Source organism: Coregonus lavaretus (assembly GCF_964263955.1).
Source record: "Coregonus lavaretus genome assembly, chromosome: 26".
NCBI classification, from domain to species: domain Eukaryota; kingdom Metazoa; phylum Chordata; class Actinopteri; order Salmoniformes; family Salmonidae; genus Coregonus; species Coregonus lavaretus.
In genome coordinates this window covers 33,053,112-33,115,941 of record NC_140013.1, presented here as the reverse complement: position 1 = coordinate 33,115,941, position 62,830 = coordinate 33,053,112, and the positions used below count along the sequence as shown (strand labels likewise).

The 62,830-nt window shown below is 44.2% G+C and overlaps 6 protein-coding genes and 5 long non-coding RNA genes across 19 annotated transcripts; all 11 read right to left on the bottom strand.

The window, feature by feature from the left end:
- Positions 1-5,598: 5,598 nt before the first annotated feature.
- LOC311101871 (calcium-binding protein 39) lies at positions 5,599-20,172 on the bottom strand. 4 transcript variants are annotated; one of them, XM_084143099.1, is made up of 10 exons: positions 20,010-20,150; positions 16,198-16,229; positions 15,147-15,307; positions 14,322-14,486; positions 13,541-13,659; positions 9,357-9,525; positions 9,167-9,226; positions 8,657-8,722; positions 8,107-8,250; positions 5,599-7,999 (listed from the first exon to the last, which is right to left on the bottom strand). In XM_084143099.1, exons 3-10 carry the CDS (start codon positions 15,258-15,260, stop codon positions 7,811-7,813), a joined length of 1,026 nt encoding a protein of 341 aa, XP_083999225.1. In that variant the 5' UTR covers positions 15,261-15,307; positions 16,198-16,229; positions 20,010-20,150; the 3' UTR covers positions 5,599-7,810. The 4 variants fall into 4 exon arrangements, with proteins under 4 accessions (XP_083999225.1, XP_083999224.1, XP_083999223.1 ...); XM_084143098.1 differs by having other exon boundaries at positions 20,015-20,150; XM_084143097.1 differs by lacking the exon at positions 16,198-16,229 and having other exon boundaries at positions 20,015-20,172.
- A 745-nt stretch (positions 20,173-20,917) lies between these two features.
- On the bottom strand, positions 20,918-25,439 carry LOC311101367 (uncharacterized protein). The gene is made up of 6 exons (XM_084142501.1): positions 24,901-25,439; positions 24,351-24,428; positions 22,150-22,176; positions 21,528-21,851; positions 21,189-21,382; positions 20,918-21,019 (listed from the first exon to the last, which is right to left on the bottom strand). Exons 1-6 carry the CDS (start codon positions 25,300-25,302, stop codon positions 20,962-20,964), a joined length of 1,083 nt encoding a protein of 360 aa, XP_083998627.1. The 5' UTR covers positions 25,303-25,439; the 3' UTR covers positions 20,918-20,961.
- A 26-nt stretch (positions 25,440-25,465) lies between these two features.
- LOC311101366 lies at positions 25,466-26,603 on the bottom strand. Of its 2 annotated transcripts, XR_014609915.1 has the most exons (4): positions 26,501-26,603; positions 26,200-26,400; positions 25,945-26,022; positions 25,466-25,515 (listed from the first exon to the last, which is right to left on the bottom strand). It is a non-coding gene; the product is annotated as an uncharacterized lncRNA (long non-coding RNA). The 2 variants fall into 2 exon arrangements; XR_014609914.1 differs by having other exon boundaries at positions 26,200-26,603.
- A 4,305-nt stretch (positions 26,604-30,908) lies between these two features.
- On the bottom strand, positions 30,909-32,266 carry LOC311101622 (uncharacterized protein). Its single transcript, XM_084142748.1, has 4 exons — positions 32,141-32,266; positions 31,519-31,842; positions 31,180-31,373; positions 30,909-31,010 (listed from the first exon to the last, which is right to left on the bottom strand). Exons 1-4 carry the CDS (start codon positions 32,171-32,173, stop codon positions 30,953-30,955), a joined length of 609 nt encoding a protein of 202 aa, XP_083998874.1. The 5' UTR covers positions 32,174-32,266; the 3' UTR covers positions 30,909-30,952.
- Positions 32,267-33,852: 1,586 nt separating this feature from the next.
- Positions 33,853-35,430, bottom strand: LOC311101445. The gene is made up of 3 exons (XR_014609929.1): positions 34,892-35,430; positions 34,342-34,419; positions 33,853-33,913 (listed from the first exon to the last, which is right to left on the bottom strand). It is a non-coding gene; the product is annotated as an uncharacterized lncRNA (long non-coding RNA).
- A 26-nt stretch (positions 35,431-35,456) lies between these two features.
- LOC311101444 lies at positions 35,457-36,596 on the bottom strand. 2 transcript variants are annotated; one of them, XR_014609928.1, is made up of 4 exons: positions 36,494-36,596; positions 36,193-36,393; positions 35,938-36,015; positions 35,457-35,506 (listed from the first exon to the last, which is right to left on the bottom strand). It is a non-coding gene; the product is annotated as an uncharacterized lncRNA (long non-coding RNA). The 2 variants fall into 2 exon arrangements; XR_014609927.1 differs by having other exon boundaries at positions 36,193-36,596.
- Positions 36,597-40,889: 4,293 nt separating this feature from the next.
- On the bottom strand, positions 40,890-42,247 carry LOC311101389 (uncharacterized protein). Its single transcript, XM_084142520.1, has 4 exons — positions 42,122-42,247; positions 41,500-41,823; positions 41,161-41,354; positions 40,890-40,991 (listed from the first exon to the last, which is right to left on the bottom strand). The coding sequence occupies exons 1-4, from the start codon at positions 42,152-42,154 to the stop codon at positions 40,934-40,936; spliced, it is 609 nt and encodes a 202-aa protein (XP_083998646.1). The 5' UTR covers positions 42,155-42,247; the 3' UTR covers positions 40,890-40,933.
- A 1,586-nt stretch (positions 42,248-43,833) lies between these two features.
- LOC311101306 lies at positions 43,834-45,411 on the bottom strand. Its single transcript, XR_014609912.1, has 3 exons — positions 44,873-45,411; positions 44,323-44,400; positions 43,834-43,894 (listed from the first exon to the last, which is right to left on the bottom strand). It is a non-coding gene; the product is annotated as an uncharacterized lncRNA (long non-coding RNA).
- A 26-nt stretch (positions 45,412-45,437) lies between these two features.
- On the bottom strand, positions 45,438-46,575 carry LOC311101305. 2 transcript variants are annotated; one of them, XR_014609911.1, is made up of 4 exons: positions 46,473-46,575; positions 46,172-46,372; positions 45,917-45,994; positions 45,438-45,487 (listed from the first exon to the last, which is right to left on the bottom strand). It is a non-coding gene; the product is annotated as an uncharacterized lncRNA (long non-coding RNA). The 2 variants fall into 2 exon arrangements; XR_014609910.1 differs by having other exon boundaries at positions 46,172-46,575.
- A 9,516-nt stretch (positions 46,576-56,091) lies between these two features.
- Positions 56,092-57,408, bottom strand: LOC311101994 (uncharacterized protein; the record flags this gene model as incomplete). Its single annotated transcript, XM_084143218.1, has 4 exons — positions 57,280-57,408; positions 56,658-56,981; positions 56,319-56,512; positions 56,092-56,149 (listed from the first exon to the last, which is right to left on the bottom strand). Exons 1-4 carry the CDS (start codon positions 57,310-57,312, stop codon positions 56,092-56,094), a joined length of 609 nt encoding a protein of 202 aa, XP_083999344.1. The 5' UTR covers positions 57,313-57,408.
- Positions 57,409-57,422: 14 nt separating this feature from the next.
- LOC311101679 (uncharacterized protein) lies at positions 57,423-60,485 on the bottom strand. Of its 3 annotated transcripts, none has more exons than XM_084142829.1 (4): positions 60,047-60,485; positions 59,483-59,560; positions 58,438-59,052; positions 57,423-57,942 (listed from the first exon to the last, which is right to left on the bottom strand). In XM_084142829.1, exons 1-4 carry the CDS (start codon positions 60,446-60,448, stop codon positions 57,838-57,840), a joined length of 1,200 nt encoding a protein of 399 aa, XP_083998955.1. In that variant the 5' UTR covers positions 60,449-60,485; the 3' UTR covers positions 57,423-57,837. The 3 variants fall into 3 exon arrangements, with proteins under 3 accessions (XP_083998955.1, XP_083998956.1, XP_083998957.1); XM_084142830.1 differs by having other exon boundaries at positions 58,558-59,052; XM_084142831.1 differs by having other exon boundaries at positions 60,167-60,485.
- Positions 60,486-62,830: the final 2,345 nt, after the last annotated feature.

Below are 62,830 nucleotides of genomic sequence, written 5' to 3'. Positions count from 1 at the left end.
AATTGTCATCCTGATCAGAGCTCTATACAGTGAGGGAAAAAAGTATTTGATCCCCTGCTGATTTTGTACGTTTGCCCACTGACAAATAAATGATCAGTCTATAATTTTAATGGTAGGTTTATTTGAACAGTAAGAGACAGAATAACAACAAAAAAATCCAGAAAATCGCATGTCAAAAATGTTATCAATTGATTTGCATTTTAATGAGGGAAATAAGTATTTGACCCCTCTGCAAAACATGACTTAGTACTTGGTGGCAAAACCCTTGTTGGCAATCACAGAGGTCAGACGATTCTTGTAGTTGGCCACCAGGTTTGCACACATCTCAGGAGGGATTTTGTCCCACTCCTCTTTGCAGATCTTCTCCAAGTCATTAAGGTTTCGAGGCTGACTTTGGCAACTCGAACCTTCAGCTCCCTCCACAGATTTTCTATGGGATTAAGGTCTGGAGACTGGCTAGGCCACTCCAGGACCTTAATGTGCTTCTTCTTGAGCCACTCCTTTGTTGCCTTGGCCGTGTGTTTTGGGTCATTTTCATGCTGGAATACCCATCCACGACCCATTTTCAATGCCCTGGCTGAGGGAAGGAGGTTCTCACCCAAGATTTGACGGTACATGGCCCCGTCCATCGTCCCTTTGATGCGGTGAAGTTGTCCTGTCCCCTTAGCAGAAAAACACCCCCAAAGCATAATGTTTCCACCTCCATGTTTGACGGTGGGGATGGTGTTCTTGGGGTCATAGGCAGCATTCCTCCTCCTCCAAACACGGCGAGTTGAGTTGATGCCAAAGAGCTCAATTTTGGTCTCATCTGACCACAACACTTTCACCCAGTTCTACTCTGAATCATTCAGATGTTCATTGGCAAACTTCAGAAGGGCATGTATATGTGCTTTCTTGAGCAGGGGGACCTTGCGGGCGCTGCAGGATTTCAGTCCTTCACGGCGTAGTGTGTTACCAATTGTTTTCTTGGTGATTATGGTCCCAGCTGCCTTGAGATCATTGACAATATCATCCCGTGTAGTTCTGGGCTGATTCCTCACTGTTCTCATGATCATTGCAACTCCACGAGGTGAGATCTTGCATGGAGCCCCAGGCCGAGGGAGATTGACAGTTATTTTGTGTTTCTTCCATTTGCGAATAATCGCAGCAACTGTTGTCACCTTCTCACCAAGCTGCTTGGCGATGGTCTTGTAGCCATTCCAGCCTTGTGTAGGTCTACAATCTTGTCCCTGACATCCTTGGAGAGCTCTTTGGTCTTGGCCATGGTGGAGAGTTTGGAATCTGATTGATTGATTGCTTCTGTGGACAGGTGTCTTTTATACAGGTAACAAGCTGCGATTAGGAGCACTCCCTTTAAGAGTGTGCTCCTAATCTCAGCTCGTTACCTGTATAAAAGACACCTGGGAGCCAGAAATCTTTCTGATTGAGAGGGGGTCAAATACTTATTTCCCTCATTAAAATGCAAATCAATTTATAACATTTTTGACATGTGTTCTTCTGGATATTTTTGTTGTTATTCTGTCTCTCACTGTTCAAATAAACCTACCATTAAAATTATAGACTGAATTTCTTTGTCAGTGGGCAAACATACAAAATCAGCAGGGGATCAAATACTATTTTCCCTCACTGTACATCCCCCAGCTCAGTACCCCTGCCTATTGTAGAGCAGAACAGTCTCCATGCATTTCTCTTGACAGACTTAATGACCCTCCGTACTAAAGCTCTCTTCTTTTGGAAATCAACTAGATTCTCAGGAGTCATATTCCTACGCAACACTCTGTAAGCCCTATTTCATTTACATTTACATTTAAGTCATTTAGCAGACGCTCTTATCCAGAGCGACTTACCAATTGGTGCATTCAACTTAGGATAGCCAGTGGGACAACCACATCTTGATCACAGTAAGTACACTTCTTTAAACAAGTCAGTGCTAGCAGGTGAAATAAGTCAGGTGTTAGTTTAGACACAAGACAGTGGTAGTAAAGGGGGGGTAGAAGGATTACTATTATACTATTCCAGGTATTCCTTAAAGAGGTAGGGTTTCAAGTGTCTCCGGAAGGTGGTCAGTGACTCCTCTGTCCTGGCGTCGTGGGGGAGCTTGTTCCACCATTGGGGTGCCAGAGCAGCGAATAGCTTTGACTGGGCTGAGCGGGAACTGTGCTTCCGTAGAGGTAGGGGGGCTAGCAGGCCAGAGGTGGATGAACGTAGTGCCCTCATTTGGGTGTAGGGTCTGATCAGAGCCTGAAGGTAAGGAGGTGCCGTTCCCCTCACAGCTTCGTATGCAAGCACCATGGTTTTGTAGTAGATGCGAGCTTCAACTGGAAGCCAGTGGAGTGTGCGGAGGAGCGGGGTGACGTGAGAGAACTTGGGAAGGTTGAACACCAGACAGGCTGCAGCGTTCTGGATAAGTTGCAGGGGTTTAATGGCACAGGCAGGGAGCCCAGCCAACAGCGAGTTGCAGTAATTCAGACGGGAGATGACAAGTGCCTGGATTAGGACCTGTGCCGCTTTCTGTGTAAGGTAGGGTCGTACTCTGCGAATGTTGTAGATCATGAACCTGCAGGATCGGGTTACCGCTTTGATGTTAGCAGAGAACAACAGGGTGTTGTCCAGGGTCACGCCAAGGTTCTTTGCACTCTGGGAGGAGGACACAATGGAGTTGTCAACCGTGATGGCGAGATCATGGAGCGGGCAGTCCTTCCCCGGGAGGAAGAGCAGCTCCGTCTTGCCGAGGTTCAGCTTGAGGTGTTGATCCGACATCCACACTGATACTAACTGTAAGTCGCTCTGGATAAGAGCGTCTGCTAAATGACTTAAATGTAAATGCAATGTAAATTATATGTCTGCCAGACATGCAGAGATGCGATTCGCCACCTGGTTATCAGAAGGGGGAAAGGAGAAAATTAATTGTGTGTCGTCTGCGTAGCAATGATAGGAGAGACCATGTGAGGATATGACAGAGCCAAGTGACTTGGTGTATAGAGAGAATAGGAGAGGGCCTAGAACTGAGCCCTGGGGGACACCAGTGGTGAGAGCACGTGGTGCGGAGACAGATTCTCGCCATGCCACCTGGTAGGAGCGACCTGTCAGGTAGGACGCAATCCAAGAGTGAGCAGCGCCGGAGATGCCCAACTCGGAGAGGGTTGAGAGGAGGATCTGATGGTTCACAGTATCAAAGGCAGCAGATAGGTCTAGAAGGATAAGAGCAGAGGAGAGAGAGTTAGCTTTGGCAGTGTGGAGAGCCTACGTGACACAGAGAAGAGCAGTCTCAGTTGAATGACCAGTCTTGAAACCTGACTGGTTAGGATCAAGAAGGTCATTCTGATAGAGATAGCAGGAGAGTTCGCTAGAGACGGCACGCTCAAGAGTTTTGCAGAGAAAAGAAAGAAGGGATACTGGTCTGTAGTTGTTGACATCGGAGGGATCGAGTGTAGGTTTTTTGAGGAGGGGTGCAACTCTCGCCCTCTTGAAGACGGAAGGGACATAGCCAGCGGTCAATGATTTGATGAGCGAGGTGAGGTAAGGGAGAAGGTCTCCGGAAATGGTCTGGAGAAGAGAGGAGGGGATAGGGTCAAGCGGGCAGGTTGTTGGGCAGCCGGCCGTCACAAGTCGCAAGATTTCATCTGGAGAGAGAGAGGGGAGAAAGAAGTCAAAGCATAGGGTATTTCTTTCTCGAATAGCCGCAGTGCACTCTTCAGTCCACCAAGGAACCACCTTCCTTTTCTCACCCACTTCACTCTCTGGTACATATACATTCGCAGCACCCAAAATCAGAGGCAGCACATACATCAACCAGCCTCTCTAAAGACAACTCTCCAACAGACTTTAAGCAATGATCACCAAACTTTCCCCAGTCTGCTTTATGAAAGCACCATCTTCTGAATGGTACCCTATCTGGAATAGTAACATCAAAGTTCATGGTACACGAATTTGGGAAATGATCATTTCCAACAGTAGAATCATTCATTCCATTCACACATAGATACAATCGTGAGGTCCGGGCAGGATGTAACCCCTATAACAACATCAACTCTTGTGCCACATCCATTGTTAAGACATACTAATGCTTGTTTCCATCATATTTTCCACAATAGTACCATTAGCATCTGTATGTGTGCTTCCCCATAAACTATTATGTGCATTAAAGTCGCTGCACCATATCTCTCTAGAGCCCAATGCTCCTGATTTTTCATCAAACATCGCTACAGATAGTTGACAAGTGTTGTAAAAATGGTGTAACTTAATATTACTACCTGCACTGTAGATTTCCACCCTCACACATTAATATTCAGATGGGATAGTTGAATTACGATATACAAGACCTTCCCTTATGAACGTAGCTCACCCACCACCCTGTCCAGTTCATCTATCAGATCTGATTTAAAAATAACCATGAATAAAAAAATCAAGATGTGGTCTAAGCCATGTTTCTTGAACACATATCACATCAGGTTTGATCTCTAAATCTATTACACATTTCTTAAAACTCCTGACCGTTAGCAATAAGGCTTCTGGCATTCCACGTGGTCCTCTGTAGCTCAATTGGTAGAGCATGGCGCTTGTAACGCCAGGGTAGTGGGTTCGATCCCCGGGACCACCCATACGTAAAAATGTATGCACACATGACTGTAAGTCGCTTTGGATAAAAGCGTCTGCTAAATGGCATATTATTATATTATTATAACAAAAACCATAACTCTAATTATCATCATACTGAGACATTCCATCATTAGTATTATTAGGAGTCAACATATCAACAATCATGGCGACAGTAACATCTGTTACTCCTATAAACTCAGTTGCTGCTTCCACAATGATCTTCAATTTGGCAGTTCTTCTTTCCACAAATGCAGTCAGGTTGATAACCTTTCCCATGAATGCTATAAAATCAGTCTGATTAACTATTAAGGTGTCCAAATGACACATTTGTGAGAGCAAGATTTCTGAACAGGTCTCGTATCAGTGTCTGGACCAACATAAGCAACATTTCCTACAGCAGGTCCACTTATTCCAGGAGTTACCCTATTAGCTCCATCATTCTGCCTAATAGTTCCACCAATCTGCATAAGAGACATTATGAGTGATTTTATATCTTTGTGCCTCTCTAGCCTCTATCTGCACATAGTATCCACCAAATGCTGCACTGTGTCTCCCCCAACACACAATTACAACATTTAACCTTGACATTGTTCCCACATTCACCATAATCATGTTCCCCTCCAGGGACATGACTTGTGATTTTCTTCCCCACAAGCACCTTTGTCTCAATCTACCGGAAGTTTGATGTAATTGTTTAAAAAGCCCACTTAAAGGCACAGGCACTTAAAGAGGTACGTCTACACCTACATCATGATGAGTAGTGTGTGAAGAGTACCGTTCTCAAAAGAGAGGAGAGGAAGGAGGGACTGATTAGCACATTGTGTTTATAAAAGGGAAAGGCTACAATAGTCAATTATCCATAGCCAAATAATACCCACATCTCCAACCTCCAGGATATATGCCATAAAAGGAGTGTGCTTGAATCCTAGATTTTTTATTTATTTTACTCTTCCAGACATTCAGCAGAGACAGATACAGGAAAGGACAATCGGAGACAAATAACATTTTGATCACAGGTTCAGTTTATTCCAAATGTTTTTCTTTTATTTCTGTTGTTTAGATCATAGGGGCAAAGCCTTTTTGACACTTCTGAAAGCACCCACACACACAATGTGCTGGGACTGGAGTCAAAGGTTAGAGGTCAGACATAGCATGAGATTTGGCTATCTCAAATGTTCATTCATTATTTTTTGGGAAGAAAATTCCAGTACAACATTGTTTGTAGAGAGTACCATGCAGGCAGTAGAGGAACATGCGATTTAAATATGCATTGAGGAATACTGGTCTTTAGCGTACTGTTCTCTGTTGGTTTGCACAATGAAATGGCTGATCAGTCGTCTATTGGGATAAATGGATGAGCTTTCAGTCAAAAGCACTTGGCTCAACATCACTCTCTGACCATATCCTTCACTGCAAGTAAACATGTCAGTTGAGTGGTATATATGCAAGATATTCATATCATCCAATCAACTCCATCCCTCAAATAAATACTGCGTTTCAAATGGCAGATTTGCTCAGTCAGTGTAAAGTAAACAATCTCCAAAGAACATACATAATGCTCTGGAATTGTACTGGAATTTTAACCACAATGAAAAAGGCTCAAACATGGGGGGGGGGGGGGGGGGGGTAAATGGGGGAAAAATGACAATGTGCCAAGTAACTGTCAACTCCTGAAGCGCACTAGATATGTTGAAACACCCCTACACCACCAGAAAGCGGTGAAATTAGAATATAATAATAAACCAGAGTGGATGAGTGGGGGGGAGAATGTTGCGATTCCCTGAAATCCCCACCAACCCCCGGATCAGATTCCAGTTGGGAGATGAAGGGCATGTTCCTCTGCCCAGGCTTTGCTGAAGCCTGCCAGATCTTACAAACGCCTGGATTTATATTTTACATATCAGCTAAACACATCATATGTTATAGCAATCTGTCAGTCAATGACAGTCGATGACGTGGCACGCAACCATTGGTTGATGCATGCAACATCTGAGCAGGGGAACGCGACCACTGGCTGGCTGCTCATCACAAACTTAATGTTTCCATTAGCACTCTGCCACATCCCATCCCGGCCTCCCCTCCACCCCACTGTCCTGGCACCCCAGCATATTTTAGTTGTCTGAGTTACTTAAATACAGACGAAAAAACAGAGGATTAAGAAGAGATCCGGGCTAATACCATGACATTCCTCAGCTGTACTAATTATTATTAATGTCCTCTAGGTTAACAACGTAAGAGCTGGCCCTGGCTGGAAGTTATGTACAAAGAAAAACCAGACATCATTTCAATTCAGCAGTAAAATGAAACGCAAAATGTCTGATATTTTTCCTCTTCCACTGTTTTAAAAATTATTTTGATTAGCATTAACGAAAAACTTGATGTTTAAGGTCAAATATATATAATATATATCCATGTGTCAATGTTTCAACAAAATCTACAAAGCAAAAAAAACAAAAAGGCATATGTACACGTTCACCCTGTCCCAAAACAAAAAACAAACCCAATTCAGGCTTGTACCTAAATAATATCTAGCATTTTATCCATACCATCCGCTCTGTGCTGTTTCACAACACACCAATAGCTGCATGGGTCGGCGTGAGGCCATCGGAGAGCCCATTTTAAAAATGCATCACTGTTGCTGCTGTACACGATGAAGGCATAGGTAAGAGTTGGAGCTGGTACTGCGATGCATGTGCTTTTTGCCGTCTGTGGCACTGTAAGTAGACTGGACATGTCATCTCTCAGCCAGCGTTTAGCCTCAAGTATAGCCATGGATGTCACATTTCAACAAGGCATGCAACCAACACTCCAATGTTCACTTTGCCAGTACCTTTCATCTCAAGGTTTATGCTGATATTATATCATTATATGTGTGTGTGTGCGCGTGTGTCAGAAGTCTGCATAGCGCTCAAATGTAGTAGATTTCGTTGTTACTATTTGTTTGAATGACCTTTGTTGTGTTGTTGATGTTACCCTTCCACATGTCTTAATGTGCAAGAAAGCAGCAGCATATTTTATGTTAATCTCTTATCTTTTTAAAGGAGAAACTGGAGGGGGAAAAAAGGAAGAAAAAATATCAAAATGTCCGTTGCGTCGAACAGCAGAATGAACTGGAGAGTTCCTGATGACTTGATGTGGGCGCGTCCAGAACAGCAGCAGCTACTGATGAGTCTGTTATCCAAATGTTGTCTGGACCCCTTAAGCCCCTCCCTCAGGCCTCCTGGGGGGCCGGCCTCTTCAGATCTCTGATCTGTTTGACCAGGTACGTCTTTTCATCGTTGAACTGTTCGTCCTCCGTCCTGTCGTTCTGGAACTTGGAGAGGAACTCAATGAGTTTGGTCTGGTTCTTCAGAAGAATGTCCAAGATGGGCTGTGTCTTGTTGGGGTTGGCCACAAACACCTACATGGGAAGGAATAGGATAAATTATTTTTACAATCCAACTAAACTCAAAGACAAATTGCACCGCCTGCTATAGCCTTGTGCTAGTCTCTCGTTTTTCCTTTTACCTTGAAGACATGGAAGGCCTCAAACTGGATGTTGCGGCTTTTGTCTCGAAGAAGGTTCATCATTAGCTTGAGGTTCTCTGGCTTGCTGATGTATTTCGTCATGATGGTGAAATTGTGTCGATCGAGAAGAAGCTCTCCCAGCAACTAGATTGTTTCAGAGTGACAAAAACAAAGTATTAATTGCAATTACAGTCTGGGGTAGGTGAAAAAGTAATCATTTATTTAATGCCATGTTTGAACCATAAGATTCCACTAAAACGATGTAAATAGATATAAATCATTATAGTTGGGTTTATACAAGGCAAAGTGAACATACTGCTACGCATTGGCAAAAATAGGGGAGGACGTTACCAGGCAGATGAAACGTATCTAAAACCTACTCCAGGCACAGGTTGGCGCTACATCAGTCAGCTTGCTGCTTGGTGATATTTTCAGTAACCAAACACCATGTAAGAGACCACCTCATCTATATTTAGCCATTAAAAACACATACATACAAATACTACATGAGAGCGGTTTACTACAACAGGAACAGGACCCACATTCTTACCTTGAGGGATTGCCTTTTAGTCACGTAGTTCTCTGAGTGGAGTAACTTCTCATATTCACTGAAGAACTGGAGGGAGGGGAGGAGAAAGATAACCATCTGAGTGAATGTCAAGCCACTATTTCAGAGTGCATCTGCTTGTTTGCAAACTCGGTGACAAGCCAACTAGTGATTTTCCCACACTGACAGACAGGCAGCTGCCTTGTATTCAGAACAGTCACATCATGTCAAATGCCTGGCTTTTATGTTAGGAGAAAAACAGTTGCTGAGTACTGAGCTCCCACTTCTCAAGTTAATTTCCATATTCCCTGGTATACTTTTCATGGTTCTCAGTCAGGCGGGGGGCGGGGGTTTAGCACAAATAAACTCAGCTTGTCCTGGAGTGACTTCAGACCGTCTTAAAAAGCTCCATTAACAGTGACAGGTTGCTATTCAGAGAAAGGAACATTGGAAGAAACGCATCATGGAGATGTGTTCTTACCGGGTTACATTTCAACAATGTGGAGGACTTACCCTGTCGTAATGCTGCTCAAGGAACTCTGCACTCAGAATCTTGTGTCTCGTTAGCAAGTCCTGGAAGAGGAACACACAGGTATTTTAACCAATGAGCTGAAAAGTACAGGCCCTCTATCTAGGCCCCAAGAAACCCATGGTCCTAGAGATACAGGTCTGAGAAAAAACACACTTCTTTTCAAAAACTCACTTTAAAAGTTGCGAATGCGTCTGAGGCGATGTCGAACGTGGACATCTCCACGTATCTGAAGAAGTCGTAGAACTGCTCGGCCCCCAGGGTGATCTTGGCCAGTGGCTCGTGCCTGATACACTCCCTCAGCATGATGCCACAGTTCAGAGCGATCTCTGGAGACTCGTACCTGCCAGGAGGACATTGGAATAGGAAGGAGGTATCCAGTTATTACGACGCAAATAGGGTTGGGCGACGTCCACCTTTGTCCTATCATATACATACAAACACATACATATAAATACATATATATATACACATATCCTTTAAAAAAATATATTTCCCTTTATTACTTTCCAACCCCACCACCCCTTCCCTAATTGGAGTAAACTAGTGAACAACAATGCTTTGGCCTCTACTTCCAGCTTATACATACTATATACATTTGATGGACACAGTCAATTTTACAATAATTATATTTTGTTTGTTTTTACTCCTGGACTTCCTCAACCTCTCTGATCATTTTCATGATGTTTTACAAAAGTTCTGAACCCTTCTATTCTCATTGTTTCAACAGATTGTAAAAATAAACATTTTTGCTAAAAGTATTATTATATTATTGATCGATTGACTATGACTTTTCAGATCACCCAGTAGTGCTATCTGCAGTGTCAGCTCCAGGTAAATATTGCAATCCTTTAGCCATTCCTGAACCTGTGTCCAAAAACAAGCTAGAAATGGACAGTACCAAAACAAATGATCCTGTCTCTTCGCAGCAAAATCTGCAGAGCTGGGAAGATTGTATCCGCCATATAAATAACATTCTATTGGTAGCAAGAATTTTGTATAATAATTTAAATAGAACAATTAGAAGTTTTGAATCCAGCGTTGTTTTGCCTATCAGTTCATAAACACTTTGCCATGGAATCGGTACGTCAAAAATCTCTTCCCAACTATTTTGCAATCTATATGGGACAGCTATCAATCCTTTGGTCCTTAAATGAAACTGTTATACTTTTTTATTTATCACAATTTTCTTTAACCAATTATGTTCTTTAATGCAGGGCCGACAGACAAGTTCCTTACTTTTTCCCCCCTTCCACTTTTGTGGTAATGCTGCAATTATTTGGTTGTAATTTTGGGTAGAGCAGACATTTTTATATGTTTTTGTTAGCTGCATGTGCGACATAACTCCACCAGTCCTACCTATGATATATTTTACAAAGATTATACCTTTAAAAAAAACAAAAAATGTCAAAAAATAACTGTTTTTTTTTTATCAATTAGTATATTTGAGTTTAACCACAATATTTGTTGCATTATTTGTTCTATCATAAAGCTGTGATTGACAATTGTTATTTTTGAAAGCCAAAACTTTAGGACAACACCTTCATTAGGCTAGAATATTGGGGAAATAAGTGAATGTTCATAACTTTAACTTGTCGTAAAGCTTTTATGAAAGGCCAGTAGGAGGAATAAGAATAGGTTATTGGCCATTTGGTTTTCAACATCGCTTGGAGGGATTTTCACGGTCCGCATTGATCATTTCTTTCTTAATAAGCTTAAACTTGATTAAACTGGTCATTCGATTTTCTATAGGCTATTGATATGGTTTGTTCTCCCTCATTATTAGTCTGCTGGCTAACTTATGTTTTTAGGCTATTAAAATTACTTTTTGAGATGGAACTCCTTTTCATTCATTGTTTGATCAGGAGAAAGCCATGCATAAAACATTGAAGTCATATTCATATAGCCTATCGAATGGAGAGAGAAGGGAAAACAAGCTACGTTTTTTATTAAACAACTAAACACAAGATGGTTAAGGAGTGTCCAGTATTTTAAAAACTATTATCCTGTCTGGCCTACATTCCCCTCCTGCGTTCTGTATCACATATTTATTGAAATACACTGCTCAAAAAAATAAAGGGAACACTTAAACAACACAATGTAACTCCAAGTCAATCACACTTCTGTGAAATCAAACTGTCCACTTAGGAAGCAACACTGATTGACAATACATTTCACATGCTGTTGTGCAAATGGAATAGACAACAGGTGGAAAATATAGGCAATTAGCAAGACACCCCCAATAAAGGACTGGTTTTGCAGGTGGTGACCACAGACCACTTCTCAGTTCCTATGCTTCCTGGCTGATGTTTTGGTCACTTTTGAATGCTGGTGGTGCTTTCACTCTAGTGTTAGCATGAGACGGAGTCTACAACCCACACAAGTGGCTCAGGTAGTGCAGCTCATCCAGGATGCCACATCAATGCGAGCTGTGGCAAGAAGGTTTGCTGTGTCTGTCAGCGTAGTGTCCAGAGCATGGAGGCGCTACCAGGAGACAGGCCAGTACATCAGGAGACGTGGAGGAGGCCGTAGGAGGGCAACAACCCAGCAGCAGGACTGCTACCTCCGCCTTTGTGCAAGGAGGAGCAGGAGGAGCACTGCCAGAGCCCTGCAAAATGACCTCCAGCAGGCCACAAATGTGCATGTGTCTTCTCAAACGGTCAGAAACAGACTCCATGAGGGTGGTATGAGGGCCCGACGTCCACAGGTGGGGGTTGTGCTTACAGCCCAACACCGTGCAGGACGTTTGGCATTTGCCAGAGAACACCAAGATTGGCAAATTCGCCACTGGCGCCCTGTGCTCTTCACAGATGAAAGCAGGTTCACACTGAGCACGTGACAGAGTCTGGAGACGCCGTGGAGAACTGCAACATCCTCCAGCATGACCGGTTTGGCGGTGGGTCAGTCATGGTGTGGGGTGGCATTTCTATGGGGGGCCGCACAGCCCTCCATGTGCTCGCCAGAGGTAGCCTGACTGCCATTAGGTACCGAGATGAGATCCTCAGACCCCTTGTGAGACCATATACTGGTGCGGTTGGCCCTGGGTTCCTCCTAATGCAAGACAATGCTAGACCTCATGTGGCTGGAGTGTGTCAGCAGTTCCTGCAAGAGGAAGGCATTGATGCTATGGACTGGCCCGCCCGTTCCCCAGACCTGAATCCAATTGAGCACATCTGGGACATCATGTCTCACTCCATCCACCAACGCCACATTGCACCACAGACTGTCCAGGAGTTGGCAGATGCTTTAGTCCAGGTCTGGGAGGAGATCCCTCAGGAGACCATCCGCCACCTCATCAGGAGCATGCCCGGGCGTTGTAGGGAGGTCATACAGGCACGTGGAGGCCACACACACACTACTGAGCCTCATTTTGACTTGTTTTAAGGACATTACATCAACGTTGGATCAGCCTGTAGTGTGGTTTTCCACTTTAATTTTGAGGGTGACTCCAAATCCAGACCTCCATGGGTTGATAAATTTGATTTCCATTGATAATTTTTGTGTGATTTGTTGTCAGCACATTCAAATATGTAAAGAAAAAAGTATTTAATAAGATTATTTCATTCATTCAGATCTAGGATGTGTTGTTTAAGTGTTCCCTTAATTTTTTTGAGCAGTGTAGGTTATAGCAAATAGGAATAGGAAAATTACTCGGAATGTCACTTGTGTGCTGGCCTGCGAGACTCTGTTCTTTACTGCGGGGTACCAGTCAAGTTCAAATAGGCTAAACCATCGTCTGTCACATCACGATGCTATCGTAATATCGCCCAACCCTAGACAAAAGACCACGCACTACAACCCCCGACATTGTAAATGACAGGATATTTAAATAGGATATAGGGCAGGGTTCCCCAACTGGAAGCCCGCAGGCAGAAATTTGGCCCACAGGTGATTTTATTTTGGGGGGGGACATAAAACACTGGAAATCAGCTCCAAGTGATTTTAATTTAAGAAATCTGTTCCCATGTATTCCCACGCATAATAGATCGTATACAAATATAAGCAAAGTTTGAAGTCTACAAATTATTTGAAATTATGTTCCGGCCCCGGACCATCCCCTCAAGAAAAAAATTCATCCCGCGGCTGAATCTAGTCGATGATCCCTGATATAGGGCATTGTCAATGTCTCTAATTAATACGATATCTGCTGTTTGTCAAATTCTGCAGTATTTATCTTTCTATTTCCATTTATTTAATCATTCTGTAAAGTGTATTCACACAACGTGGTAATTTACTTCAAATAAAGCTTAACTTGACTGACAAAAAAAGGCATCCACTTATTACCCAACACAAAAACACTACACCCCAACATTGTAAATGACAGGGTGTAGTGTAGGTTTGGGCGCCCCAGGCCTCACCCTTTGAGCAGCATGAAGAGGATGTTCTGCTGAGTGCAGAGGTACTCCACCGTGGGCGTCCGCGTCCCGATCTGACGCCGCAGGATGTTGTTGAAAATCTGAGCCACATCCTTCTTACCCTGATGGTGAACAGAAATCATAATGTTAGAAAGGTGTGGAAATCACAAGGGGTCAGATTTCAAACAGACATGGTTTCCGGCAGTTTCTAAACAATGTTCTCTTATTTTGAACTTCTAATACTGAAGTTTTTCTGAATCCAATGTTCTTATACATGTTATGGTGATAAAACAGATTCACCTATTAACACTATTGGTGAATCGTCACATTTCAAATTAGTATCATTGAGTTGTTTTGAACCTATTATCAAATTCAGCCTTCCCATAGCAGGAATAGCCAAGACATATGTCTCTTCTGATGGGTGAGAATGACACAGACCCACTGAAGGATGTGGAGGTTGAGCGTGTCAAAGAGGAGAATCACACTGACTCAGGCTGATAAGGTGACTCAGTGAAGCCTACACACACCTACTACCACCACACACACACAAAATGGGCAAGTATTGCAGTAAGCAAAAAAGCATGTGAAAGCATGTCCATGTGCCAGTAAGAGAAAGAACACAGTCAGTCTTTTGTCTCTTTCTGTACATGCACATAAATCTGTCTCTCTCACTCCGTCCCAAAGATACCCTCCTTTCTAGTCAGCATCTCAAAATAAATCTCTCATATCTCTGCATCTGTCTCAAAGACAGACAAACAAACATGCACAGTGTAAAGTGTCTCACCTCAAAGTCGATGAGCTGCAGGTCAGCTACGAGGGTGCTGAGCAGGCCGCTGTTGTAGAGCTCCTGAGCCAGCTGGGCCACCGCCTCAGTCTGGGGCTCCTTCTCATTGGTCCCATAGAGAATCTCCTTCATCGCCACCAGGCTCTTAGACACCTCTTCTGTGGCCTGGACACACACACGCGCAAAGACAGACACAGATGAAATTAGCTCTTTACATAAATATTAGCTAGCTCTCCATCAGTCACCATACTGTTTCCTATGACCTAGCTAACCCCCACACACCCACCATCCCATGTCGTCCTGAAATGATCCTATCATACACTATTTTCAGTCTAGAAATGGCTTGATATGAAAGGAAACTAAACCCTCAACAGGTTTTTGACACTGATGTCTCTAGTTATCAAACATGAAAGGCACAATTTTTTCATCATGTAAATCTCGAAACACAAGTACCCCCCCCCCTTCCACCAGGGCTCTCCAACCCTGTTCCTGGAGAGCTACCATCCTGTAGGTTTTCACTCCAACCCTAATCTAGCGCACCTGATTCTAATAACTAGCTGGTTGATAAACTGAATCAGGTTAGTTACAGCTGGGGTTGGCGCGAAAACCTACAGAAGGGTAGCTCTCCAGGAACAGGGTTGGAGTACCCTGCCTTACACTGTAGTCAATTTAAACTCTTAGAGGGAGGGGTTTGAAATTCCCCACTCCATAGCTTCCATAGAATCTCTGAGGTCACTAGTCATGTTAGCATAGTGGGAGAGAGGTGTACCTAGGAGATACTCGTCTGTACCTGTCTTTGTGTGTGTGTGTGTGTTGGTTGTTTACCTTCTCAGCCTTCTTGTCAGAGATGTCGTGTTTCTCCAACACCGTCATGCTGTCCTTCAGGTTCTTGACGATGTCCGCCGGCGACTTGTGGGACTTGCCAAAGGGGAACGGCATGGTGGCGAGTTACCGTGGTCGACCAAGCAGCGAGTGCACAGTCCTACCTATCCACAGGGAAGAGAGAAAAGGGGCCAGTATAAAAAAATATGTATTCACTAACTGTAAGTCGCTCTGGATAAGAGCGTCTGCTAAATGATGTAAATATATATAATAATATAATATAAATATATAATATATATATATATATATATATATATATATAATATAAAAGATAAACAACTGAAGGGGATGAAGAATGAAAGAGAGAAAGAAAGGGATCGCAGAGAAAGACTAAACCAAACTGTGTGACAGAAGAGTTGTTCAAACTGCATTGGCACTGACTCAGAGAGCTCAGTGAGAAGGAGCCAATCAGTACTAAGGCACTAATCAGACCTCTCCCATGAACCAACCCAGGGCCAGGAGTTTACCTGGGGACTATCATACCGGGCAGAGTACAACACACAAGGAAGGCAGCACTTATTACAATGTGACTCACTATTCATCATAAATCATACCGATACCAAGATACAACATAGCCTACTGACTCACAATTCATAAGTCATACTGAAACTAAGATTCATATTGCTAAGAAACAACAGGTTGTAGAGGGGCAGGCTAAACAGATTGATCTGAAGACGGAAACAGCTGAATGAGGTGGAAGCAAAATGATTCTCACCCTCATACTGAGATTTGATATCAAGCATTAGAATCATTATTCTAATTGTGCATGAGGTTGTTGAAAGGGCAAGCTAACTTCAGGAGTTGTTTACTTTGTAACTATGGATCTTATTGATTGATTGGTTTACTGACCAGTTGCATCATAAGGGGAGGTGATGTTGAGACATGACTGATCGGTCAGTGTTAGTCAATGATTACAGAGGTAGAATGTCCTCTGCCCTACCCTACTCCAAAGGGGCCTCTACATGTTGTTCAGGTCACAGAAAATACCACTTACCAGTACTTATCCCCTTCTCCAGCCTCTCCCCACTAGTGTAAACAACACACAAACACACCACTGTTCAGCCACATATCCTTCTTTCTGTCAATGAACTCACACACACACAACCCTCCCCAGACAAACGGTAAGGTGCTTATAACCTTATCTAGTGGTGGCATAGAGCAGTGAGAGCCTGGGGAATGCATGAGCCCCTCAGTGGGACGTGTCAGACCTTCTCTCGCTGAGCTTTTATCTAGGGAGGGGATGGCCAACTGGCAGCCCTCGGATGAATTTCCAAATAAATATAATAATTGGGAACTCAGTCAGGGTCTCAACTTACTGTTACGAGTTAGAATAGTACAATACACATTTACATTTTAGTCATTTAGCAGACGCTCTTATCCAGAGCGACTTACAGTTAGTGAGTGCATACATTTTTATTTTTTTTCATACTGGCCCCCCATGGGAATCGAACCCACAACCCTGGCGTTGCAAACACCATGCTCTATCAACTGAGCTACATCCCTGCTGGCCATTCCCTCCCCTACCCTGGATGACGCTGGGCCAATTGTGCGCCGCCCCATGGGTCTCCTGGTCGCGGCCTGCTACGACAGAGGGTGCAATTTCTAAATGTGGTTGTGCATCAGCAGTTTCTCTTGCTGTGTCAGTCAATTAGTCCATGTCAGCTAAACATTTTTAGATTGGCAAGTTAGTTTAGTGGCCAACTATGTAAACTTGTTATCGTGGTGGAATTACCGGCTCGGGGGCCCCCTTTCATTTAGTTAGTTAGTCTCAATCATATCATTAACTGCAAACATTTCTATCCACCCTATGTCACAATGTTTAGAATTACAGGGAATTAGCTGTAAAACAGCCCATTTTCCTCTCTGCCCCATGGCAAAATGAGTAGAATTGCATTAAATTAGTTATAAAAATCGCTAAATCTTCTCTCCACCCATGGCAAAATGTGTAGAATTGCACAGGGCGGTGCAGAAAGGTGACCAACTTAAAATGTCCCCCATTTTCAAACAGCCATGACAATGCAGGTTGTCCAAAGATAGCTGAGGAACGCTCAACTCTGTTCTCATATCGAGGCGGAGTTGAGTATTGATAACTGGTTGTGTGATTTGCTGGCAACAACATTGAGTCACCATCAGTTGATACTAGTAAAAATTGTAATTCTTAAAACACCTACCTCTACTTAAGTTTGTACCTAACTGCGGTCCTTCCGCTGGGTACTGAAATTCATACTTTTAATAAAAACTTTTGAATACAACCACCAACCTTTTCCTCATTTGTTTTACTTAACTGGAGATGTAGCGCCCTTTAAATACTACATAAACTGAGATCCAATTGGCACAAACGCATTTGCGCCGAGCAACACAAATTAGGAACGTAGGTGGTTGTATTCGATAAAAGTATCGATTGATGGGGACTCAATGTTGTTGCTAGCAAATCACGCGACCTGTTATCAATACTCAACTCTGCCTTGATATATGAGAAAGGAGTTGAGCGTTCCTTAGCTATCGAAAGACAGCGTGGATTCCAATAGCAATGTTATGTGTACAGTCAAGACCAGTGAAGTTACTCCCAGAATGCAGTAGTGGAAAAAGTACCCAATTGTCATACTTGAGTAAAAGTAAAGATACCTTAATGGAAAATGACTCAAGTAAAAGTGAAAGTCACCCAGTAAAAGTAAAAAAGTATTTGGTTTTAAATACACTTAAGTATGAAAAGTAAATGTAATTGCTAAAATATAATAATTCAGTATCAAAAGTAAAAATCATTTCAAATTCCTTATATTAAGCAAACCAGATGGCACAATTTTCTTGTTTTTTGTTTTAATTTTTATTTACGGATAGCCAGGGGCTCAGACATCATTTACAAACGATGCATGTGTGTTTAGTGAGTCCGCCAGATCAGAGGCAGTAGGGATGATCAGGGATGTTCTCTTAATAAGTGTGTGAATTTGACAATTTTCATGTCCTGCTAAGCATTCAAAATGTAACAAGTACTTTTGGGTGTCAGGGAAATGGAGTAAAAAGTACATATTTTATTTAGAAATGTAGTGAAGTAAAAGTTGTCAAAAATATAAATAGCAAAGTTAAGTACAGATACCCCAAAAAACTACTTAAGTAATACTAGTATTTTTACACAAATACTTTACACCACTGCCAGAATGTAGTGGATAATGTGTGAGACAGAAGGTGATGTACCAGCCCGGTCTGTATGTCTGTCAGACAGTCAGCTTTGGCAACCTGTTTCCAAATGGGATCTTCCCCTGACCTGTGAACCCAAACTCTGGCACAGACTCTGACCTATGTCTTGGCATCTACATTTAGAATTAGAACCCCACACTGGAGCCAAGAATATAACCAACTAGCACTGAAGGCTGACATCTACCTGCCCCCGGTTTGAACGCTGAGTTTCCCTGGCTAATTCGATATTATTAATCTCAGCGCACCTTTCAATTTAACCAGGTGGTCAATCCGCGTTTCACTCGCAGGCTAATATTCGTTCATGTAGGCAGCACTTCTCTACCCGAGGGGCTCCCAAACTCGGTCTTGGGGCCACTACACAGCTGATTCAAATAATCAACGATTGATGAGCTGTGTAGTGTTAGGGCAAAAAACAAAACGTGCACCCAGGGGAGACCACAACAAGGCAGAGTTTGGCCAACTCTGCTCTACTCCAATGTGACCCCCTTTAGCTATTAGAATGACGTGGATCAGCAGACAAAACAGATTTAAAATGTATACGGCTGTTTATTAAGTATTAACTAGATAGGGAATAACTAATTCACAATTGTAGCTCTGCAGATTGCATGGTACTTTTCCATGATGATTTTGGTAATAGTACATGCAACTCGAGCGACTCTGGTAGCCTGCTAGACTGGTCCCTCATAACGAGCACGGGCTAGCATTGGAGAGCTAAATTGGAAAATGACGTAGTGCAGCTAACTAGTTAGAAGACAGTTCACAAATGCATAGGTAGTTAGGTAACTTGCTATGTACTACCACAATAAACCATTCTTGCATCAACCCCTCATTACTAATTTAGTTTAGCTAGCATAAGCAAGCGCAGTGAACCGCCCTCGTCATCCATGCTATGGAGCCTCACAATACAATAGGGTGTGTGGTGAAGATGTCAGCCAGCGTCTGCGCACAATATCATTTCGTGTTGGTTAGCTAAGAAACCACTAGTTCTAACATTTTGATAACTCGGTAGTTACCTTGTTAGCCAGTAAATTAGTTTAGTTTCATTATCAGACTATTTCAATCCGTGTCCATCAATAGTCGTGCAACCCCTCCAGCCTGCTAACTAACGTTAGCTCATATTGTGGTCCATACGGATGGCCTAAATACACACCAAGCTTTTAAATTTGACTAGCTATTTAGCTCGCTTGCTAATTTAGCTATCACAACGGCAACGCTGTCTGGCTATGCTAAATAGCTAGAACCCTAGTTAGCCAACTATTGACCTAACTAGCCAACTAACAACAGTGCCAGCTACCTACCGTGCTAACTACTCTAGTTCAAGATAAGTTTGCGATTCTGCTAGTTTTTTGCGTTCAAGATCTTGCTAACTTCTCGTGTGTAGCAGCTAGCTAGATAATATCTAGCTAGCTAACTTCCTACTGAGTAGTTACCAGCCAGGCTAACGCTAGCTAACAAATAACGTTATACGCGAAAGCTTTGACAGGCCTCCGCTAGCTGGCTAACGTCGTTAGCTACTCTAGTCAGCTAACTTAACTGCCTGGCGTTAGCTACCATTGGCCAATGTAGGCAGGCCAGCTAATTGTCATCAAAATGACAAATACAATATCAAACCTTACAAACTCGATCTTTTCACTCTCCACCGATGTGTTTGAACAGCTAACGGCAATGTAGCTATGTCCGGTTGGATTAGAAACTCCTTTGTTTTCCTTATTTGTCGCCTCCCCTTGTTTGAAATGTTGTATGGCTAGCTACGTTTCCTAGTCCTTTAATGTGTACGAGTGCGACTGGTTAGCAATGTGGTTGGGCATCGAGGTCTACCGCCCCCCGCTGGTCGTATAACGCTATAGCATCTGCACATGGGGCTCGCGAGTGTCCACAGGGAGGCGCTCGTGCACCAGGAAAAGAGTGCATGAATGAATTCATCAATGATGTATATAAATATATGTGTATATCACAGGAGGCTGCTGAGGGGAGGACGGCTCATAATAATGTCTGGAACGGCGCTAATGGAATGGCATCAAGTACATGGAAACCATGTGTTTGATGCGTTTGATACCATACCGCTCCAGCCATTACCACAAGCCCGTCCTTTACAATTAAGGTGCCACCAACCTCCTGTGGTGTATATATAAATCATTGGAATCCACACACACCTAAAGAGGGCTAAGGTGAATCCACACACCCTAAACAAAAAGTTATTGCCTTCCCCCGTGAGGCACAACCTTATAAAGCCTCTTGGTTCTGGGAGACTAATGTGTACAGGTTTCCCAGAGTAAAGAGGCTAAACCTTAAAAAGTTGTAATGAATGAATAGGACTACTGTATTCTATTAGCTTTGGAGCCTTCCCAAAACCAACCCTGGACAAAATATTCATTTTTTGTCAAGACCTGCCAATCTAAACAAAACAAACATCAGGATGGGATTTTATGTTTATTGAAAAATAGGATGAAAGAAAATGTAAATCCCTGGTGTGTGTGTATGTTTGTGGGCGCACATCTGTGTGTGTGTGTGTGTGTGTGTGTGTTTAAGGGATCTCTGGCTGTGGTGTGATGAAGATTTCAGTTCAGCATTTCTGAAAGCAGCCTCCACAGCAGCACATCTTCCTCAGCCATCTGATAAACCTGCGAGGGAGGTAGTAACCACTGACAAGAATGGAACAATATGGACACTACTGCAACACTTCAAAATTGTGACTCATGGTCCTTTACTATCTCCTTTTATGTGTCCATCTGTCTGCTAGCTTTTCCCTCCCTCCACTATTTAATTATCTTCTGTCTACTTAAAACTCACCTCTTCTTGATGGTCTTGCGACATTTCTTCGCCCCCCCTGTCTCATTCTCCTGTTCCTTCTTCTCCTTCACTTCTTCCTTCTCCACTTGCTTTACTTGGAACCTTTCCTCATCAGGCAGGATGCTAATCTCCTCTACCTCATCATAATCAATCTCATTGGTTTCTCCTGTCTGATCTCCATTAGTGTCCAGAGTCTGAGAAACATAATACAACATTTAAACATCTTTCCAGCACAGCTATAATCTTACAGATCTACACTAGCTTTCCTCTATGTGACACCATGTGTGTGGATCTGACTGAAAGAGAGAGAGGGAGCCTGGTTCTTATCAGTCTTCTTACCAGTACAGGTGTTCCAGTCCTGTCAGTGTTGCCTGTCTGTCCTCCCTCAGTCTGGGTGGAGATGGGTGGTAGATGGGTGGTCTGTGGCCATGCCAGGGTCGGCGGTGGAACCTTCAGTGGGGGCAGGCGGTGGGGGCGAGGGAGGGGTGGAGCGGCGGTGGTCTGGAGGTTAGAGGGAGGGATGCGAACAGGGAGGAAGAGGGGGGGAGTGGCAGTGGTCTGGAGGGTAGCGGTCAGTGGAGAAGCGGTCAGTGGAGCAGTGGTCAAAGAGACAGAGGTCAAGGAGGTCATAGTCACTGGAGTAGATGACCTGTAGTTCTGACTCTTGATGGGAAGATTAGCGGTACAAGATTAGTTAACATGATTAATCACAAGATCACAGTGAAAAGATACAGCCCACTGGGCACAGACGTCAATTCAACAACTATTCCACGTTGGTTCAACGTGATTTCATTGAAATGACATGGAAACAACGTTGATTCAACCAGTGTGTGCCCAGTGGGAATACGTGTATCGAAACCGAACAAGTCTTATATACTGGGAGAATATTGTAGCTGCAGTAATTAATCAGTAATGAATATATGTCTGTAGAAATACTGAATGAATCCAGTAAACAACCTACCACTGACTCAAGAGTAGCGAAGTCATTCTGCATGAGAGACAGAGGTGCAGGGTTAGATCGTGTGGCTAAACCTACGAGCTCTCACACTCATGTCAGAATTAGACGTTCATCCATGTTTCTCAAACGTAAAATAATAATAATAATATGCCATTTAGCAGACGCTTTTATCCAAAGCGACTTACAGTCATGCGTGCATAATTTTTTTTTTGTGTATGGGTGGTCCCGGGGATCGAACCCACTACCTTGGCGTTACAAGCGCCGTGCTCTACCAGCTGAGCTACAGAGGACCATCATCAGGAATTCAGCTAAAAATGAGTTTAATTCAGGGAATTTGTTCCCAAGTATTCCCACGAATAAAATAAGAGACTTGATCGTGTCTCAATGTAATCAAAGTATGAAATTACTGTTATTTTCAAATACAATCGCTTGTTGGGTTTAGTTGTGGTCAGTTTGCAGTGTACAAATTATTATAATTATGTTGAGGACCCCCGAACATCTTCTCCGACCAAAATCAGCCTGCGGCTTAATTTGGTTGTCTACCCCTGTTCTACGTCACTTCTAAGACAAAAAGTTACAGTGAAAACACAGGTCACGGATCCCAGAGAGTGGGTTGGTTTTCTCTCTCATCTCTTCAGAGTGAGATAACGCTCCTTGTTGGTCAAGCTAATCGAGAGAGAGCATTTGAGATTTTTCAGATATAACATAAGACTCAATCATACACATTCCTATGGTATTATACAAATAGTTATTTTACATTTTAGTAGATGCTCTTATCCAGAGCGACTTACAGTTAGTGCATTCATTATTTTTTATTTTATTTATTTGTCTTTTTCATACCCCCCGTGGGAATTAAACCCACAACCCTGGCATTGCAAACGCCATGCTCTACAAACTGAGCTACATCCCCTGCAAGCATTCCCTCCCCTATACGACGCTGTGCCAATTGTGCGCCGCCCCATGGGTCTCCCGGTCAGCTACGACAGAGCCTGGATTCGAACCAGGATCTCTAGTGGCACAGCTAGCACTGCGATGCAGTGCCTTAGACCACTGCGCCACTCAGGAGACTAGTTATAGCCACATTATAGTTGACGAACACAGTGAAACACACACACACACACACATAAACTAGTATGTAATGCTGCAGGACTAGAGTCCTACCTGTGTGTGTGGCTGCAGGTTGATGAAGGCCCTCTCAGGTGATGGTGGTCTCGGGCTCTGTTCCACTGGGTCTCGGTTCTCAGGGATGGGCTGCAGAACACCTGTTGATGTCATACTCACCTGAGGTCTCCTATTCCTGTTCCTGTTTCTGGACACACTCTGTCTGGGTTCAGAGTCTGGGTTCCTGACCACAGGACCTAACTCCTTGTCAATTTTCACTGGCTTCGCTCTTTGACCTCTTTTACTCTCTTCCTCTTCTGCCACCTTCACTAGTTGGCCGGCTCTTCTCCCATTCATTACCATCTTTACATTCGGGTGTCTTGATATTTGTCTGTCTATTCTTCCTGCAACCTCTAGCACTGGCCTCATCAATCTCTCACCCTTCCCAAACCTCCCAACCATCCTTTCAAAATCAATCCTCTCCTCCAGCTTAGCTTCCTCTTCGCTCTGATTCAGCACCAGAGCTCTGTCCAGGGTCTGGCCTAGGGATGCCAGGTCTTTGGTGACCTTCTCATGGTAGTAAGCCAGATCCTCTTTCAAGTATCTCATGGTCATCTCTCTGGCTTTAACAAACAGGGCCTTCTCTTTCTCCTTCTCCTCACACAGGAGGACTGTCTGCATCATTCACACACACACACACACACATTCACACACACAACCTGTGTTCATCTTTGACTCCTTCTACGACAGGGGTCGGCAACAGGTAGTTTAGTTTTTGCTAAAAAATGGTGTAAAATCATCAGGAATTCAGCTAAAAATGAGTTTAATTCAGGGAATTTGTTCCCAAGTATTCCCACGAATAAAATAAGAGACTTGATCGTGTCTCAATGTAATCAAAGTATGAAATTACTGTTATTTTCAAATACAATCGCTTGTTGGGTTTAGTTGTGGTCAGTTTGCAGTGTACAAATTATTATAATTATGTTGAGGACCCCCGACCATCTTCTCCGACCAAAATCAGCCTGCGGCTTAATTTGGTTGTCTACCCCTGTTCTACGTCACTTCTAAGACAAAAAGTTACAGTGAAAACACAGGTCACTTACCAGGTCATGGATCCCAGAGAGTGGGTTGGTTTTCTCTCTCATCTCTTCAGAGTGGGATAACGCTCCTTGTTGGTCAAGCTAATCGAGAGAGAGCATTTGAGATTTTTCAGATATAACATAAGAATAAAGAAAGACTCAATCATACACATTCCTATGGTATTATGCAAATAGTTATTTTACATTTTAGTAGACGCTCTTATCCAGAGCGACTCACAGTTAGTGAATACATAATTTTATTTATTTGTCTTTTTCATACCCACTGTGGGAATCGAACCCACAACCCTGGCATTGCAAACGCCATGCTCTACATCCCCTCCCCTACACAACGCTGTGCCAATTGTGCCACACCCCATGGGTCTCCCGGTCAGCTACGACAGAGCCTGGATTCGAACCAGGATCTCTAGTGGCACAGCTAGCACTGCGATGCAGTGCCTTAGACCACTGCGCCACTCAGGAGACTAGTTATAGCCACATTATAGTTGATGAACACAGTGAAACACACACACACACACATAAACTAGTATGTAATGCTGCAGGACTAGAGTCCTACCTGTGTGTGTGGCTGCAGGTTGATGAAGGCCCTCTCAGGTGATGGTGGTCTCGGGCTCTGTTCCACTGGGTCTCGGTTCTCAGGGATGGGCTGCAGAACACCTGTTGATGTCATACTCACCTGAGGTCTCCTATTCCTGTTCCTGTTTCTGGACACACTCTGTCTGGGTTCAAAGTCTGGGTTCCTGACCACAGGACCTAACTCCTTGTCAATTTTCACTGGCTTCGCTCTTTGACCTCTTTTTCTCTCTTCCTCTTCTGCCACCTTCACTAGTTGGCCGGCTCTTCTCCCATTCATTACCATCTTTACATTCGGGTGTCTTGATATTTGTCTGTCTATTCTTCCTGCAACCTCTAGCACTGGCCTCATCAATCTCTCACCCTTCCCAAACCTCCTAACCATCCTTTCAAAATCAATCCTCTCCTCCAGCTTAGCTTCCTCTTCGCTCTGATTCAGCACCAGAGCTCTGTCCAGGGTCTGGCATAGGGATCCCAGGTCTTTGGTGACCTTCTCATGGTAGTAAGCCAGATCCTCTTTCAAGTATCTTATGGTCCTCTCTCTGTTTTTAACAAACAGGGCCTTCTCTTTCTCCTTCTCCTCACACAGGAGGACTGTCTGCATCATTCACACACACACACACACACATTCACACACACAACCTGTGTTCATCTTTGACTCCTTCTACGACAGGGGTCGGCAACAGGTAGTTTAGTTTTTGCTCAAAAAATTGTGTAAAATCATCAGGAATTCAGCTAAAAATGAGTTTAATTCAGGAAATTTGTTCCCTAGTATTCCCACGAATAAAATAAGAGACTTGATCGTGTCTCAATGTAATCAAAATATGAAATTACTGTTATTTTCAAATACAATCGCTTGTTGGGTTTAGTTGTGGTCAGTTTGCAGTGTACAAATTATTATAATTATGTTGAGGACCCCCGACCATCTTCTCCGACCAAAATCAGCCTGCGGCTTAATTTGGTTGTCTACCCCTGTTCTACGTCACTTCTAAGACAAAAAGTTACAGTGAAAACACAGGTCACTTACCAGGTCATGGATCCCAGAGAGTGGGTTGGTTTTCTCTCTCATCTCTTCAGAGTGGGATAACGCTCCTTGTTGGTCAAGCTAATCGAGAGAGAGCATTTGAGATTTTTCAGATATAACATAAGAATAAAAAAAGACTCAATCATACACATTCCTATGGTATTATGCAAATAGTTATAGCCACATTATAGTTGACGAACACAGTGAAACACACACACACACAAACTAGTATGTCATGCTGCAGGACTAGAGTCCTACCTGTGTGTGTGGCTGCAGGTTGATGAAGGCCCTCTCAGGTGATGGTGGTCTCGGGCTCTGTTCCACTGGGTCTCGGTTCTCAGGGATGGGCTGCAGAACACCTGTTGATGTCATACTCACCTGAGGTCTCCTATTCCTGTTCCTGTTTCTGGACACACTCTGTCTGGGTTCAAAGTCTGGGTTCCTGACCACACGACCTAACTGGGAGCACAATGACAGGAGCACATTACACTCAAATCCATTTATCTAGCAGTTGTATGCTATTTTTTTGTTTTTTAAGCCATAGCATAGGTCCACTTACCTGATAGAGCAATAAGGGAATCCATGTGTAGATCAATTATAATAATAATAGGCTACATTTAATTTCTATAGCGCTTTTCATTACAGAGTTATCTCAAAGCTCTACTGAGGAAAACATTTAATATATATATATATATATATATATACAATAAAAAAAAACATACAGTACATTTCGAATCAAGGCAGGTAAAATACCAATAGTGGGCTAGGTGCTAAATACATTTTAGAATGGGACCAGGACTATGAAAAATACAGTCTGTAGAAGTGGGTTTTGCAGCCAGTTTTAAAAGTTCCGAGTGATGTAGCGGCTCTCAGATGGTCAGGGAGAGCATTCCATAGGCGAGGGGCAAGGGAGCAAGCAGAAGGCTTAGTTCGGAGACGTGTCTTACGGACTTGAAGCAGTAGGGAGTGCCTAGAGCGGAGAGTGCATGGTGGCTCGCTGATTGAGATGAGGTCACTGATGTATGTGCGGCTTAATCCATTCATGTTTTTAAATGCAAGCATGAGGATTTTGAAGTCGATCCTGTAGTTAACCTGTAGTTTTAGGCCTATATGGGACGATATATTGCTCTTAATTACCATATAGGAATGACGGGGCCTGCGCACTGGCTTACGGTGGTGCCCTTCCTCACTAGCGTCTGTCGGCATCACTGGAGGGAAGAAGAAGGCCTATTCAATTTCATTAGGCCCAAAATTACATTCACAACAGACAGAAGACATTTGGTCATGAAAAAAATAAACAACCTACTTAAATATTGTGAGCTATTAAACTCAAATTTGGCAACAAATAATACATTCACATGCCTTGCTTTAAAATGTACCCTCTCTCCTGCAATCACAAATCAAGAAAGTAACCTAGAATGTAGTGTTCTGGAACTCTTGTAATGTTCTACTTGTTATTATGACGCTCTTAAATAATGTATTTATTATGCACAGGTGCAGTGTCATCACATGGTTGAGTTTTGACCAATATAGACCCCTCTACACAGAGTGAAAACATTGTAGCAACATGCAACAATGTATCACATTTCAATGTGCATTTTCTAAATAATGGACAGCTGACTCTGATAGGCTAATGGACCAATTAGTTCAAGTTTACTGGGTCAGGGCTGTTCTAGACTGGCCTATACATTACAACAGAAATTAATTTGTATTCTATTTACAATTGCAATGTGTATTTATGGAATCAATAAAAAAGATACCACATACAATAGGTACGGGAAATAAATATATTTGGGGGTTCAATGCAGAAAACAGCACAATGAATAACTGGGACGGTAATGCAGTCAGGCCGTGCCTTGGGCTGCGCGCCAAGGGGTCCGCGATTTCAAGCACCGATTGAAAATGCCTAGTCCCTTAAAACATATGGGACCAACAAGAAAATGTCTGTAAAGTATCTAGCATACATTTGTTACAAATTCAGGCAAATATGCCAAGGTTAGGCTAGCCTATCAATTAAGACCAATTATTAGACTAAATTATAACTGGTTTAGCCCATTATTATTCCGTTAAAACAAGGGCTGTCTGTAAAACCATATTTTGCAAAATAGTCTAAAGTTTCAGCATATAATTTAGGCAACTGAAGCAGGTTTAGGCCTATACACCGACTGCACCAAATCTTCGGATTTTGCTGGGAATATTGCAACAATTAGGCTAATTCACTTGATCAAACTTGCAAGGTTTCAGTGCAAATGTGATACTGCCCACACAACGTTATTTTCACTTGGACATTTCATCATATTTCATTGTTAGGCCTATGGAAAACAAGTGTAGTCGCCAATCGTTGCACATTGGGTAAATAAAATGTGACTGGATCATGTTGGGGAAAACAAGATCCCAATACCCCTGCCATCTTAAAAAGTTGAAGAACTACAGACAGCAACACTGTAAAGAGGTTGCCGTGAATTTGACAGTAACTACATGCAGCAAAGTGGCAAGTAGCCTAAGTTACTGTATTTCATATTCCAGTACACCTACTGCAATCCAAATACAGTATAAAAGCAAGTACTGTGTAATGACACACAGTACAATACCGTAGAATAGAAAAAAGTGCATCCTACCGCAATCTTAATGAATGAATGGATGGCTGGCTGGATGGATGAATGAAATTCATGGAGGGAATTTGGGGTTTGTAAGTCACACTTTTTTACTGTAATTACATGGGATTGGTGCATGCAGGTCGGCAGCCAGGTAATGCGTTTACACATTACAGCATATCAATGAATATTTGGTGTTTCACTTCTAAGAGGCTTTAACAAAGGCTTCCAAACTGGCAGTGACTACAGGTTAAAACAGACCAAAAGAACATGGCAAAATGCTCAATCATTAAAAGTTTAAGGCTTGCTGCCACTCCAATCTGTCCCCTATACATTTTAAAGTGATGGGGCACTACTACCACATAGCATTTAAATTGGTAGGCCTACAGCACTCTCGCCAACCGGTGCAACAAATTATAGCCTCTTACAAGGCACGCCTCGAAATATGTTAATGAGCCAGCCTACCATGCACCCACTAGAGGGCCGAAGGTTTTTGGCACTCCAAAAATACTGTATATCCTGTGTGATGGAATTTCAGTAGCCTTCGAAATACAACAATTATTTCCCAGCCTACAACATTTTCACACACTGCACCATAATTTAAAGTATGATGCAGTAAAAGGTTTCACAGTATTTTACTGTTGATAATACCCCATATTACCTAAAAATAACAGTGTAATAACAGCATAATAGTACACCACTAAAGTTTAAAAATGTCTCACATCATGAAGAGGTATATTTACTTTTAGAAGGATATATTGTTTTTATTCAATTAATAGATATGCAGGTGTTCGAGAAAATAGAGCGATATAAATAAATGTGGAAAATAGATAATTTCATTGGAAGGATGGATGGAGGGATGGAGACCAATTTGGCCAGTATTAAAGTCTAATACTATACTTAAAAAAATAAGCAAAATGTCGCTGGTGTGGCAGTCAGTGTCCCTCTCTATGCATTTCCAATGCGCATTTCACAAAATGTGATGTTGCAAGTGTGAAGTGCCTCATATACAGTATATGCCTCTAGATCCGGAATAAGTCACCTAAAAAAGCGGATGTAGACCTCAGGCACACTGGCCCAACAGGAATGATTGTGTTCCTCATAATTAAGCAGCCAAGATGAGTGGGCCACTGCGCCGCTTAGGGCGTCTGAGAATGGGAACTATTGTGGCATTGTCATTCCCACGCTAATTCTGATCACTGGGACGCGTGACCAGATGGTAAGGGCGAAAGGGCGTGAAAGGGCGCGAGCGCCTCTTCACAAGTTGGCCTTTTAATTCGGGCTCTCTGGTGGTTTCTCCCCCTTGCTGCCTTAACGATTTTGCCGGATTAGTTGATTTTTGGGCCGTTCTGTGCCACCACCCATAACAAGATGGAACTTTCTATAAGTCCCCATTATAGAGCCTCCAGAAAAATGTCACAAATCAAAATCACAAATACAATATCAAACCTTACAAACTCGAACTTTTCACTCTCCACCGATGTGTTTGAACAGCTAACGGCATTGTAGCTATGTCCGGTTGGATTAGAAACTCCTTTGTTTTCCTTATTTGTCGCCTCCCCTTGTTTGAAATGTTGTATGGCTAGCTAAGTTTCCTAGTCCTTTAATGTGTACGAGTGCGACTGGTTAGCAATGTGGTTGGGCATCGAGGTCTACCGCCCCCCGCTGGTTGTATAACGCTATAGCATCTGCACATGGGGCTCGCGAGTGTCCACAGGGAGGCGCTCGTGCACCAGGAAAAGAGTGCATGAATGAATTCATCAATGATGTATATAAATATATGTGTATATCACAGGAGGCTGCTGAGGGGAGGACGGCTCATAATAATGGCCAGAACAGAGCAAATGGAATGGCATCAAGTACATGGAAACCATGTGTTTGATGCGTTTGATACCATACCGCTCCAGCCATTACCACAAGCCCGTCCTTTACAATTAAGGTGCCACCAACCTCCTGTGGTGTATATATAAATCATTGGAATCCACACACACCTAAAGAGGGCTAAGGTGAATCCACACACCCTAAACAAAAAGTTATTGCCTTCCCCCGTGAGGCACAACCTTATAAAGCCTCTTGGTTCCGGGAGACTAATGTGTACAGGTTTCCCAGAGTAAAGAGGCTAAACCTTAAAAAGTTGTAATGAATGAATAGGACTACTGTATTCTATTAGCTTTGGAGCCTTCCCAAAACCAACCCTGGACAAAATATTCATTTTTTGTCAAGACCTGCCAATCTAAACAAAACAAACATCAGGATGGGATTTTATGTTTATTGAAAAATAGGATGAAAGAAAATGTAAATCCCTGGTGTGTGTGTATGTTTGTGGGCGCACATCTGTGTGTGTGTGTGTGTGTGTGTGTGTGTGTGTGTGTGTGTGTTTAAGGGATCTCTGGCTGTGGTGTGATGAAGATTTCAGTTCAGCATTTCTGAAAGCAGCCTCCACAGCAGCACATCTTCCTCAGCCATCTGATAAACCTGCGAGGGAGGTAGTAACCACTGACAAGAATGGAACAATATGGACACTACTGCAACACTTCAAAATTGTGACTCATGGTCCTTTACTATCTCCTTTTATGTGTCCATCTGTCTGCTAGCTTTTCCCTCCCTCCACTATTTAATTATCTTCTGTCTACTTAAAACTCACCTCTTCTTGATGGTCTTGCGACATTTCTTCGCCCCCCCTGTCTCATTCTCCTGTTCCTTCTTCTCCTTCACTTCTTCCTTCTCCACTTGCTTTACTTGGAACCTTTCCTCATCAGGCAGGATGCTAATCTCCTCTACCTCATCATAATCAATCTCATTGGTTTCTCCTGTCTGATCTCCATTAGTGTCCAGAGTCTGAGAAACATAATACAACATTTAAACATCTTTCCAGCACAGCTATAATCTTACAGATCTACACTAGCTTTCCTCTATGTGACACCATGTGTGTGGATCTGACTGAAAGAGAGAGAGGGAGCCTGGTTCTTATCAGTCTTCTTACCAGTACAGGTGTTCCAGTCCTGTCAGTGTTGCCTGTCTGTCCTCCCTCAGTCTGGGTGGAGATGGGTGGTAGATGGGTGGTCTGTGGCCATGCCAGGGTCGGCGGTGGAACCTTCAGTGGGGGCAGGCGGTGGGGGCGAGGGAGGGGTGGAGCGGCGGTGGTCTGGAGGTTAGAGGGAGGGATGCGAACAGGGAGGAAGAGGGGGGGAGTGGCAGTGGTCTGGAGGGTAGCGGTCAGTGGAGAAGCGGTCAGTGGAGCAGTGGTCAAAGAGACAGAGGTCAAGGAGGTCATAGTCACTGGAGTAGATGACCTGTAGTTCTGACTCTTGATGGGAAGATTAGCGGTACAAGATTAGTTAACATGATTAATCACAAGATCACAGTGAAAAGATACAGCCCACTGGGCACAGACGTCAATTCAACAACTATTCCACGTTGGTTCAACGTGATTTCATTGAAATGACATGGAAACAACGTTGATTCAACCAGTGTGTGCCCAGTGGGAATACGTGTATCGAAACCGAACAAGTCTTATATACTGGGAGAATATTGTAGCTGCAGTAATTAATCAGTAATGAATATATGTCTGTAGAAATACTGACTGAATCCAGTAAACAACCTACCACTGACTCAAGAGTAGCGAAGTCATTCTGCATGAGAGACAGAGGTGCAGGGTTAGATCGTGTGGCTAAACCTACGAGCTCTCACACTCATGTCAGAATTAGACGTTCATCCATGTTTCTCAAACGTAAAATAATAATAATAATATGCCATTTAGCAGACGCTTTTATCCAAAGCGACTTACAGTCATGCGTGCATAATTTTTTTTTTGTGTATGGGTGGTCCCGGGGATCGAACCCACTACCTTGGCGTTACAAGCGCCGTGCTCTACCAGCTGAGCTACAGAGGACCATCATCAGGAATTCAGCTAAAAATGAGTTTAATTCAGGGAATTTGTTCCCAAGTATTCCCACGAATAAAATAAGAGACTTGATCGTGTCTCAATGTAATCAAAGTATGAAATTACTGTTATTTTCAAATACAATCGCTTGTTGGGTTTAGTTGTGGTCAGTTTGCAGTGTACAAATTATTATAATTATGTTGAGGACCCCCGACCATCTTCTCCGACCAAAATCAGCCTGCGGCTTAATTTGGTTGTCTACCCCTGTTCTACGTCACTTCTAAGACAAAAAGTTACAGTGAAAACACAGGTCACGGATCCCAGAGAGTGGGTTGGTTTTCTCTCTCATCTCTTCAGAGTGAGATAACGCTCCTTGTTGGTCAAGCTAATCGAGAGAGAGCATTTGAGATTTTTCAGATATAACATAAGACTCAATCATACACATTCCTATGGTATTATACAAATAGTTATTTTACATTTTAGTAGACGCTCTTATCCAGAGCGACTTACAGTTAGTGCATTCATTATTTTTTATTTTATTTATTTGTCTTTTTCATACCCCCCGTGGGAATTAAACCCACAACCCTGGCATTGCAAACGCCATGCTCTACAAACTGAGCTACATCCCCTGCAAGCATTCCCTCCCCTATACGACGCTGTGCCAATTGTGCGCCGCCCCATGGGTCTCCCGGTCAGCTACGACAGAGCCTGGATTCGAACCAGGATCTCTAGTGGCACAGCTAGCACTGCGATGCAGTGCCTTAGACCACTGCGCCACTCAGGAGACTAGTTATAGCCACATTATAGTTGACGAACACAGTGAAACACACACACACACACACATAAACTAGTATGTAATGCTGCAGGACTAGAGTCCTACCTGTGTGTGTGGCTGCAGGTTGATGAAGGCCCTCTCAGGTGATGGTGGTCTCGGGCTCTGTTCCACTGGGTCTCGGTTCTCAGGGATGGGCTGCAGAACACCTGTTGATGTCATACTCACCTGAGGTCTCCTATTCCTGTTCCTGTTTCTGGACACACTCTGTCTGGGTTCAGAGTCTGGGTTCCTGACCACAGGACCTAACTCCTTGTCAATTTTCACTGGCTTCGCTCTTTGACCTCTTTTACTCTCTTCCTCTTCTGCCACCTTCACTAGTTGGCCGGCTCTTCTCCCATTCATTACCATCTTTACATTCGGGTGTCTTGATATTTGTCTGTCTATTCTTCCTGCAACCTCTAGCACTGGCCTCATCAATCTCTCACCCTTCCCAAACCTCCTAACCATCCTTTCAAAATCAATCCTCTCCTCCAGCTTAGCTTCCTCTTCGCTCTGATTCAGCACCAGAGCTCTGTCCAGGGTCTGGCCTAGGGATGCCAGGTCTTTGGTGACCTTCTCATGGTAGTAAGCCAGATCCTCTTTCAAGTATCTCATGGTCATCTCTCTGGCTTTAACAAACAGGGCCTTCTCTTTCTCCTTCTCCTCACACAGGAGGACTGTCTGCATCATTCACACACACACACACACACATTCACACACACAACCTGTGTTCATCTTTGACTCCTTCTACGACAGGGGTCGGCAACAGGTAGTTTAGTTTTTGCTAAAAAATGGTGTAAAATCATCAGGAATTCAGCTAAAAATGAGTTTAATTCAGGGAATTTGTTCCCAAGTATTCCCACGAATAAAATAAGAGACTTGATCGTGTCTCAATGTAATCAAAGTATGAAATTACTGTTATTTTCAAATACAATCGCTTGTTGGGTTTAGTTGTGGTCAGTTTGCAGTGTACAAATTATTATAATTATGTTGAGGACCCCCGACCATCTTCTCCGACCAAAATCAGCCTGCGGCTTAATTTGGTTGTCTACCCCTGTTCTACGTCACTTCTAAGACAAAAAGTTACAGTGAAAACACAGGTCACTTACCAGGTCATGGATCCCAGAGAGTGGGTTGGTTTTCTCTCTCATCTCTTCAGAGTGGGATAACGCTCCTTGTTGGTCAAGCTAATCGAGAGAGAGCATTTGAGATTTTTCAGATATAACATAAGAATAAAGAAAGACTCAATCATACACATTCCTATGGTATTATGCAAATAGTTATTTTACATTTTAGTAGACGCTCTTATCCAGAGCGACTCACAGTTAGTGAATACATAATTTTATTTATTTGTCTTTTTCATACCCACTGTGGGAATCGAACCCACAACCCTGGCATTGCAAACGCCATGCTCTACATCCCCTCCCCTACACAACGCTGTGCCAATTGTGCCACACCCCATGGGTCTCCCGGTCAGCTACGACAGAGCCTGGATTCGAACCAGGATCTCTAGTGGCACAGCTAGCACTGCGATGCAGTGCCTTAGACCACTGCGCCACTCAGGAGACTAGTTATAGCCACATTATAGTTGATGAACACAGTGAAACACACACACACACACATAAACTAGTATGTAATGCTGCAGGACTAGAGTCCTACCTGTGTGTGTGGCTGCAGGTTGATGAAGGCCCTCTCAGGTGATGGTGGTCTCGGGCTCTGTTCCACTGGGTCTCGGTTCTCAGGGATGGGCTGCAGAACACCTGTTGATGTCATACTCACCTGAGGTCTCCTATTCCTGTTCCTGTTTCTGGACACACTCTGTCTGGGTTCAAAGTCTGGGTTCCTGACCACAGGACCTAACTCCTTGTCAATTTTCACTGGCTTCGCTCTTTGACCTCTTTTTCTCTCTTCCTCTTCTGCCACCTTCACTAGTTGGCCGGCTCTTCTCCCATTCATTACCATCTTTACATTCGGGTGTCTTGATATTTGTCTGTCTATTCTTCCTGCAACCTCTAGCACTGGCCTCATCAATCTCTCACCCTTCCCAAACCTCCTAACCATCCTTTCAAAATCAATCCTCTCCTCCAGCTTAGCTTCCTCTTCGCTCTGATTCAGCACCAGAGCTCTGTCCAGGGTCTGGCATAGGGATCCCAGGTCTTTGGTGACCTTCTCATGGTAGTAAGCCAGATCCTCTTTCAAGTATCTTATGGTCCTCTCTCTGTTTTTAACAAACAGGGCCTTCTCTTTCTCCTTCTCCTCACACAGGAGGACTGTCTGCATCATTCACACACACACACACACACACATTCACACACACAACCTGTGTTCATCTTTGACTCCTTCTACGACAGGGGTCGGCAACAGGTAGTTTAGTTTTTGCTCAAAAAATTGTGTAAAATCATCAGGAATTCAGCTAAAAATGAGTTTAATTCAGGAAATTTGTTCCCTAGTATTCCCACGAATAAAATAAGAGACTTGATCGTGTCTCAATGTAATCAAAATATGAAATTACTGTTATTTTCAAATACAATCGCTTGTTGGGTTTAGTTGTGGTCAGTTTGCAGTGTACAAATTATTATAATTATGTTGAGGACCCCCGACCATCTTCTCCGACCAAAATCAGCCTGCGGCTTAATTTGGTTGTCTACCCCTGTTCTACGTCACTTCTAAGACAAAAAGTTACAGTGAAAACACAGGTCACTTACCAGGTCATGGATCCCAGAGAGTGGGTTGGTTTTCTCTCTCATCTCTTCAGAGTGGGATAACGCTCCTTGTTGGTCAAGCTAATCGAGAGAGAGCATTTGAGATTTTTCAGATATAACATAAGAATAAAAAAAGACTCAATCATACACATTCCTATGGTATTATGCAAATAGTTATAGCCACATTATAGTTGACGAACACAGTGAAACACACACACACACAAACTAGTATGTCATGCTGCAGGACTAGAGTCCTACCTGTGTGTGTGGCTGCAGGTTGATGAAGGCCCTCTCAGGTGATGGTGGTCTCGGGCTCTGTTCCACTGGGTCTCGGTTCTCAGGGATGGGCTGCAGAACACCTGTTGATGTCATACTCACCTGAGGTCTCCTATTCCTGTTCCTGTTTCTGGACACACTCTGTCTGGGTTCAAAGTCTGGGTTCCTGACCACACGACCTAACTGGGAGCACAATGACAGGAGCACATTACACTCAAATCCATTTATCTAGCAGTTGTATGCTATTTTTTTGTTTTTTAAGCCATAGCATAGGTCCACTTACCTGATAGAGCAATAAGGGAATCCATGTGTAGATCAATTATAATAATAATAGGCTACATTTAATTTCTATAGCGCTTTTCATTACAGAGTTATCTCAAAGCTCTACTGAGGAAAACATTTAATATATATATATATATATATATATACAATAAAAAAAAACATACAGTACATTTCGAATCAAGGCAGGTAAAATACCAATAGTGGGCTAGGTGCTAAATACATTTTAGAATGGGACCAGGACTATGAAAAATACAGTCTGTAGAAGTGGGTTTTGCAGCCAGTTTTAAAAGTTCCGAGTGATGTAGCGGCTCTCAGATGGTCAGGGAGAGCATTCCATAGGCGAGGGGCAAGGGAGCAAGCAGAAGGCTTAGTTCGGAGACGTGTCTTACGGACTTGAAGCAGTAGGGAGTGCCTAGAGCGGAGAGTGCATGGTGGCTCGCTGATTGAGATGAGGTCACTGATGTATGTGCGGCTTAATCCATTCATGTTTTTAAATGCAACCATGAGGATTTTGAAGTCGATCCTGTAGTTAACCTGTAGTTTTAGGCCTATATGGGACGATATATTGCTCTTAATTACCATATAGGAATGACGGGGCCTGCGCACTGGCTTACGGTGGTGCCCTTCCTCACTAGCGTCTGTCGGCATCACTGGAGGGAAGAAGAAGGCCTATTCAATTTCATTAGGCCCAAAATTACATTCACAACAGACAGAAGACATTTGGTCATGAAAAAAATAAACAACCTACTTAAATATTGTGAGCTATTAAACTCAAATTTGGCAACAAATAATACATTCACATGCCTTGCTTTAAAATGTACCCTCTCTCCTGCAATCACAAATCAAGAAAGTAACCTAGAATGTAGTGTTCTGGAACTCTTGTAATGTTCTACTTGTTATTATGACGCTCTTAAATAATGTATTTATTATGCACAGGTGCAGTGTCATCACATGGTTGAGTTTTGACCAATATAGACCCCTCTACACAGAGTGAAAACATTGTAGCAACATGCAACAATGTATCACATTTCAATGTGCATTTTCTAAATAATGGACAGCTGACTCTGATAGGCTAATGGACCAATTAGTTCAAGTTTACTGGGTCAGGGCTGTTCTAGACTGGCCTATACATTACAACAGAAATTAATTTGTATTCTATTTACAATTGCAATGTGTATTTATGGAATCAATAAAAAAGATACCACATACAATAGGTACGGGAAATAAATATATTTGGGGGTTCAATGCAGAAAACAGCACAATGAATAACTGGGACGGTAATGCAGTCAGGCCGTGCCTTGGGCTGCGCGCCAAGGGGTCCGCGATTTCAAGCACCGATTGAAAATGCCTAGTCCCTTAAAACATATGGGACCAACAAGAAAATGTCTGTAAAGTATCTAGCATACATTTGTTACAAATTCAGGCAAATATGCCAAGGTTAGGCTAGCCTATCAATTAAGACCAATTATTAGACTAAATTATAACTGGTTTAGCCCATTATTATTCCGTTAAAACAAGGGCTGTCTGTAAAACCATATTTTGCAAAATAGTCTAAAGTTTCAGCATATAATTTAGGCAACTGAAGCAGGTTTAGGCCTATACACCGACTGCACCAAATCTTCGGATTTTGCTGGGAATATTGCAACAATTAGGCTAATTCACTTGATCAAACTTGCAAGGTTTCAGTGCAAATGTGATACTGCCCACACAACGTTATTTTCACTTGGACATTTCATCATATTTCATTGTTAGGCCTATGGAAAACAAGTGTAGTCGCCAATCGTTGCACATTGGGTAAATAAAATGTGACTGGATCATGTTGGGGAAAACAAGATCCCAATACCCCTGCCATCTTAAAAAGTTGAAGAACTACAGACAGCAACACTGTAAAGAGGTTGCCGTGAATTTGACAGTAACTACATGCAGCAAAGTGGCAAGTAGCCTAAGTTACTGTATTTCATATTCCAGTACACCTACTGCAATCCAAATACAGTATAAAAGCAAGTACTGTGTAATGACACACAGTACAATACCGTAGAATAGAAAAAAGTGCATCCTACCGCAATCTTAATGAATGAATGGATGGCTGGCTGGATGGATGAATTAAATTCATGGAGGGAATTTGGGGTTTGTAAGTCACACTTTTTTACTGTAATTACATGGGATTGGTGCATGCAGGTCGGCAGCCAGGTAATGCGTTTACACATTACAGCATATCAATGAATATTTGGTGTTTCACTTCTAAGAGGCTTTAACAAAGGCTTCCAAACTGGCAGCGACTACAGGTTAAAACAGACCAAAAGAACATGGCAAAATGCTCAATCATTAAAAGTTTAAGGCTTGCTGCCACTCCAATCTGTCCCCTATACATTTTAAAGTGATGGGGCACTACTACCACATAGCATTTAAATTGGTAGGCCTACAGCACTCTCGCCAACCGGTGCAACAAATTATAGCCTCTTACAAGGCACGCCTCGAAATATGTTAATGAGCCAGCCTACCATGCACCCACTAGAGGGCCGAAGGTTTTTGGCACTCCAAAAATACTGTATATCCTGTGTGATGGAATTTCAGTAGCCTTCGAAATACAACAATTATTTCCCAGCCTACAACATTTTCACACACTGCACCATAATTTAAAGTATGATGCAGTAAAAGGTTTCACAGTATTTTACTGTTGATAATACCCCATATTACCTAAAAATAACAGTGTAATAACAGCATAATAGTACACCACTAAAGTTTAAAAATGTCTCACATCATGAAGAGGTATATTTACTTTTAGAAGGATATATTGTTTTTATTCAATTAATAGATATGCAGGTGTTCGAGAAAATAGAGCGATATAAATAAATATGGAAAATAGATAATTTCATTGGAAGGATGGATGGAGGGATGGAGACCAATTTGGCCAGTATTAAAGTCTAATACTATACTTAAAAAAATAAGCAAAATGTCGCTGGTGTGGCAGTCAGTGTCCCTCTCTATGCATTTCCAATGCGCATTTCACAAAATTTGATGTTGCAAGTGTGAAGTGCCTCATATACAGTATATGCCTCTAGATCCGGAATAAGTCACCTAAAAAAGCGGATGTAGACCTCAGGCACACTGGCCCAACAGGAATGATTGTGTTCCTCATAATTAAGCAGCCAAGATGAGTGGGCCACTGCGCCGCTTAGGGCGTCTGAGAATGGGAACTATTGTGGCATTGTCATTCCCACGCTAATTCTGATCACTGGGACGCGTGACCAGATGGTAAGGGCGAAAGGGCGTGAAAGGGCGCGAGCGCCTCTTCACAAGCTGGCCTTTTAATTCGGGCTCTCTGGTGGTTTCTCCCCCTTGCTGCCTTAACGATTTTGCCGGATTAGTTGATTTTTGGGCCGTTCTGTGCCACCACCCATAACAAGATGGAACTTTCTATAAGTCCCCATTATAGAGCCTCCAGAAAAATGTCACAAATCAAAATCACAAATACAATATCAAACCTTACAAACTCGAACTTTTCACTCTCCACCGATGTGTTTGAACAGCTAACGGCATTGTAGCTATGTCCGGTTGGATTAGAAACTCCTTTGTTTTCCTTATTTGTCGCCTCCCCTTGTTTGAAATGTTGTATGGCTAGCTAAGTTTCCTAGTCCTTTAATGTGTACGAGTGCGACTGGTTAGCAATGTGGTTGGGCATCGAGGTCTACCGCCCCCCGCTGGTTGTATAACGCTATAGCATCTGCACATGGGGCTCGCGAGTGTCCACAGGGAGGCGCTCGTGCACCAGGAAAAGAGTGCATGAATGAATTCATCAATGATGTATATAAATATATGTGTATATCACAGGAGGCTGCTGAGGGGAGGACGGCTCATAATAATGGCCAGAACAGAGCAAATGGAATGGCATCAAGTACATGGAAACCATGTGTTTGATGCGTTTGATACCATACCGCTCCAGCCATTACCACAAGCCCGTCCTTTACAATTAAGGTGCCACCAACCTCCTGTGGTGTATATATAAATCATTGGAATCCACACACACCTAAAGAGGGCTAAGGTGAATCCACACACCCTAAACAAAAAGTTATTGCCTTCCCCCGTGAGGCACAACCTTATAAAGCCTCTTGGTTCCGGGAGACTAATGTGTACAGGTTTCCCAGAGTAAAGAGGCTAAACCTTAAAAAGTTGTAATGAATGAATAGGACTACTGTATTCTATTAGCTTTGGAGCCTTCCCAAAACCAACCCTGGACAAAATATTCATTTTTTGTCAAGACCTGCCAATCTAAACAAAACAAACATCAGGATGGGATTTTATGTTTATTGAAAAATAGGATGAAAGAAAATGTAAATCCCTGGTGTGTGTGTATGTTTGTGGGCGCACATCTGTGTGTGTGTGTGTGTGTGTGTGTGTGTGTTTAAGGGATCTCTGGCTGTGGTGTGATGAAGATTTCAGTTCAGCATTTCTGAAAGCAGCCTCCACAGCAGCACATCTTCCTCAGCCATCTGATAAACCTGCGAGGGAGGTAGTAACCACTGACAAGAATGGAACAATATGGACACTACTGCAACACTTCAAAATTGTGACTCATGGTCCTTTACTATCTCCTTTTATGTGTCCATCTGTCTGCTAGCTTTTCCCTCCCTCCACTATTTAATTATCTTCTGTCTACTTAAAACTCACCTCTTCTTGATGGTCTTGCGACATTTCTTCGCCCCCCCTGTCTCATTCTCCTGTTCCTTCTTCTCCTTCACTTCTTCCTTCTCCACTTGCTTTACTTGGAACCTTTCCTCATCAGGCAGGATGCTAATCTCCTCTACCTCATCATAATCAATCTCATTGGTTTCTCCTGTCTGATCTCCATTAGTGTCCAGAGTCTGAGAAACATAATACAACATTTAAACATCTTTCCAGCACAGCTATAATCTTACAGATCTACACTAGCTTTCCTCTATGTGACACCATGTGTGTGGATCTGACTGAAAGAGAGAGAGGGAGCCTGGTTCTTATCAGTCTTCTTACCAGTACAGGTGTTCCAGTCCTGTCAGTGTTGCCTGTCTGTCCTCCCTCAGTCTGGGTGGAGATGGGTGGTAGATGGGTGGTCTGTGGCCATGCCAGGGTCGGCGGTGGAACCTTCAGTGGGGGCAGGCGGTGGGGGCGAGGGAGGGGTGGAGCGGCGGTGGTCTGGAGGTTAGAGGGAGGGATGCGAACAGGGAGGAAGAGGGGGGGAGTGGCAGTGGTCTGGAGGGTAGCGGTCAGTGGAGAAGCGGTCAGTGGAGCAGTGGTCAAAGAGACAGAGGTCAAGGAGGTCATAGTCACTGGAGTAGATGACCTGTAGTTCTGACTCTTGATGGGAAGATTAGCGGTACAAGATTAGTTAACATGATTAATCACAAGATCACAGTGAAAAGATACAGCCCACTGGGCACAGACGTCAATTCAACAACTATTCCACGTTGGTTCAACGTGATTTCATTGAAATGACATGGAAACAACGTTGATTCAACCAGTGTGTGCCCAGTGGGAATACGTGTATCGAAACCGAACAAGTCTTATATACTGGGAGAATATTGTAGCTGCAGTAATTAATCAGTAATGAATATATGTCTGTAGAAATACTGAATGAATCCAGTAAACAACCTACCACTGACTCAAGAGTAGCGAAGTCATTCTGCATGAGAGACAGAGGTGCAGGGTTAGATCGTGTGGCTAAACCTACGAGCTCTCACACTCATGTCAGAATTAGACGTTCATCCATGTTTCTCAAACGTAAAATAATAATAATAATATGCCATTTAGCAGACGCTTTTATCCAAAGCGACTTACAGTCATGCGTGCATAATTTTTTTTTTGTGTATGGGTGGTCCCGGGGATCGAACCCACTACCTTGGCGTTACAAGCGCCGTGCTCTACCAGCTGAGCTACAGAGGACCATCATCAGGAATTCAGCTAAAAATGAGTTTAATTCAGGGAATTTGTTCCCAAGTATTCCCACGAATAAAATAAGAGACTTGATCGTGTCTCAATGTAATCAAAGTATGAAATTACTGTTATTTTCAAATACAATCGCTTGTTGGGTTTAGTTGTGGTCAGTTTGCAGTGTACAAATTATTATAATTATGTTGAGGACCCCCGACCATCTTCTCCGACCAAAATCAGCCTGCGGCTTAATTTGGTTGTCTACCCCTGTTCTACGTCACTTCTAAGACAAAAAGTTACAGTGAAAACACAGGTCACGGATCCCAGAGAGTGGGTTGGTTTTCTCTCTCATCTCTTCAGAGTGAGATAACGCTCCTTGTTGGTCAAGCTAATCGAGAGAGAGCATTTGAGATTTTTCAGATATAACATAAGACTCAATCATACACATTCCTATGGTATTATACAAATAGTTATTTTACATTTTAGTAGACGCTCTTATCCAGAGCGACTTACAGTTAGTGCATTCATTATTTTTTATTTTATTTATTTGTCTTTTTCATACCCCCCGTGGGAATTAAACCCACAACCCTGGCATTGCAAACGCCATGCTCTACAAACTGAGCTACATCCCCTGCAAGCATTCCCTCCCCTATACGACGCTGTGCCAATTGTGCGCCGCCCCATGGGTCTCCCGGTCAGCTACGACAGAGCCTGGATTCGAACCAGGATCTCTAGTGGCACAGCTAGCACTGCGATGCAGTGCCTTAGACCACTGCGCCACTCAGGAGACTAGTTATAGCCACATTATAGTTGACGAACACAGTGAAACACACACACACACACACATAAACTAGTATGTAATGCTGCAGGACTAGAGTCCTACCTGTGTGTGTGGCTGCAGGTTGATGAAGGCCCTCTCAGGTGATGGTGGTCTCGGGCTCTGTTCCACTGGGTCTCGGTTCTCAGGGATGGGCTGCAGAACACCTGTTGATGTCATACTCACCTGAGGTCTCCTATTCCTGTTCCTGTTTCTGGACACACTCTGTCTGGGTTCAGAGTCTGGGTTCCTGACCACAGGACCTAACTCCTTGTCAATTTTCACTGGCTTCGCTCTTTGACCTCTTTTACTCTCTTCCTCTTCTGCCACCTTCACTAGTTGGCCGGCTCTTCTCCCATTCATTACCATCTTTACATTCGGGTGTCTTGATATTTGTCTGTCTATTCTTCCTGCAACCTCTAGCACTGGCCTCATCAATCTCTCACCCTTCCCAAACCTCCTAACCATCCTTTCAAAATCAATCCTCTCCTCCAGCTTAGCTTCCTCTTCGCTCTGATTCAGCACCAGAGCTCTGTCCAGGGTCTGGCCTAGGGATGCCAGGTCTTTGGTGACCTTCTCATGGTAGTAAGCCAGATCCTCTTTCAAGTATCTCATGGTCATCTCTCTGGCTTTAACAAACAGGGCCTTCTCTTTCTCCTTCTCCTCACACAGGAGGACTGTCTGCATCATTCACACACACACACACACACATTCACACACACAACCTGTGTTCATCTTTGACTCCTTCTACGACAGGGGTCGGCAACAGGTAGTTTAGTTTTTGCTAAAAAATGGTGTAAAATCATCAGGAATTCAGCTAAAAATGAGTTTAATTCAGGGAATTTGTTCCCAAGTATTCCCACGAATAAAATAAGAGACTTGATCGTGTCTCAATGTAATCAAAGTATGAAATTACTGTTATTTTCAAATACAATCGCTTGTTGGGTTTAGTTGTGGTCAGTTTGCAGTGTACAAATTATTATAATTATGTTGAGGACCCCCGACCATCTTCTCCGACCAAAATCAGCCTGCGGCTTAATTTGGTTGTCTACCCCTGTTCTACGTCACTTCTAAGACAAAAAGTTACAGTGAAAACACAGGTCACTTACCAGGTCATGGATCCCAGAGAGTGGGTTGGTTTTCTCTCTCATCTCTTCAGAGTGGGATAACGCTCCTTGTTGGTCAAGCTAATCGAGAGAGAGCATTTGAGATTTTTCAGATATAACATAAGAATAAAGAAAGACTCAATCATACACATTCCTATGGTATTATGCAAATAGTTATTTTACATTTTAGTAGACGCTCTTATCCAGAGCGACTCACAGTTAGTGAATACATAATTTTATTTATTTGTCTTTTTCATACCCACTGTGGGAATCGAACCCACAACCCTGGCATTGCAAACGCCATGCTCTACATCCCCTCCCCTACACAACGCTGTGCCAATTGTGCCACACCCCATGGGTCTCCCGGTCAGCTACGACAGAGCCTGGATTCGAACCAGGATCTCTAGTGGCACAGCTAGCACTGCGATGCAGTGCCTTAGACCACTGCGCCACTCAGGAGACTAGTTATAGCCACATTATAGTTGATGAACACAGTGAAACACACACACACACACATAAACTAGTATGTAATGCTGCAGGACTAGAGTCCTACCTGTGTGTGTGGCTGCAGGTTGATGAAGGCCCTCTCAGGTGATGGTGGTCTCGGGCTCTGTTCCACTGGGTCTCGGTTCTCAGGGATGGGCTGCAGAACACCTGTTGATGTCATACTCACCTGAGGTCTCCTATTCCTGTTCCTGTTTCTGGACACACTCTGTCTGGGTTCAAAGTCTGGGTTCCTGACCACAGGACCTAACTCCTTGTCAATTTTCACTGGCTTCGCTCTTTGACCTCTTTTTCTCTCTTCCTCTTCTGCCACCTTCACTAGTTGGCCGGCTCTTCTCCCATTCATTACCATCTTTACATTCGGGTGTCTTGATATTTGTCTGTCTATTCTTCCTGCAACCTCTAGCACTGGCCTCATCAATCTCTCACCCTTCCCAAACCTCCTAACCATCCTTTCAAAATCAATCCTCTCCTCCAGCTTAGCTTCCTCTTCGCTCTGATTCAGCACCAGAGCTCTGTCCAGGGTCTGGCATAGGGATCCCAGGTCTTTGGTGACCTTCTCATGGTAGTAAGCCAGATCCTCTTTCAAGTATCTTATGGTCCTCTCTCTGTTTTTAACAAACAGGGCCTTCTCTTTCTCCTTCTCCTCACACAGGAGGACTGTCTGCATCATTCACACACACACACACACACATTCACACACACAACCTGTGTTCATCTTTGACTCCTTCTACGACAGGGGTCGGCAACAGGTAGTTTAGTTTTTGCTCAAAAAATTGTGTAAAATCATCAGGAATTCAGCTAAAAATGAGTTTAATTCAGGAAATTTGTTCCCTAGTATTCCCACGAATAAAATAAGAGACTTGATCGTGTCTCAATGTAATCAAAATATGAAATTACTGTTATTTTCAAATACAATCGCTTGTTGGGTTTAGTTGTGGTCAGTTTGCAGTGTACAAATTATTATAATTATGTTGAGGACCCCCGACCATCTTCTCCGACCAAAATCAGCCTGCGGCTTAATTTGGTTGTCTACCCCTGTTCTACGTCACTTCTAAGACAAAAAGTTACAGTGAAAACACAGGTCACTTACCAGGTCATGGATCCCAGAGAGTGGGTTGGTTTTCTCTCTCATCTCTTCAGAGTGGGATAACGCTCCTTGTTGGTCAAGCTAATCGAGAGAGAGCATTTGAGATTTTTCAGATATAACATAAGAATAAAAAAAGACTCAATCATACACATTCCTATGGTATTATGCAAATAGTTATAGCCACATTATAGTTGACGAACACAGTGAAACACACACACACACAAACTAGTATGTCATGCTGCAGGACTAGAGTCCTACCTGTGTGTGTGGCTGCAGGTTGATGAAGGCCCTCTCAGGTGATGGTGGTCTCGGGCTCTGTTCCACTGGGTCTCGGTTCTCAGGGATGGGCTGCAGAACACCTGTTGATGTCATACTCACCTGAGGTCTCCTATTCCTGTTCCTGTTTCTGGACACACTCTGTCTGGGTTCAAAGTCTGGGTTCCTGACCACACGACCTAACTGGGAGCACAATGACAGGAGCACATTACACTCAAATCCATTTATCTAGCAGTTGTATGCTATTTTTTTGTTTTTTAAGCCATAGCATAGGTCCACTTACCTGATAGAGCAATAAGGGAATCCATGTGTAGATCAATTATAATAATAATAGGCTACATTTAATTTCTATAGCGCTTTTCATTACAGAGTTATCTCAAAGCTCTACTGAGGAAAACATTTAATATATATATATATATATATATACAATAAAAAAAAACATACAGTACATTTCGAATCAAGGCAGGTAAAATACCAATAGTGGGCTAGGTGCTAAATACATTTTAGAATGGGACCAGGACTATGAAAAATACAGTCTGTAGAAGTGGGTTTTGCAGCCAGTTTTAAAAGTTCCGAGTGATGTAGCGGCTCTCAGATGGTCAGGGAGAGCATTCCATAGGCGAGGGGCAAGGTGTCAGAATGGTGTAGGTGGATGATAGGAATCAGGCGCAGGAAACCAGGAGGACGTCAACAGAACTTTACTAAGTCCAAACACAAGTATAAGTCGCCAACCCAACCGGGTGGCGCGAACAATTACGCACGAAATACACAGTGCGAAAAAACAAGAAAAAGCGCACACAGTGCGAGCTCTCGTAAATACAACACAACGAGAGAACAAACTCGAAGAGGCAGGCTGACATAAACAATCACGCATAACACCTGACCCAAACAAACAAACTAAATAAGGGGAACAATCAAGACACAAATAAGGGACAGGTGTTATGAACAGACAAAACCAAAAGAACAAGAAACATCGAACGGTGGCAGCTAGTACTCCGGAGACGACGACCGCCGAAGTCCGCCCGAACAAGGAAGAGGAGCAGCCTCGGCCGAGACCGTGACAGTACCCCCCCCTTGACGCGCGGCTCCAGCCGTGCGCCGACCCGGAGCTCGAGGACGACCCGGACGACGCGGAGCAGGGCGCGCAGGATGACCCCGATGGAAATCGGTCAGTAGGGACTGGTCTAACACGTCCCTCCTTGGCACCCAGCACCGCTCCTCCGGACCGTACCCCTCCCACTCCACGAGATATTGAAGACCCCCCATCCGGCGTCTAGAATCCAGGATGGACCTCACGGTGTACGCCGGAGCCCCCTCGATGTCCAACGGGGGCGGAGGAGTCTCCTCAATCTCAAAGTCCTGGAGTGGACCAGCTACCACCGGCCTGAGGAGAGACACATGGAACGAGGGGTTAATATTTTTGTAGTCAACAGGTAGTTCTAACCTATAACTCACCTCGTTCAATCTCCTCAGGACTTTAAACGGCCCCACAAACCGCCGACCCAGCTTCCGGCAGGGCAGGCGGAGGGGCAGGTTTCTGGTTGAGAGCCAGACTCGATCTCCAGGTGCGTACACTGGCCCCTCACTGCGGTGTAGGTCGGCGCTCGTCTTCTGTCGACGTATGGCACGCTGCAGATGGACGTGTGCAGCGTCCCACGTCTCCTCCGAGCGCCTTACCCACTCATCCACAGCGGGGGCCTCGATCTGGCTCTCATGCCATGGTGCCAGCACCGGCTGGTACCCTAACACACACTGAAACGGTGTTAGTTGGGTGGAGGAGTGGCGAAGAGAGTTCTGTGCCATCTCGGCCCAGGGCACATATCTCGCCCACTCCTCCGGCCGGTCCTGACAGTATGACCTCAGAAACCTACCCACATCCTGGTTGACACGTTCAACCTGCCCATTACTCTCCGGGTGGTAACCCGAGGTAAGGCTTACCGACACCCCCAACCGTTCCATAAATGCCCTCCACACTCTAGAGGTGAACTGGGGGCCTCGGTCAGACACTATATCCTCGGGTACCCCGTAATGCCGGAAGACATGGGTGAACAGAGCCTCAGCGGTCTGTAGGGCAGTGGGTAGACCCGGCATGGGAAGGAGACGACAGGCCTTCGAGAACCTATCCACAACGACCAGGATGGTAGTATTCCCCTGTGAGGGGGGAAGGTCGGTAACAAAATCCACCGAGAGGTGGGACCAGGGTCGTTGTGGAATAGGCAGGGGTTGTAACTTACCCCTGGGCAAATGTCTGGGCGCCTTACACTGGGCACACACCGAACAGGAGGAGACATAAATCCTCACATCCCTAGCTAACGTTGGCCACCAGTACTTCGTGCTAAGGCAGTGCACTGTCCGGCCGATACCCGGATGGCCAGAGGAGGGGGACGTATGAGCCCAACAAATGAGGCGATCGCGTATCTCGAGCGGAACGTACGTCCGACCCACAGGACACTGAGGAGGACTCGGGTCGGTGCGTAACGCCCGCTCGATCTCACCATCAACCTCCCACACCACCGGAGCAACCAGACAAGACTCCGGTAGTATGGGCGTGGACTCAACTGACCTCTCCTCTGCGTCATACCGCCGGGACAGAGCATCTGCCTTCCCGTTCTGGGACCCAGGGATGTATGTGATCTTAAACACAAACCGGGCCAGGAACATAGTCCAACGAGCCTGGCGAGGATTCAGTCTCCTAGCTGCCCGGATGTACTCCAGGTTACGATGGTCAGTTTGAATGAGGAAAGGGTGTTGAGCCCCCTCGAGCCAATGCCGCCACACCTTTAGGGCCTGTACCACGGCTAACAGCTCCCTGTCTCCTACGTCATAATTCCGCTCCGCCGGACTGAGCTTCTTAGAGTAGAACGCACAGGGACGGAGTTTAGGTGGAGTACCAGAACGCTGGGAAAGAACGGCCCCTATCCCGGCCTCTGACGCGTCCACCTCTACTTGGAACGGTAAAGAGGGATCCGGATGCGCCAACACCGGCGCCGAGGTAAACAGGTCCTTCAGTCTCCCAAATGCCCTGTCCGCCTCAGCTGACCACCGCAAGCGCACCGGACCCCCCTTTAACAGAGACGTTATGGGAGCTGCCACCTGTCCAAAACCCCGGATAAACCTCCGGTAGTAATTCGCAAAACCCAAGAACCGTTGCACCTCCTTCACAGTGGTTGGGGTCTGCCAATTACGCACAGCTGACACCCGGTCTACCTCCATCTTCACCCCTGACGCAGATAACTGGTAACCCAGAAAGGAGACCGACTTCTGGAAAAACAGACATTTCTCTGCCTTGACATATAGGTCATGCTCCAACAGCCTCCGCAATACTCGGCGCACCAGGGCTACATGCTCAGCACGGGTAGGACTATACACCAGAATGTCGTCGATGTACACAACCACTCCCTGTCCCTGCATGTCCCGGAAAATCTCATCAACGAAGGATTGGAAGACTGAGGGAGCATTCATCAACCCATATGGCATGACTAGATACTCGTAGTGCCCGGAAGTCGTGCTAAACGCTGTCTTCCATTCATCGCCCTTTCGGATGCGCACCAAGTTATATGCGCTCCTAAGATCCAATTTTGTAAAGAACTGCGCACCGTGCAGTGACTCCGTCATAGTCGCAATCAGAGGAAGTGGATAGCTGTACTTCACTGTGATCTGATTGAGACCGCGGTAATCAATACACGGCCGCAGACCTCCATCCTTCTTCTTCACAAAAAAGAAACTTGAGGAAACGGGTGAAACGGAGGGCCGTATGTATCCCTGTCTAAGAGACTCAGAGATGTATGTCTCCATAGATTTTTTCTCCTCTTGAGACAAGGGATACACATGGCTCCGCGGGAGAGCTGCGCCTGACTGGAGATCTATCGCACAATCCCCCCGTCTATGAGGCGGCAGCTGCGCAGCCCTAGTCTTACTGAACGCCAGTGCCAAATCCTCATACTCGGGGGGAATCTGCAGTGCTGGCATTAGATTCGGACTCTCCACCGAGGTCGCCCCTATGGAAACACCCAGACACCGCCCCTCACATTGAGCAGACCACCCTTTAAGAGCTTTCTCTCGCCACCCAATAATAGGGTCATGAGTCATCAACCAGGGAAGACCCAGCACCACCGGATACGCAGGAGAGTCAATCAGATAAAGCTGAATTCTCTCCTCATGACCCTCCTGCGCCATCATCTGAAGTGGTGCTGTGACTTCCCTAATCAACCCAGACCCTAACGGACGGCTATCTAGGGCATGGACGGGGAAAGGCTTATCCACTGGAAGGAGGGGAATCCCTAACTCTAAACAGAACTGGCGATCTATAAAATTCCCAGCTGCGCCTGAATCTACCAGCGCCTTATGCTGGGAACGAGGTGCAACCTGTGGGAAACAAACAGGCAAGGTTAGGTGCACGACAGAAAGCTCTGGGTAAGCAGGGCGCCTACTCACCTGGGGGGACCCCCCAATGCTAGACCTGCCATCTCCTCCCCTGGAGGACCCGCCCCAGCACCTAGCCGCAGTGTGCCCTCCACGACCACAGTTGGTGCAAGGGCCGGGTCCCCGTGGGCTCCTCCTCCTCCGTTCCCTAGCGCCAGCACCCCCGAGCTCCATAGGACTCGGCTCGGAGGCGCTGGAGAGTGGAATGGGCGAACCCCCCCCTCCGGGACGCCCACGGGTGGCGAGCAGGGTATCCAGCCGGATGGCCATGTCGACCAGTTGGTCGAAAGTTAACGACGTGTCCCTGCACGCCAACTCTCGCTGGACGTCCTCTCGGAGGCTGCAGCGGAAATGGTCAATAAGGGCCCGCTCATTCCACCCTGCATCAGCCGCTAGGGTCCGGAACTCTAAGGCAAAGTCCTGTGCGCTCCTCATCCCCTGTCGGAGGTAGAACAGACGTTCCCCCGCCGCCTTCCCTTCTGGTGGATGGTCGAATACAGCACGGAAGCGGCGGGAGAACTCCGCATAGTTCGTAGTTGCGGCGTCCATTCTCCTCCACTCGGCGTTGGCCCACTCCAACGCCTTGCCGGTGAGACAGGAGATGAGGGCTGAGACGCTCTCGTGTCCCGAGGGCGCCGGGTGTACGGTGGCGAGGTAGAGCTCCACCTGCAGCAGGAACCCTTGACACCCGGCGGTGGAGCCGTCGTACGCCCTCGGGAGCGAGAGCCGAATCCCACTGGGTTCCGGAGATGAAACCGGAGGGCTGACCGCTGGAGCTGGGTCGGTGGTTGGAGGTGTGGGCACCCCGCTGGTCTCCCATCGGTGTAGAGTGTTCATCACCCTCTCCAGGGCGTGACAGACCTGGTTCATTCGGTCCTCCTGACCACGAAGACGTTCGTCCATATCGGCGGTCGGCGCGGTCGCTCCTGCTGATTCCATTCTGATGCGTGATTCTGTCAGAATGGTGTAGGTGGATGATAGGAATCAGGCGCAGGAAACCAGGAGGACGTCAACAGAACTTTACTAAGTCCAAACACAAGTATAAGTCGCCAACCCAACCGGGTGGCGCGAACAATTACGCACGAAATACACAGTGCGAAAAAACAAGAAAAAGCGCACACAGTGCGAGCTCTCGTAAATACAACACAACGAGAGAACAAACTCGAAGAGGCAGGCTGACATAAACAATCACGCATAACACCTGACCCAAACAAACAAACTAAATAAGGGGAACAATCAAGACACAAATAAGGGACAGGTGTTATGAACAGACAAAACCAAAAGAACAAGAAACATCGAACGGTGGCAGCTAGTACTCCGGAGACGACGACCGCCGAAGTCCGCCCGAACAAGGAAGAGGAGCAGCCTCGGCCGAGACCGTGACACAAGGGAGCAAGCAGAAGGCTTAGTTCGGAGACGTGTCTTACGGACTTGAAGCAGTAGGGAGTGCCTAGAGCGGAGAGTGCATGGTGGCTCGCTGATTGAGATTAGGTCACTGATGTATGTGCGGCTTAATCCATTCATGTTTTTAAATGCAAGCATGAGGATTTTGAAGTCGATCCTGTAGTTAACCTGTAGTTTTAGGCCTATATGGGACGATATATTGCTCTTAATTACCATATAGGAATGACGGGGCCTGCGCACTGGCTTACGGTGGTGCCCTTCCTCACTAGCGTCTGTCGGCATCACTGGAGGGAAGAAGAAGGCCTATTCAATTTCATTAGGCCCAAAATTACATTCACAACAGACAGAAGACATTTGGTCATGAAAAAAATAAACAACCTACTTAAATATTGTGAGCTATTAAACTCAAATTTGGCAACAAATAATACATTCACATGCCTTGCTTTAAAATGTACCCTCTCTCCTGCAATCACAAATCAAGAAAGTAACCTAGAATGTAGTGTTCTGGAACTCTTGTAATGTTCTACTTGTTATTATGACGCTCTTAAATAATGTATTTATTATGCACAGGTGCAGTGTCATCACATGGTTGAGTTTTGACCAATATAGACCCCTCTACACAGAGTGAAAACATTGTAGCAACATGCAACAATGTATCACATTTCAATGTGCATTTTCTAAATAATGGACAGCTGACTCTGATAGGCTAATGGACCAATTAGTTCAAGTTTACTGGGTCAGGGCTGTTCTAGACTGGCCTATACATTACAACAGAAATTAATTTGTATTCTATTTACAATTGCAATGTGTATTTATGGAATCAATAAAAAAGATACCACATACAATAGGTACGGGAAATAAATATATTTGGGGGTTCAATGCAGAAAACAGCACAATGAATAACTGGGACGGTAATGCAGTCAGGCCGTGCCTTGGGCTGCGCGCCAAGGGGTCAGCGATTTCAAGCACCGATTGAAAATGCCTAGTCCCTTAAAACATATGGGACCAACAAGAAAATGTCTGTAAAGTAGCTAGCATACATTTGTTACAAATTCAGGCAAATATGCCAAGGTTAGGCTAGCCTATCAATTAAGACCAATTATTAGACTAAATTATAACTGGTTTAGCCCATTATTATTCCGTTAAAACAAGGGCTGTCTGTAAAACCATATTTCGCAAAATAGTCTAAAGTTTCAGCATATAATTCAGGCTACTGAAGCAGGTTTAGGCCTATACACCGACTGCACCAAATCTTCGGATTTTGCTGGGAATATTGCAACAATTAGGCTAATTCACTTGATCAAACTTGCAAGGTTTCAGTGCAAATGTGATACTGCCCACACAACGTTATTTTCACTTGGACATTTCATCATATTTCATTGTTAGGCCTATGGAAAACAAGTGTAGTCGCCAACCGTTGCACATTGGATAAATAAAATGTGACTGGATCATGTTGGGGAAAACAAGATCCCAATACCCCTGCCATCTTAAAAAGTTGAAGAACTACAGACAGCAACACTGTAAAGAGGTTGCCGTGAATTTGACAGTAACTACATGCAGCAAAGTGGCAAGTAGCCTAAGTTACTGTATTTCATATTGCAGTACACCTACTGAAATCCAAATACAGTATAAAAGCAAGTACTGTGTAATGACACACAGTACAATACCGTAGAATAGAAAAAGGTGCATCCTACCGCAATCTTTAATGAATGAATGGATGGCTGGCTGGATGGATGAATGAAATTCATGGAGGGAATTTGGGGTTTGTAAATCACACTTTTTTACTGTAATTACATGGGATTGGTGCATGCAGGTCGGCTGCCAGGTAATGCGTTTACACATTACAGCATATCAATTAATATTTGGTGTTTCACTTCTAAGAGGCTTTAACAAAGGCTTCCAAACTGGCAGCGACTACAGGTCAAAACAGACCAAAAGAAAATGGCAAAATGCTCAATCATTAAAAGTTTAAGGCTTGCTGCCACTCCAATCTGTCCCCTATACATTTTAAAGTGATGGGGCACTACTACCACATAGCATTTAAATTGGTAGGCCTACAGCACTCTCGCCAACCGGTGCAACAAATTATAGCCTCTTACAAGGCACGCCTCAAAATATGTTAATGAGCCAGCCTACCATGCACCCACTAGAGGGCCGAAGGTTTTTGGCACTCCAAAAATACTGTATATCCTGTGTGATGGAATTTCAGTAGCCTTCGAAATACAACAATTATTTCCCAGTCTACAACATTTTCACACACTGCACCATAATTTAAAGTATGATGCAGTAAAAGGTTTCACAGTATTTTACTGTTGATAATACCCCATATTACCTAAAAATAACAGTGTAATAACAGCATAATAGTACACCACTAAAGTTTAAAAATGTCTCACATCATGAAGAGGTATATTTACTTTTAGAAGGATATATTGTTTTTATTCAATTAATAGATATGCAGGTGTTCGAGAAAATAGAGCGATATAAATAAATATGGAAAATAGATAATTTCATTGGAAGGATGGATGGAGGGATGGAGACCAATTTGGCCAGTATTAAAGTCTAATACTATACTTAAAAAAATAAGCAAAATGTCGCTGGTGTGGCAGTCAGTGTCCCTCTCTATGCATTTCCAATGCGCATTTCACAAAATTTGATGTTGCAAGTGTGAAGTGCCTCATATACAGTATATGCCTCTAGATCCGGAATAAGTCACCTAAAAAAGCGGATGTAGACCTCAGGCACACTGGCCCAACAGGAATGATTGTGTTCCTCATAATTAAGCAGCCAAGATGAGTGGGCCACTGCGCCGCTTAGGGCGTCTGAGAATGGGAACTATTGTGGCATTGTCATTCCCACGCTAATTCTGATCACTGGGACGCGTGACCAGATGGTAAGGGCGAAAGGGCGTGAAAGGGCGCGAGCGCCTCTTCACAAGTTGGCCTTTTAATTCGGGCTCTCTGGTGGTTTCTCCCCCTTGCTGCCTTAACGATTTTGCCGGATTAGTTGATTTTTGGGCCGTTCTGTGCCACCACCCATAACAAGATGGAACTTTCTATAAGTCCCCATTATAGAGCCTCCAGAAAAATGTCACAAATCAAAATCACAAATACAATATCAAACCTTACAAACTCGAACTTTTCACTCTCCACCGATGTGTTTGAACAGCTAACGGCATTGTAGCTATGTCCGGTTGGATTAGAAACTCCTTTGTTTTCCTTATTTGTCGCCTCCCCTTGTTTGAAATGTTGTATGGCTAGCTAAGTTTCCTAGTCCTTTAATGTGTACGAGTGCGACTGGTTAGCAATGTGGTTGGGCATCGAGGTCTACCGCCCCCCGCTGGTTGTATAACGCTATAGCATCTGCACATGGGGCTCGCGAGTGTCCACAGGGAGGCGCTCGTGCACCAGGAAAAGAGTGCATGAATGAATTCATCAATGATGTATATAAATATATGTGTATATCACAGGAGGCTGCTGAGGGGAGGACGGCTCATAATAATGGCCAGAACAGAGCAAATGGAATGGCATCAAGTACATGGAAACCATGTGTTTGATGCGTTTGATACCATACCGCTCCAGCCATTACCACAAGCCCGTCCTTTACAATTAAGGTGCCACCAACCTCCTGTGGTGTATATATAAATCATTGGAATCCACACACACCTAAAGAGGGCTAAGGTGAATCCACACACCCTAAACAAAAAGTTATTGCCTTCCCCCGTGAGGCACAACCTTATAAAGCCTCTTGGTTCCGGGAGACTAATGTGTACAGGTTTCCCAGAGTAAAGAGGCTAAACCTTAAAAAGTTGTAATGAATGAATAGGACTACTGTATTCTATTAGCTTTGGAGCCTTCCCAAAACCAACCCTGGACAAAATATTCATTTTTTGTCAAGACCTGCCAATCTAAACAAAACAAACATCAGGATGGGATTTTATGTTTATTGAAAAATAGGATGAAAGAAAATGTAAATCCCTGGTGTGTGTGTATGTTTGTGGGCGCACATCTGTGTGTGTGTGTGTGTGTGTGTGTGTGTGTTTAAGGGATCTCTGGCTGTGGTGTGATGAAGATTTCAGTTCAGCATTTCTGAAAGCAGCCTCCACAGCAGCACATCATCCTCAGCCATCTGATAAACCTGCGAGGGAGGTAGTAACCACTGACAAGAATGGAACAATATGGACACTACTGCAACACTTCAAAATTGTGACTCATGGTCCTTTACTATCTCCTTTTATGTGTCCATCTGTCTGCTAGCTTTTCCCTCCCTCCACTATTTAATTATCTTCTGTCTACTTAAAACTCACCTCTTCTTGATGGTCTTGCGACATTTCTTCGCCCCCCCTGTCTCATTCTCCTGTTCCTTCTTCTCCTTCACTTCTTCCTTCTCCACTTGCTTTACTTGGAACCTTTCCTCATCAGGCAGGATGCTAATCTCCTCTACCTCATCATAATCAATCTCATTGGTTTCTCCTGTCTGATCTCCATTAGTGTCCAGAGTCTGAGAAACATAATACAACATTTAAACATCTTTCCAGCACAGCTATAATCTTACAGATCTACACTAGCTTTCCTCTATGTGACACCATGTGTGTGGATCTGACTGAAAGAGAGAGAGGGAGCCTGGTTCTTATCAGTCTTCTTACCAGTACAGGTGTTCCAGTCCTGTCAGTGTTGCCTGTCTGTCCTCCCTCAGTCTGGGTGGAGATGGGTGGTAGATGGGTGGTCTGTGGCCATGCCAGGGTCGGCGGTGGAACCTTCAGTGGGGGCAGGCGGTGGGGGCGAGGGAGGGGTGGAGCGGCGGTGGTCTGGAGGTTAGAGGGAGGGATGCGAACAGGGAGGAAGAGGGGGGGAGTGGCAGTGGTCTGGAGGGTAGCGGTCAGTGGAGAAGCGGTCAGTGGAGCAGTGGTCAAAGAGACAGAGGTCAAGGAGGTCATAGTCACTGGAGTAGATGACCTGTAGTTCTGACTCTTGATGGGAAGATTAGCGGTACAAGATTAGTTAACATGATTAATCACAAGATCACAGTGAAAAGATACAGCCCACTGGGCACAGACGTCAATTCAACAACTATTCCACGTTGGTTCAACGTGATTTCATTGAAATGACATGGAAACAACGTTGATTCAACCAGTGTGTGCCCAGTGGGAATACGTGTATCGAAACCGAACAAGTCTTATATACTGGGAGAATATTGTAGCTGCAGTAATTAATCAGTAATGAATATATGTCTGTAGAAATACTGAATGAATCCAGTAAACAACCTACCACTGACTCAAGAGTAGCGAAGTCATTCTGCATGAGAGACAGAGGTGCAGGGTTAGATCGTGTGGCTAAACCTACGAGCTCTCACACTCATGTCAGAATTAGACGTTCATCCATGTTTCTCAAACGTAAAATAATAATAATAATATGCCATTTAGCAGACGCTTTTATCCAAAGCGACTTACAGTCATGCGTGCATAATTTTTTTTTTGTGTATGGGTGGTCCCGGGGATCGAACCCACTACCTTGGCGTTACAAGCGCCGTGCTCTACCAGCTGAGCTACAGAGGACCATCATCAGGAATTCAGCTAAAAATGAGTTTAATTCAGGGAATTTGTTCCCAAGTATTCCCACGAATAAAATAAGAGACTTGATCGTGTCTCAATGTAATCAAAGTATGAAATTACTGTTATTTTCAAATACAATCGCTTGTTGGGTTTAGTTGTGGTCAGTTTGCAGTGTACAAATTATTATAATTATGTTGAGGACCCCCGACCATCTTCTCCGACCAAAATCAGCCTGCGGCTTAATTTGGTTGTCTACCCCTGTTCTACGTCACTTCTAAGACAAAAAGTTACAGTGAAAACACAGGTCACGGATCCCAGAGAGTGGGTTGGTTTTCTCTCTCATCTCTTCAGAGTGGGATAACGCTCCTTGTTGGTCAAGCTAATCGAGAGAGAGCATTTGAGATTTTTCAGATATAACATAAGACTCAATCATACACATTCCTATGGTATTATACAAATAGTTATTTTACATTTTAGTAGACGCTCTTATCCAGAGCGACTTACAGTTAGTGCATTCATTATTTTTTATTTTATTTATTTGTCTTTTTCATACCCCCCGTGGGAATTAAACCCACAACCCTGGCATTGCAAACGCCATGCTCTACAAACTGAGCTACATCCCCTGCAAGCATTCCCTCCCCTACACGACGCTGTGCCAATTGTGCGCCGCCCCATGGGTCTCCCGGTCAGCTACGACAGAGCCTGGATTCGAACCAGGATCTCTAGTGGCACAGCTAGCACTGCGATGCAGTGCCTTAGACCACTGCGCCACTCAGGAGACTAGTTATAGCCACATTATAGTTGACGAACACAGTGAAACACACACACACACACACATAAACTAGTATGTAATGCTGCAGGACTAGAGTCCTACCTGTGTGTGTGGCTGCAGGTTGATGAAGGCCCTCTCAGGTGATGGTGGTCTCGGGCTCTGTTCCACTGGGTCTCGGTTCTCAGGGATGGGCTGCAGAACACCTGTTGATGTCATACTCACCTGAGGTCTCCTATTCCTGTTCCTGTTTCTGGACACACTCTGTCTGGGTTCAGAGTCTGGGTTCCTGACCACAGGACCTAACTCCTTGTCAATTTTCACTGGCTTCGCTCTTTGACCTCTTTTACTCTCTTCCTCTTCTGCCACCTTCACTAGTTGGCCGGCTCTTCTCCCATTCATTACCATCTTTACATTCGGGTGTCTTGATATTTGTCTGTCTATTCTTCCTGCAACCTCTAGCACTGGCCTCATCAATCTCTCACCCTTCCCAAACCTCCTAACCATCCTTTCAAAATCAATCCTCTCCTCCAGCTTAGCTTCCTCTTCGCTCTGATTCAGCACCAGAGCTCTGTCCAGGGTCTGGCCTAGGGATGCCAGGTCTTTGGTGACCTTCTCATGGTAGTAAGCCAGATCCTCTTTCAAGTATCTCATGGTCCTCTCTCTGGCTTTAACAAACAGGGCCTTCTCTTTCTCCTTCTCCTCACACAGGAGGACTGTCTGCATCATTCACACACACACACACACACATTCACACACACAACCTGTGTTCATCTTTGACTCCTTCTACGACAGGGGTCGGCAACAGGTAGTTTAGTTTTTGCTAAAAAATGGTGTAAAATCATCAGGAATTCAGCTAAAAATGAGTTTAATTCAGGGAATTTGTTCCCAAGTATTCCCACGAATAAAATAAGAGACTTGATCGTGTCTCAATGTAATCAAAGTATGAAATTACTGTTATTTTCAAATACAATCGCTTGTTGGGTTTAGTTGTGGTCAGTTTGCAGTGTACAAATTATATTATAATTATGTTGAGGACCCCCGACCATCTTCTCCGACCAAAATCAGCCTGCGGCTTAATTTGGTTGTCTACCCCTGTTCTACGTCACTTCTAAGACAAAAAGTTACAGTGAAAACACAGGTCACTTACCAGGTCATGGATCCCAGAGAGTGGGTTGGTTTTCTCTCTCATCTCTTCAGAGTGGGATAACGCTCCTTGTTGGTCAAGCTAATCGAGAGAGAGCATTTGAGATTTTTCAGATATAACATAAGAATAAAGAAAGACTCAATCATACACATTCCTATGGTATTATGCAAATAGTTATTTTACATTTTAGTAGACGCTCTTATCCAGAGCGACTCACAGTTAGTGAATACATTATTTTATTTATTAGTCTTTTTCATACCCACTGTGGGAATCGAACCCACAACCCTGGCATTGCAAACGCCATGCTCTACATCCCCTGCCAGCCATTCCCTCCCCTACACAACGCTGTGCCAATTGTGCCACACCCCATGGGTCTCCCGGTCAGCTACGACAGAGCCTGGATTCGAACCAGGATCTCTAGTGGCACAGCTAGCACTGCGATGCAGTGCCTTAGACCACTGCGCCACTCAGGAGACTAGTTATAGCCACATTATAGTTGACGAACACAGTGAAACACACACACACACACATAAACTAGTATGTAATGCTGCAGGACTAGAGTCCTACCTGTGTGTGTGGCTGCAGGTTGATGAAGGCCCTCTCAGGTGATGGTGGTCTCGGGCTCTGTTCCACTGGGTCTCGGTTCTCAGGGATGGGCTGCAGAACACCTGTTGATGTCATACTCACCTGAGGTCTCCTATTCCTGTTCCTGTTTCTGGACACACTCTGTCTGGGTTCAAAGTCTGGGTTCCTGACCACAGGACCTAACTCCTTGTCAATTTTCACTGGCTTCGCTCTTTGACCTCTTTTTCTCTCTTCCTCTTCTGCCACCTTCACTAGTTGGCCGGCTCTTCTCCCATTCATTACCATCTTTACATTCGGGTGTCTTGATATTTGTCTGTCTATTCTTCCTGCAACCTCTAGCACTGGCCTCATCAATCTCTCACCCTTCCCAAACCTCCTAACCATCCTTTCAAAATCAATCCTCTCCTCCAGCTTAGCTTCCTCTTCGATCTGATTCAGCACCAGAGCTCTGTCCAGGGTCTGGCATAGGGATCCCAGGTCTTTGGTGACCTTCTCATGGTAGTAAGCCAGATCCTCTTTCAAGTATCTCATGGTCCTCTCTCTGGCTTTAACAAACAGGGCCTTCTCTTTCTCCTTCTCCTCACACAGGAGGACTGTCTGCATCATTCACACACACACACACACACATTCACACACACAACCTGTGTTCATCTTTGACTCCTTCTACGACAGGGGTCGGCAACAGGTAGTTTAGTTTTTGCTCAAAAAATTGTGTAAAATCATCAGGAATTCAGCTAAAAATGAGTTTAATTCAGGAAATTTGTTCCCTAGTATTCCCACGAATAAAATAAGAGACTTGATCGTGTCTCAATGTAATCAAAATATGAAATTACTGTTATTTTCAAATACAATCGCTTGTTGGGTTTAGTTGTGGTCAGTTTGCAGTGTACAAATTATTATAATTATGTTGAGGACCCCCGACCATCTTCTCCGACCAAAATCAGCCTGCGGCTTAATTTGGTTGTCTACCCCTGTTCTACGTCACTTCTAAGACAAAAAGTTACAGTGAAAACACAGGTCACTTACCAGGTCATGGATCCCAGAGAGTGGGTTGGTTTTCTCTCTCATCTCTTCAGAGTGGGATAACGCTCCTTGTTGGTCAAGCTAATCGAGAGAGAGCATTTGAGATTTTTCAGATATAACATAAGAATAAAAAAAGACTCAATCATACACATTCCTATGGTATTATGCAAATAGTTATAGCCACATTATAGTTGACGAACACAGTGAAACACACACACACACAAACTAGTATGTCATGCTGCAGGACTAGAGTCCTACCTGTGTGTGTGGCTGCAGGTTGATGAAGGCCCTCTCAGGTGATGGTGGTCTCGGGCTCTGTTCCACTGGGTCTCGGTTCTCAGGGATGGGCTGCAGAACACCTGTTGATGTCATACTCACCTGAGGTCTCCTATTCCTGTTCCTGTTTCTGGACACACTCTGTCTGGGTTCAAAGTCTGGGATCCTGACCACACGACCTAACTGGGAGCACAATGACAGGAGCACATTACACTCAAATCCATTTATCTAGCAGTTGTATGCTATTTTTTTGTTTTTTAAGCCATAGCATAGGTCCACTTACCTGATAGAGCAATAAGGGAATCCATGTGTAGATCAATTATAATAATAATAGGCTACATTTAATTTCTATAGCGCTTTTCATTACAGAGTTATCTCAAAGCTCTACTGAGGAAAACATTTAATATATATATATATATATATATATACAATAAAAAAAAACATACAGTACATTTCGAATCAAGGCAGGTAAAATACCAATAGTGGGCTAGGTGCTAAATACATTTTAGAATGGGACCAGGACTATGAAAAATACAGTCTGTAGAAGTGGGTTTTGCAGCCAGTTTTAAAAGTTTCGAGTGATGTAGCGGCTCTCAGATGGTCAGGGAGAGCATTCCATAGGCGAGGGGCAAGGGAGCAAGCAGAAGGCTCGGTCCCGCTTAGTTCAGAGACGTGTCTTACAGACTTGAAGCAGTAGGGAGTGCCTAGAGCGGAGAGTGCATGGTGGCTCGCTGATTGAGATGAGGTCACTGATGTATGTGCGGCTTAATCCATTCATGTTTTTAAATGCAAGCATGAGGATTTTGAAGTCGATCCTGTAGTTAACCTGTAGTTTTAGGCCTATATGGGACGATATATTGCTCTTAATTACCATATAGGAATGACGGGGCCTGCGCACTGGCTTACGGTGGTGCCCTTCCTCACTAGCGTCTGTCGGCATCACTGGAGGGAAGAAGAAGGCCTATTCAATTTCATTAGGCCCAAAATTACATTCACAACAGACAGAAGACATTTGGTCATGAAAAAAATAAACAACCTACTTAAATATTGTGAGCTATTAAACTCAAATTTGGCAACAAATAATACATTCACATGCCTTGCTTTAAAATGTACCCTCTCTCCTGCAATCACAAATCAAGAAAGTAACCTAGAATGTAGTGTTCTGGAACTCTTGTAATGTTCTACTTGTTATTATGACGCTCTTAAATAATGTATTTATTATGCACAGGTGCAGTGTCATCACATGGTTGAGTTTTGACCAATATAGACCCCTCTACACAGAGTGAAAACATTGTAGCAACATGCAACAATGTATCACATTTCAATGTGCATTTTCTAAATAATGGACAGCTGACTCTGATAGGCTAATGGACCAATTAGTTCAAGTTTACTGGGTCAGGGCTGTTCTAGACTGGCCTATACATTACAACAGAAATTAATTTGTATTCTATTTACAATTGCAATGTG

Excerpts from the sequence above, each read along its gene's own strand:
- LOC311101871 (XM_084143097.1), bottom strand. The coding sequence starts at position 15,260 with ATGCCGTTCCCCTTTGGCAAGTCCCACAAGTCGCCGGCGGACATCGTC. Across the intron at positions 13,660-14,321 it reads TGCAGCTCATCGACTTTGAG|GGTAAGAAGGATGTGGCTCA; the intron begins GTGAGACACTTT and ends GTTCACCATCAG. Across the intron at positions 9,227-9,356 it reads ACGCATTCGCAACTTTTAAA|GACTTGCTAACGAGACACAA; the intron begins GTGAGTTTTTGA and ends TTCCTCTTCCAG.
- LOC311101367 (XM_084142501.1), bottom strand. The coding sequence starts at position 25,302 with ATGGTTAGGAGGTTTGGGAAGGGTGAGAGATTGATGAGGCCAGTGCTA. Across the intron at positions 21,852-22,149 it reads TCGCTACTCTTGAGTCAGTG|AGTCAGAACTACAGGTCATC; the intron begins GTAGGTTGTTTA and ends CTTCCCATCAAG. Across the intron at positions 21,020-21,188 it reads CGCAAGACCATCAAGAAGAG|GTTTATCAGATGGCTGAGGA; the intron begins GTGAGTTTTAAG and ends CCTCCCTCGCAG.
- LOC311101622 (XM_084142748.1), bottom strand. The coding sequence starts at position 32,173 with ATGCAGAATGACTTCGCTACTCTTGAGTCAGTG. Across the intron at positions 31,843-32,140 it reads TCGCTACTCTTGAGTCAGTG|AGTCAGAACTACAGGTCATC; the intron begins GTAGGTTGTTTA and ends CTTCCCATCAAG. Across the intron at positions 31,011-31,179 it reads CGCAAGACCATCAAGAAGAG|GTTTATCAGATGGCTGAGGA; the intron begins GTGAGTTTTAAG and ends CCTCCCTCGCAG.
- LOC311101389 (XM_084142520.1), bottom strand. The coding sequence starts at position 42,154 with ATGCAGAATGACTTCGCTACTCTTGAGTCAGTG. Across the intron at positions 41,355-41,499 it reads GGACTGGAACACCTGTACTG|ACTCTGGACACTAATGGAGA; the intron begins GTAAGAAGACTG and ends TATGTTTCTCAG. Across the intron at positions 40,992-41,160 it reads CGCAAGACCATCAAGAAGAG|GTTTATCAGATGGCTGAGGA; the intron begins GTGAGTTTTAAG and ends CCTCCCTCGCAG.
- LOC311101679 (XM_084142829.1), bottom strand. The coding sequence starts at position 60,448 with ATGGTTAGGAGGTTTGGGAAGGGTGAGAGATTGATGAGGCCAGTGCTA. Across the intron at positions 59,561-60,046 it reads ACCTGCAGCCACACACACAG|CTTGACCAACAAGGAGCGTT; the intron begins GTAGGACTCTAG and ends TCTCTCGATTAG. Across the intron at positions 59,053-59,482 it reads TCTCTGGGATCCATGACCTG|ACAGTCCTCCTGTGTGAGGA; the intron begins GTAAGTGACCTG and ends TGAATGATGCAG.